A 72,089-nucleotide genomic window follows, 5' to 3' on the forward strand; every position below is an offset into this window, starting at 1 on the left:
GTGTTGAGTTCCAGGTTTAGGGGATTGGAGATGAGTTTGCTTGGAATTACAGTGTTGAAGATGGAGTTGTGGTTAATAAACAATAGTCTCTCAAACCACTTCATGATGGTGGATGTCAGAGCCACTAGGCGATAGTGATTAGGCACCTTACTTTATTTTTCTTAGCTAGTGGGATGATAGTGGTCTTCTTAAAGCAGGTGGGTCTGCAAATAAACACCTATCTGAACTATACTGCATTTAAGGATAGGACCAGGGTCTCCATCCAGGCTAAATACTTTCCACAGGTTCATTCTCAGGAAGACATCTTGCGTCTGTAATAGTGACTGTGGAAACAAACGTTGGAGGCTGCTGGACAAGTGATAGATTTCCATTCCTATTCCATTCAGATTATTCAGTTCACCAGGAAGGGATTCACTGCCGCTGGAGATGCTGCCCAAATCCTAACCTCTTACAGCATACAAGCCCACCCACAACTGGCAACTTGTCTGAGACTTAGTTTTGGACTGGTATTGTCTCTTAGCATCTCGAGTAGCTTCACAAACGTCACATCTTAATGTATTATGTAAATGAGGATTTGAACGTCACAGTGCTGGACATCAGTAGGGAATGGGTCATCCAATTCATCCATGGTTTTCACTTTGGGAACACCTGGATTGACCTCTTTGATATGAGGTCCTCTACATACCTGCCGATATGTTTCTGAGTTGACATGAGAGCGTCTGTCTGTGCCTCCCCTTCAGGCCCTGTCTTCCAAATTCCAGCCACCCCATCCCCAAGGGGATGGGAGCTAGAGTGCTAGAACAGATTGTGGAGAGGTTGTGGAGAAAGACATTAACCCTACATAGAAAGTCAAGAATCGAAAGGTTGAGCATGGTGGGACAAAAGTTCTAAACTGTGTACATTTCATTACAAGCAGTATTGTAGGAAAGGCAGATGAGCTCAGGACATGGATCAACACATGGAATTATGATATAGCCATTGGTGAGACTTGGTTGCAGAGGGGCAGGATTGGATGCTCAATATTCCATTGTTTTAGACGAGATCGAGCGGGAAGTATTAAAGGAGAAGGGATGGCATTACTAGTCAGGGAAAATGTCACGACAGTGTACAGTCAGGACAGACTGAAGAACTCATCTAGTGAGGCTTTATGGGTGGTGGAACTGAGGAATAAGAAAAGTATGACCACTCTAATGGGGCTATGTTATAGACCACCAAACAATCCATGGGATTTAGAGGAACAAATTTGTGGAGATATCACAGACTGTTACAAGAAACATAAAGTTGTTATAGCAGCTGTTTTTAACTTTCTACATGTTGACTAGGGTCCCCATACTGTGAAAGGACTGGATAGGATAGAGCCCATCAAATCTGTTCAGGTGAACTTCCTTATTCAGTACATACAGGTCCCAACAAGAGAATGTGCAACACTTTCAACATGAGAATGGCTACTTGCACAGGACCGAAGGAAGCTACAGAAAGTTGTAAAATTAGTCATTTCCATCTTGAGTGCTAGCCTCTGTAGTATCCAAGACACCTTCAAGGAGTGGTGCCTCAGAACGGTAGTGTCCATTGTTAAGGATCTCCAGCACCCAGGGCACCCCCTCCTCTCAGTGTTACCATCAGGGAACAGGTACAGAAGCCTGAAGGCACACATTAAACAATTCAGGAACAGCTTTTTCCCCTCTGCCATATAGAAACATAGAAACATAGAAAATAGGTGCAGGAGTAGGCCATTCGGCCCTTCGAGCCTGCACCGCCATTTATTATGATCATGGCTGATCATCCAACTCAGAACCCAGCCTTCCCTCCATACCCCCTGACCCCTGTAGCCACAAGGGCCATATCTAACTTCCTTTTAAACATAGCTAATGAACTGGCCTCAACAGTTTGCTGTGGCAGAGAATTCCACAGATTCACCACTCTCTGTGTGAAGAAGTTTTTCCTAACCTCGGTCCTAAAAGGCTTCCCCTCTATCCTCAAACTGTGACCCCTCGTTCTAGACCTCCCCAACATCGGGAACAATCTTCCCGCATCTAGCCTGTCCAATCCCTTTAGGATCTTATACGTTTCAATCAGATCCCCCCTCAATCTTCTAAATTCCAACGAGTACAAGCCCAGTTCATCCAGTCTTTCTTCATATGAAAGACCTGCCATCCCAGGAATCAATCTGGTGAACCTTCTTTGTACTCCCTCTATGGCAAAGATGTCTTTCCTCAGATTAGGGGACCAAAACTGCACACAATACTCCAGGTGTGGTCTCACCAAGGCCTTGTACAACTGCAGTAGTACCTCCCTGCTCCTGTACTCGAATCCTCTCGCTATAAATGCCAGCATACCATTCGCCTTTTTCACCGCCTGCTGTACCTGCATGCCCACTTTCAATGACTGGTGTATAATGACACCCAGGTCTCGTTGCACCTCCCCTTTTCCTAATCGGCCACCATTCAGATAATAATCTGTTTTCCTATTTTTGCCACCAAAGTGGATAACTTCACATTTATCCACATTAAATTGCATCTGCCATGAGTTTGCCCACTCACCCAACCTATCCAAGTCACCCTGAATCCTCTTAGCATCCTCCTCACTGCTAACACTGCCACCCAGCTTTGTGTCATCCGCAAACTTGGAGATGCTGCATTTAATTCCCTCATCCAAGTCATTAATATATATTGTAAACAACTGGGGTCCCAGCACTGAGCCTTGCGGTACCCCACTAGTCACCGCCTGCCATTCTGAAAAGGTCCCGTTTATTCCCACTCTTTGCTTCCTGTCTGCTAACCAATTCTCCACCCACACCAATACCTTACCCCCAATACCGTGTGCTTTAAGTTTGCACACTAATCTCCTATGTGGGACCTTGTCAAAAGCCTTTTGAAAATCCAAATATACCACATCCACTGGTTCTCCCCTATCCACTCTACTAGTTACATCCTCAAAAAATTCTATGAGATTCGTCAGACATGATTTTCCTTTCACAAATCCATGCTGACTTTGTCCGATCATTTCACCGCTTTCCAAATGTGCTGTTATCACATCCTTGATAACTGACTCCAGCAGTTTCCCCACCGACGTTAGGCTAACCGGCCTATAATTCCCCGGTTTCTCTCTCCACTTACTGTAATTGATCTACTTATTTTTTTCTTTCTATATTACCATATATTGCATTGTACCACTGCTGGCAAGTTAACAAATTTCACGACACATGCCGGTGATAGTAAACCTGATTCTGATTCTTTAATGATGGGTGCTGCCTTAAGACCAAAAGATATTGCAGCAGAATGAGGCCATTCAGCCCATTGGGTCTGCTCAGCCATTCCATCATGGCCGATGGCTGATCCCGGATCCCACTCAATCCCATAAGCCTGTCATATGTTTTGATGCCCTGACCGATCACCCTACACCCACATACTTGGCCTCCACTGCAGTATGTCAGAGCGTTCACTACTCTCTGGCTAAAAAACAACAGAACTCTGGAATACTGAGCCGCCAGTCCTGCCCCTCCTGTAACCAAGTCTCACTAATGGCTGCAATACGATAATTCCATGTGTTGATCCATGTCCTGAACTCATCTGCCTTTCCTACAATACTCCTTGTATTGAAATGTACCTCCACCATAGGGAACATACTCTCCACATCCACCCTATCTAATCCTTTCAACATTTGGGTGGGAGTATCTAGAACTAGAGGGCACAGCCTCAAAGTTGAGGGGCGACCCTTCAGAACAGAGGTAAGGAGGATTTTTTTTACCCAGAGAGTGGTAAATCTGTGGAATGTTCTGCCATAGACTGCAGTGGCGGCCAGGTCCGTGTGTATATTTAAGGTGGAAGTTAATCATTTCCTGATCAGTCAGGGCGCCAAAGGATATGGTGAAAAGGCAGGTGTATGGGGTTGAGTGGAATCTGGGATCAGCCATGATGGAATGGCAGAGCAGACTCGATGGGCTGAATGGCCTAATTCTGCTTCTATGTCTTATGGTCGCCTCTCTCACTGGAGGCCTGTGACTAGTGGATTACCACAGCAATTGGTGCTGGGTCCGTTGTTTATCATCTATGTCAATGGTCTGGATGATAATGTGGTTAACTGGATCAGCAAATTTATGGATGACACCAAGACAGAAGGTGCAGTTGACAGAAAGGAAAACTATCAGAGCTTACAGGGGAATCCGGACCAGCTGGAAAAATGGGCTGAAAAATGGCAGATGGAATTTAATGCAGACAAGTACATTACTGGCAGAGATGACAGCACAACAGCAATGGCTGGAATTTCTGGAAGCAATTCAGAAGGCACAAGGTATATACGTCCGAAAGAGGAAGAAGTATTCTGAAGGAAAGATGACAAAACCGTGGCTAACATGAGAAGTCAAAGCCAACATAAAAGCCAAAGTGAGGGCAGGTAATAGAGCAAAAATTAGTGGGAAGTTAGAAAACTGAGAAGCTTTTAAAGACCAATAGAAGGTAACTTAAAAAGTCATTAGGAAGGCAAAGATGGAATATGAGAGTAAGGTAGCCAATGATATTAAAGGGGATACCAAAAGTTTCTTCAGATACATAAAAGAGAGGCGAGAGTGTATATTGGACTGCTGTAAAATGATGCTGGAGAGATAGCATGGCGAGGGGTTGGGGTGGAGGCAAGAAAATGGTGGAAGAACTGAATAAGTATTTTGTATCAGTCTTCACTGTGGAAGACACTAGCAGTATGGTTGAAGTTCCAGATGTCAGGGATCATGACGTGTGTGAAGTTGCCATTACTAGGGAGCAGGTTCTTATGAAACTGAAAGGTCTGAAGGTAAGCGAGTCACCTGGACCAGACTGTGTTCACCCCGGGGTTCTGAAAGAGGTGGCTGAAGAGATTGCAGACGCATAGTAATCTTTCAAGAATCACTAGATTCTGGAATGGTTCCAGAAGACTGGAAAATTGCCAGTGTCACTGCACTCTTCAAGAAAGGAGAGGCAGAAGGAAGATTATAGGCCAGTTACTCTGATCTCACTGGTTGCGAAGATGTTCCCTTGAACCGTGGGAGGCACGTGCAAAAATTGTGGGGGCCCGAGCAAAGATATTTAAAGCAGCATTAGCCCCCAAGTACGGTGCTGGAGGATTGGAAGGTAGCAAATGCGGTTCTGTTGTTTAAGCCGCACTCAGTGTTTTAGGAAGATCTTCTTCCACTCTGCCATCAGATTCCCAGATGTTCACATTTCAGAATTTCAAAAGTCAAAATAAACTAATTATCAAAATCCAAATATGTCACCATATACTATCCTGAGATTCACTTTCTTGCAAGCATTTTACAGGAACATAAAGGAAAACCAGAGACTGAACTGAAGCAATCCTGTAGCTGCTCCTTTGCTTCCCACAACCGCCTCTTTCCCGTCCTCGCCTCCCACAACCGCCTCTTCCCCGTCCTTTGCTTCCCACAACCGCCTCTTCCCCGTCCTTTGCTTCCCACAACCGCCTCTTCCCCGTCCTTTGCTTCCCACAACCGCCTCTTCCCCGTCCTTTGCTTCCCACAACCGCCTCTTCCCCGTCCTTTGCTTCCCACAACCGCCTCTTCCCCGTCCTTTGCCTCCCACAACCGCCTCTTTCCCGTCCTCGCCTCCCACAACCGCCTCTTCCCTGTCCTCGCCTCCCACAACCGCCTCTTCCCCGTCCTCTGCCTCCCACAACCGCCTCTTTCCCGTCCTCGCCTCCCACAACCGCCTCTTTCCCGTCCTCGCCTCCCACAACCGCCTCTTTCCCGTCCTCGCCTCCCACAACCGCCTCTTCCCCGTCCTTTGCTTCCCACAACCGCCTCTTCCCCGTCCTCACCTCCCACAACCGCCTCTTTCCCATCCTCGCCTCCCACAACCGCCTCTTTCCTGTACTCGCCTCCCACAACCGCCTCTTTCCCGTCCTCGCCTCCCACAACTGCCTCTTCCCCGTCCTTTGCCTCCCACAACCGCCTGTTTCCCGTCCTCGCCTCCCACAACCGCCTCTTTCCCGTCCTCGCCTCCCACAACCGCCTCTTCCCCGTCCTTTGCTTCCCACAACCGCCTCTTCCCCGTCCTTTGCTTCCCACAACCGCCTCTTTCCCGTCCTCTGCCTCCCACAACTGCCTCTTTCCCGTCCTCACCTCCCACAACCGCCTCTTCCCCGTCCTTTGCTTCCCACAACCGCCTCTTTCCTGTCCTCTGCCTCCCACAACCGCCTCTTTCCCGTCCTCGCCTCCCACAACCGCCTGTTTCCCGTCCTCGCCTCCCACAACTGCCTCTTTCCCGTCCTCACCTCCCACAACTGCCTCTTTCCTGTACTCGCCTCCCACAACCACCTCTTTCCCGTCCTTGCCTCTGGTGCCTTGCTCTTCAGCTTCTGCTTAATGCAGGTGGGAGAACAGCCAATCAAATTTCCCAAAATGAGTTTGAGCGATGGAGCAGTAGGTATTCTTGATGGTAGTGAACTCTGTGGATGCTACCTCACTATTTCTCCTTTGCAATGTTTATGTGTTTGATTCGTTTTATTGTAATTTATACTCATTGTCTGTTGTTTTAATACCTGCACTATACTGCCACAAAACAAATCCCATGACTAATTTGTCATGACTGGTCAGTGGACCGTTTTAAAAGGTTGGAAAATGGAAAAGCGGAGCTATATACCGACTAGTTTGACATTGATAGTGAAGAAACTGCAGGTGTCTATTGTTAAAGACATAATAGCCTAACATTTGGAACAGAAAGACAGGATCCGTGATGGATTTATGAAAGGAAATCTATACCTGACAGATTTACTGGAATGTTTTGAGTGTGTAACTGGTTGGTTATTTAGGGGTGCCCAGAGGATGTGGTGCTTTTGGACTTTCAGGCTTTCAAAAAGACTTCATATTAGAAAACAGCATGATGAAATGCATGGAACTGGAGGTCATGTATTGGCATTCCACACCAGAAACAATGGTTGTAATGTAAACAAAGATTACATATAAATGAGCTTTTGCAGAGTAGCAATGGGGTATTTCAGGGATAAATGCTGGGACCCTAGCTATTCATTATATATTAATGATTTAGATGAGGAAATTGAATGTTCACATCTCCAAGAGGTCCACAACCTTGACCTGGTTTGGACACTTGCATGCCTCAATGACCAAGAGAGCTATGACAGCTGGAATCAAGACTTTATGCTTTGGCTCTTGGTAGAGTCACCCATGCTGAACAGGTCAAAGGGTAAAGGCTAGACTAAGAGTGGTCTACCCCTCTTGTAAGTTCAGCTCAATGTTAACAACCCTGACTGGTAAAACAAAATTGCTATGGAAACAGCAAACAAGAATCCTTCTACATCTGAGCGCAATGGTATTCCTGAGTCTTCACCCAGGATCTGCATGGCTGATAATACAGTAGTGAAAAGCAGAGGAAACTATTACCACAATGAAGGAAGCTCTGAGATGCAGAGGACCTCCATTGCTGCCCTAAACACTAGCGATGTAACGGGCAGTATCTCCAAGTTTGGCATAAAGCTTCCATCCACCCTTCCTCCAATCTTGTCATAGGGTTTGGAGGTGTGCATGCCTCAATGACCCAGACACCTACATTGGCTGGAGTCAGAACTTCATGTTTTGGTACTTGGTAGGGTCACCCATGCCAAACAGGTCAAAGGGTAGAGGCCAGACAGTGGTCCACCGGTCCCCCACGTTTGGGGATTCAGCTCAGGGCTAACAATCCTGACTAGTAAAACAAAATTGTTATGGAAACAACAATGAAGAATCCTTTGACATCCGAGTGTAACAGTTTTCCTGAGTCGCCTCCCGGGACTTGCATGACTGACAGTAGTGAAAACCGAGCTACTGACACAGTGAAGGAAGCCCTGAACACTGCCAGAGATGAAAGACCTTCATTGCTGCCCTAAACACCAGTAGCATGACAGGTATTACATTCCCATCTATCTTTGGGCGGAACTTGGAGATATTACAATTTAAGATGTGCTGTGTGAAGAGTGCAGAAATGCTCCGGTGAGATTTAGACAGCTTGAGGGAGTGACCAAATAAAGGTAAAGCATACTATGGGTAACTGTGATGAATCCACCTTGTGGCAAAACTAGGAAGTCAGAATATCTTAATTGCAAGTTGGGGGGGGGGGGTGGGTGCAATAAGACCTGACAACCCTCATACAGGGATTAATGTATGTAAACATGTAGGTGCAGTAAACAGTAAAGAAGGCAATGGCACATTGGTTTTCAAGGGACCCAAAATATGAGGTATAAAGCACCACACTCAATTTGCTGGAGGAACTCAACAGGTCAGATAGCATCTATGGAAATAAATGGACAATCTTAGCTTCAGGACTCAAACCATCGACTGTTCACTCATTTCCATAGATTTTCTCTGCTGTTCCTCCGGCATTTTGTGTGTGTTACTTTAGATTTCCAGCAGCTACAGAATTTCCTATGTTTAGGTGCCTTATCTTACTGCAATTGTACAGAACTTTAGTGAGACCCCACACTGGCTGGTATAGCAACACACATCAAAGTTGTTGGTGAACGCAGCAGGCCAGGCAGCATCTCTAGGAAGAGGTGCAGTCGACGTTTCAGGCCGAGACCCTTCGTCAGGACTAACTGGCTGCTATATGCAGCTTTGATCTCCCTTTCAGAGGAACTGCCCATCTATGAACCTACATTCATGTCTTGGAGACCTCAGTAAAAGCTGAGAAATAGGTGTTAAATCCTCTGGTAAGAATATAATTTTCTTTCTTTGTAGTTAATAGCCAATAGTAATGATTTGGTAGTTGTACATACTCATTGCAGGGAGAAGTTCCATGGGTAACAATTACTTTTTTCTCATGTGAACAGGCAAGGTCAGAACACACTGCCCATCAATAATTGCATAAGGGATGATGGTGAAGCAGCTTAACCTTTGAACCTCTTAGTACTACACTAAGGGAAGTTAAAGGATTTAGGCCCAGCATTGACGAAGGGATGGAGGGACTTGAAGAGGACATAATAGTATTCCTACGTGACTGATGTCATTGCCCTTAGTAATGAGCTTGTAGAATTTCAGACGTTTTAAGCAGTCAAGTGCTACGCATTCTGTAGAGAATAGCCAGAGTGCAATTGTGGAGGAAGTAGTAAATATTAATAGCAGACATTGTGGTGTGGATCATGTGGGCTGCTTTGTCCTTTGAGATTAACCCTCTGTACCTTAATGATGACGATGATGAAGAAAATGCTTAATGTGGTCACTTACTGCAAGATCCCCAGTAGTTTCTGTTATTCTAACCACATTAATTACATGGCCAATCCAGCTGAGTATTTTCATCCTGCTCAATCAATGATAATACTATTGAATTATAACAGGGAGCTAACCCTCTATTTGAAGATGAGCATTAACTGGTAATTTCAGAACAGAATTGCCATGTTTCACAGTAACACATACAAAATACTGAGTTCAGGCAGCATAGAGAGCTGAGGGTTTCGACCAAAAATCAACACGAGGGTGGACGAAGGGCAAGGAATACAAACTAGAAGGTGAAAGGTGAAACCAAGTGAGGGGGAAGGGGCAAGGGCAAGGAATACAAACTAGAAGGTGAAAGGTGAGGGGGCAGGTGGGGGAGGGGGTGAAGTGAGAAGCTGGGAAGAGATAGGTAGAAAAGGTAAAGGGGCTGAAGAAAGAATCTGATAAGAGAGTGGACCATGGGAGAAAGGGAAGGAGGGGCACCAGCACAAGGTGATGGGCAATTAAGAGAAGCAGGAATATTCCCCTTAATTAAGATTATTTAATTTTATTTCCTGTACACAAGTGTAAAGCAAAGAAATAATTGTAACTCCAGATCCAATGCAATACAAAAAAAACCACAATAATTAAAAACATACAATAAATATATAAAAAACATCAGTTTAAATTCATTGATTGCATGCCTATTAACTGCTGATAAATAAATACCATGTTCCAGGACGAGGGAGATGTCCTCATTTTTTAAAGAAAGGGGCTTCCCTTCCTCCACCATCAACTCTGCTCTCAAACGCATCTCCCCCATTTCATGCACATCTGCTCTCACTCCATCCTCCCGTCACCCCACTAGGAATAGGGTTCCCTTGGTCCTCACGTACCACCCCACCAGCCTCCGGGTCCAACATATTATTCTCCGTAACTTCCGCCACCTCCAACAGGATCCCACCACTAAGCACATTTTTCCCTCCTCCCCTCTCTCTGCTTTCTGCAGGGATCGCTCCCTACACGAGTCCCTTGTCCATTCCTACCCCCCACCCCCATCCCTCCTGGCACTTATCCTTGTAAGCAGAACAAGTGCTAAACATGCCCTTACACTTCCTCCCTCACCACCATTCAGGGCCCCAGACAGTCCTTCCAGGTGAGGCGACACTTCACTTGTGAGTCAGCTGGGGTGATATACTGCGTTCGGTGCTCCCGATGTGGCCTTCTGTAATTGGCGAGACCCGACACAGACTGGGAGATCATTTCGCTGAACACCTACGCTCTGTCCGCCAGAGAAAGCAGGATCTCCCAGTGGCCACACATTTTAATTCCACATCCCATTCCCATTCTGATATGTCTATCCACGGCTTCCTCTACTGTAAAGACGAAGCCACACTCAGGTTGGAGGAACAACACCTTATATTCCATCTGGGTAGCCTCCAACCTGATGGCATGAACATTGACTTCTCTAACTTCCGCTAACGCCCCACCTCCCCTTTGTACCCCATTTGTTATTTATTTATATACACACATTCTTTCTCTATCTCTCTCCTTTTTCTCCCTCTGTCCCTCTGACTATACCCCTTGCCCAACCTCTGGGTCCCCCCCCCCCCTTCTCGTTGGGCCTTCTGTCCCATGATCCTCTCATATCCCTTTTGCCAATCATCCTGTCCAGCTCTTGGCTCCATCCCTCCCCCTCCTGTCTTCTCCTATCATTTTGGATCTCCCCCTCCCCCTCCCACTTTCAAATCTCTTACTGGCTCTTCCTTCAGTTAGTCCTGACGAAGGGTCTCGGCCGGAAACGTCGACTGTACCTCTTCCAAGAGATGCTGCCTGGCCTGCTGCGTTCACCAGCAACTTTGATGTGTGTTGCCATGTCCCATCAAAAACTTTTAGATGTTGGAACTCAAGATCATCCAGTATGCAACTAAAAACTTGACAGCAATGCTCGATGCTGAGTATACCTTATAACGAGCTGTAAAACAACAGCAACCTTCCTGCTGGGATCACTAACTCTTCAATTCAGTTCATGCAAGCAATTTCAGGGAACTTTTGTGCAATTTTCCAGCAGAAATTTGAAGCTTCCTTTTGGCAAGTGATGAGTATAAATAACTTATTATCAGTGCAACTTGTAAAAGCTGTACCAGTGTCTACTAGATGGCAAAGTGTGTCTTTGGAGGCAAGGAAAAGCAAAACATTTTTTTTCTTCTGCCTGGACATGGCTGAACATTCTATTGACAAACTGAGCAGCACTAATGTCTTTGTCACAACTAAAGTTATGTCTCTGTGCAGTAATCATCAGAGCAAAAGTAATGTCGTACTGTGCAGAACATTCAATTGGGAAAAGCTGGGAAGATAAGGGTGTTAAAACCTTCTTCCAAAGTGTTTTCTCCTAGATGTTTCTGGATCTACCGAACAATGTGTGAGAATTGATGTTGACATTCATTTACTAATGTTGAAGTATTGTATCATATGACCACCAGAACGATTGAAGAACGAGCTGCACACAAGATGCTTTTTGTCTGTATTAGACACTTGGTTTTAAACCAATACTACCCGATCTGCTTGGCTGTGCTGGTATACTTTGTTCTTTTAGTTTCAGGATTCAGACAGCTCTGACCTGCAGGAACATTTCGGCAACATTGACCTATTTTGTCCTTCCCACCCCTCTCCCAGCCTTTATTAAACTTAAACCTAACCTGTTTTCTCACTTTCCCAATAGGCTAACTCTATTTCCATTTCCACAGATGCTGCCTGACCTGCTGTTTCCGGCATTTAATATTTCCAGAACCTGCAGTTTTTGTTTGAAGTTATAGTAGCCACATTCACTCATAATTCAGCAGTTTGTTTCATGAATTTTACCTTAGATCCCATTAGCAAAGACCGACTTACATGCATAAACTAACTAGAACAAAATTTAATTATTGAGCCACCTCATCTCCTCCCCAATACCCATGATATTTGTGAACAGTGAAACCAACTGAAGACAATCAATCCGTAAGAACACAGAAGAACTGGAGGCATTCCAGCAATGCAGACAGAATTTTATATTCAAAGAGAGAAAGGAGTGGGGACAGGAAGCAGTGACTGGAGAAAATCACGAGGTTCTGCACAAAAACTAGGTTAGAATACATTTTCTGAGAAGTAAAATTAAATATTGAGCAGGTCCTGCTGCTGAATATTGATTCACAGTTATCTACCCTCCTGCCCCAAATAATGTTTAGTTATTCAACCAATTGAGATCATTGTTAATGAAAGTGATAGCCAAGATATTAGATTGAAAATTTACAATTGTTAGAAGGTAAGATTTGTTCTAACCTACTAACTTCCATTTCCCAGAATATTTAAACTGTACCTCACTGGCAGTATAATCAACATTGTCAAATTACACTTCCTTTCAATTTATGAAACTGTATTCTTGGCTGAAATGCTCATGTGTATATGAGCATGTATCACATTTTTCAATATGCCCTAATTATGTTGCAGATTCAAAACACAGTAAATTGAATACAATAGCAAGTTTGCACCAATTACATGACTAAAATTACTGAGCAATGCAATATCTTTCTTCCACATTCTAATATACTCCCAGACTGAAGCCGCCAAGCTCTTGAACTTCATTTCCTCATCTTCTTTTTGTTCCACCAAAGCCTGAAAAAAAAAAGGCATGCTTAATTTCTTTAATTTGCCAAGTACAATTAAGCATATGTAAGGGTTTCTTCTTTCAAGTTACTTGCTAAGGCTAATAATGAAATGGCTTCTCTGTAATATTAACTGATGAGGTAATGTTCTCTGTAGCAGCATGTTTGTGTTATAATTAGTGATAATGGGACTTGTATTCATTTGCTAACCAATTGGGATGGACATTATTCTTTCTGTCTGTGTCTGCAAGCTGTTAGTTTGTGTGGGCTTGAGAGAGAAGGTGCGAGGAGGATAGAGAGAGAAGGTGCAAGGAGGATAAGAGAGAAGAGATGGCTTGAGGAGATGGTTGCCGGACCCGCTGGGCCTGGGCTCGGGGCGGGAGCCCAGGGGTCGACGACGAGCGAAGGAGGATCAGCGAAAGGGATGAGCTCCAACGTTTGTGCACTGGACATGTTTTTGAGATTATTGGTGCATTTTATTTGTTTTCCTTTTTTTTGTTTCTCTACTAACCCCATACTTAAATATAAAATCGTAATCACTTAACCGCACATTGTGTACTGAATGTTATTTCGGGGTACTGATGTTACACAGGGGACACAACACGTAGCATCCACCCAAACAAGAGTGCTAAAGTTTGGCCAGGTAGGGGGCACCACCCCAAGATCATGCCACTAGGCAAAGCGAGTCTTACACATATTTTTAAGCAATTACATTTAGACACATGGGAGACCCAAACACATCACACCCTACTCACTACTACAGAAAAATTACATTTTTAAGAAAGAATAAAATATCTCAAACTGATGTGAAGACTAGATATTTGATTGCATTATCCAAGAAGTTTCCATTCATTACTTTCTCTGGTAATTCTACTTTTGGCCCGCAACAAATTTACATACTTAAATAGGAAGATTGCATAGTTTAATATGTGGCTAGGGAGTTGGTGCAGGAAGAGTGGCAGAAGATTTTTGGATCATTGGGCTCTCTTCCAGGGAAGCTGGGACCTGTACAGACAGGGCAGTTGCACCTCCACCTGAAAGGGACTGATACCTCAGCGGGAAGGTTTGTTAATACTGCACGGTGGGGTTTAAACTAGAGTTGCAGGGGCATAGGAACCAAAGTGCCAAAACAGTTAGTGAAGAGGTTGTGGAAGCAAATATTGGTAAGACCTCAGACAAAATTAGGAACCAAAAGGTTGAGCATGGTGCAACTAGTGTCCTCATCTGCCTATATTTCAATGCAAGAAGTACTTTAATAAAGACAAATGATAATGCCGAAGATTAGGTAGCTGCTTTACTAACAGAGGCAATGTGTAGTGACTGGCAGGTATGATGTTGTAGGCATCACTGAATAATGGCTGAAAGAGGATTGTAGCTAGGAGTTTAATGTCCAAGGATACACATTGTATCGAGAGGACAGGCAGTAAGGCAAGCGTAGTGTTGCTCTGTTGGTGAAAAATGAAATCAAATCATTAGAAAGAGGTGACACAAGTTCCAAAGATGTTGAATCATTGTGGATAGAGCTGAGGAACTGCAAATTACAACCGAAGATAGAAAATGCATCCCAAACGCCAATGTTACAATAGTCATGGGGGCTTCAATATGCGGGTAGATTGGGGAAATCAGGTTGGTGCTGGAATCCAGGAGGGGGAATTTCTAGATTGCCTATGAGGTGGCTTGGAAAGCAGCTCTTGGTCGAGCCCACTATGGGATCAGCTATTCCAGCTTGGGTATTGTTCAATGAACCAGAATTGATTAGAAAGCTTAAGGTAAATGAACTCTGAAGGGAAAGTGAAAATAATATGATTGAATTCACCCTAAAATTTGAGAAGGAGAAGCTGAAGTCAGATGTATTAGAATTATAGTGGAGTAAAGGGAATTGCAGTGGCATGAGAGGAGTTGGCCAGAATTGATTGGAAAAGAACACGGGCAGGGATGACGGCAGAGCAGCAATGGTTGGAATTTCGTGAACCAATTTGGAAGGCACAGGATATATACATCCCAAAGAGGAAGTGGTATTCTAAAAGGTAAGGTGACACAACCATGGCTAACAAGATAAATCAAAGTCAATGTCAACATAAAAGCTAAGGGACTGCTTACAATAGAGCAAAAATTAATGGGAAGTTCAAGGATTGGGAAGATTTTAAAAAATAGCTAAAGGCAAATTAAAAAGTAATAAAGGTAAAGATGGAATACAAAAATAAGCTTGCCAGTAATATTAAAGATACCAAAAGTTTCTTCAGATGCATAACATGTAAAAGAGAGGTGAGCGTGGCTATTGGACCGCTGGAAAATGATGCTCGAGAGGTAGTAATAGGGGCAAAGAAATAGCGGACGAACTAAGTATTTTGCATCAGTCTTCACTGGTAATATGGCGGAAGTTCCATGCGTCACAAGTCATGAAGTGCGTGAAGTTACCATTACTAGAGAGAAGGTTCTTGGGAAACAAAGGTCTGAAGGCAGAGAAGTCACCTGGACCAGATGGTGTACATCCCATGAATCTGAAAGAGTGGCTGAAGTGATTGTGCAGGCATTGGTAATCATCTTTCAAGAATCACTAGATTGTGGAATGGTTCTGGAAGACTGGAAAATTGCAAATGTCACTCCACTCTTTAAAAGGGGAGAGAGGCGGAAGAAAGGAAACTCAAGACCAGTTAGTCTGACCTCTGTAGTTGGAAGATGCTGGAGTCGATTATTAAAGATGAGATCTCAGCCACTGTCATCATGGTTCCATCAAGGGAAAATCTTGCCTGACAAATTTGGTGGAATTCTTTGAAGAAACAAAAAGTAGGATAGACCAAGGAGAACTGGTTGATGTTGTGTACATGGATTTTCAGAAGGCCTTTGACAAGGCACCACACAGGGCTGCTTAACAAGCTATGAGCCCATGGTATTACAGGAAAGGTTCTGGTATGGATAAAGCAGTGGCTGATTAGCAGGAGGCAAAGAGTGGAAATAAAAGGAGCTTCTTCTGGTTGGCTGACCACAGAGTCAGGTGTTGGGACTGATTCTTTTTAAGTTATATGTCAATGATTTGGATGATGCAATTGATGGCTTTATAGCAAAGTTTGCAGACAATATGAAGGTAGGTCGGCAAGTAGTTTTGAGGAAGTAGACAGGCTATGAAGGACTTGGATTAGGAGAATGGGCAAAGAAATGGCAGATGGAATACAGTATCAGGAAGTGCAGTTTGGAAGAAGAAATGAAATTGTGGATTATTTTCCGGTGGTGATATCTGTTATCTGTCAAGTAGGGTGCCGTGCACAATCCTGAGTTGATGGAGACGGACGTGAGAGCACGGAGGAACATCTGGTGAAACTTCTGAAATGCCTGCTTCGCTGCTGCTGCTACTGTGTGATCCAAAATCTCCGGAGGGGAAGGCCCCGAGTCCTCGGCTTTGCTTGTTGCTCGGTGGCCGGGGCGGGGTTGAAGCGCTCGGCAGAGATGGTGCTCGGTGTCAGAGGCTCGAAGTTTTCGGACAGACTCAGAGTCCGCTGCGGTTGGGTGCTTCCAATGGTGCTGCATCGGCAAGTTTGCAGCGCTTGGGGGCTCATGGCAGGGAGAGTTTCTCCCTTCTATCGTCTGCGTGAAATGATGGGGCTATCGGGAATTTGAGACCTTTTTTTTTACCACGCCCATGGTCTGCTCTTTATCAAATTACGGTATTGCTTTGCACTGTTGTAACTATATGTTATAATTATGTGGTTTTGTCAGTTTTAGTCTTGGTTTGTCCTGTGTTTCTTGTGATATCATTCTGGAGGAACATTGTATCATTTTTTAATGCATGCATTTCTAAATGACAATAAACGAGGACTCAGTGTCCTCACAATCTAAAAAAAGGAGAGAAAATACAAAAAACTGGGGAGCAAAGAGGCTTGGGAGTCCTTGTGCAGTATTCCCTAGAGTTTAACTTGCAGGTTGAGTCTGTGGTGAGGAAGGCAAATGCACTGTTAGCATTAATTTCAAGAGCACCAGAATATAAAAGCAAGGAGGTAATGCTGAAACTTTATAAAACACTGGTGAGGCCTCACTTGGATTATTGTGAGCAGGCTTGGGCCCCTCATCTTAGAATGAATGTGCTGAAACTGGAGAGGATTCAAAGCAGGTTTACGAAAATTATTCCAGGATTAAATGGCTTGTCATATGAAGAGCAATTAATGGTTCTGGGCCTGCATTCACTAGAGTTCAGAAGAATGAGGGGTGTTCTCATTGAAACCTATTGAATGGTCCAAAGGCCTTGATAGAGTGGATGTAGAGAGGATGTTTCCTATGGTGGGAGAGTCTAAGACCAGAGGACACAGCCTCAGAATAGACAGGCGTCCTTTTAGATCAGAAATGAGAATTTCTTTATGTACCATGCCAAGTCTTTATGTACATTTAAGGCAGAGGTTGATAGATTCTTGATTGGTCAGGGTATGAAGGGATACAGGGAGAGGGCAGGAGACTGGGGCCGAGAAGATAACTGGATCAGCCATGACGAAATGGCGGAGAAAACGCAATAGGTCAAATGGCCTAATTCTGCTCCTATATTTTATGGTATTATGGTCTTAAATATAATATTATTCAATGTGATGTAGAGGAAGTACCATAACAATTGTGGTTCAGTGGTAACACTCATCGAGAAGTCAGAGCACACTCTTGAAACTTCAGTTTAGATCTCAGTACAGTGAGGCACAGCACTGCCCATACTGCCCTTGAAATGAGGAATTAAAAACACTTACCTCATGTATCAGTTACAAATAACACTTTACACTATTCAGAAAAGCAATATCCTTCCTGTTAACAGCCAATATTCAACGTGCAATAAATTCAGCTAATGATTTAACAAATTATATGGTGGTTTTGTAATACCTTGCTATAAACCCAGATTAGGAGATCTGCTATTTGAATATCAATGAATACATTTCAAAACTACTTTATCAGTGATAAAATGTTTTTAGGCTTCTGTGGTTCAGGAAGCTACTCAAGAGGAGGAAGAGGGGAGAAATGCAATTGTAACTGGAGATAATATAGTCAGGGAAATAGACACAATTTTCTGTTGCATGGATTGAGAGTGCAAACGGCTGTGTGGTCTGCTTGGTAGCCGTGTTTGAGAAATCTCATCTGACCTGCAGAGGAATTTGGAGTGGGAGGAAAGAAGTTCTGCTTAGGGAATTTGAGCAGTAAGGGACTAAATTGAATTACTGAACCAAAATTGTTACCTGAGACACATGCAAATTGACACAGTCAATAATAAAGTCAGAGAGCTAAAAGCACGGTTTAAAGATTGGTGTGAGAGAACTACTTTAGAATTCAAGACATGGACACCAGTATTGGAGGAGGAAGAAGCTGGGAACCAGGGTCGTGACAACTCTCACAATTAGGGCTCTGGACAGTGCTTTAAACTAAATAGCGAGGATGTTTGGGGGCAGGGGGCAACAGCTTGGAAAAGTAAGAATAAAGTAAAGGAAGGAGAGGAGAGGTTCCAGAAGTCTGCAGAATAACAGACACAACTGAGAAAAGGATAATTTTACTTCAGGTAACATGGAGACAAAATTGAAAAGGATAATGAATACAAGATTGAGGGTTTTTTTATATTCGAACGCCTGCAGCATAAGAAAAAAGGTAGATGATCTTGTAGCATGGTTAGAAATTGGCAAGTGTGACACCGTGGGCATCACTGAGTCAGCGGCTCTGTTGGTAAAACAAATGAAATCAAATCCCTAAAAGAGGTGACATAGGATCAGAACATGCGGGCAGAGTTAAGAAACTGCAAGGGTAAAAAGACCTCAACAGTGGCCAGGATGTGGACCACAAATTACAAAGGAAGAGAGAAAAGGCAAGTAAAAAGGGAAGTAAAAAATTGTCATATGCAGTATTGAAAAATCAGCTGGGGGTGTACACCAACAGAAAGAATTTATGGAATGCTTTTGAGAAGGCTTTTTAGAGCTGCTTATAGTTGAGCTCACTAGGGAAAAAATAATACTAAATTGGGTGTTGTGTAATGATAAGGAAGTTTAAGGTAAAGGAACACTTAGGAGGCATAAGCTAAAATGAGATGTACTGATATTATAGTGGAGCCAAGAGAAACGACAGAGGCATGAGAGAGAAGCTGGCCAATGTTGATTGGAAGGGGACACTAGCAGAGGTGATGGCAGTGCAGCAATGGCTGGAGTTTCTGGGAGTAATTCAGAAAGTGCAGGATCAGTTCATCCCAAAGAATCATTCTAAAGGGAGGATGAGGTAACCACAGCTGACAAGGGAAGTCAAAGACAATATAAAAGCAAAAGACAGGCCATACAATATTGTAAAAAATAGTGGGAAGCTAGAGAATTGGTAAGCTTTTAAATTCCAACAGGAGAAACTAAAAAGCAATAAAAGAAAAAATGCTGTTGACTAATGATGTTCCACAGGGGTCGGTGTTAGGACCACTTCTTTTCAAATTATATGTAAATGATCTGAAGATGGAATTAATGGCCAAGTTTGCCATAGAAACTGGCAGTGTCCTCATAATCTAAATCTAATCTAAGTAGTGGCCAATTGAATACAGAGTAAGGAAGTGTATGGTCATGCACCTCAGTATAAGGAATAAAGGTATAAACTATTTTCTAAATGAGAAGCATATTCAGAATCTGAGGTACAAAGGAATCTGGGAATTCCTAATGCAGGATTCCCTGAAGATTAATTAGGGTTAGGGTTAACCCTAACCCTAGTAAGGAAGGTAGATGCAATGTTGACATTCATTTCAAGAGGATGAAATATAAAAGCAAGAACATAATGCTGAGACTTTATAATGCATTGGTCAGACTGCATTTGGAGTATTGTGAGCAGATTTTGCCTCTTATCTAAAGAAGGATGTGCTGGCGTTGATGAGGGTCAAGAAGAGGTTCACAAGAATTATCCCGGAAATGAAAGGGTTAATAAATGAGGAGTGTTTGATGGCTCGGGGACTGCACTTGCTGGAGTTCAGAAGAATGGGGGGACCTCACTGAAGCCAATCAAGTACTGGAAGACCTAGATAGAGTGAATGTGGAGAGGATACTTCTTACAGTGGGGGAGTCCAGGACCAGAGGACACAGACTCAGAGTAGAAGGAAGGATGGCCCTTCAGAACAGAGTAGAGGAAGATTTTTTTTTTTTTTTTAAAATGCCAGAAGGTGATGAATCTGTGGAGTTCATCATCAAATTGCTGTGGAGGCCAAGTCACGGGGTCTATTTAAAGCGGAGGCCAACAGGTTCTTTATTAGTGAGGGGATCAAAAGTTACAGGGGGAAGTCAGGAAAATGGGTTGAGAGGGATAACAAATCAGCCATGATCGAATGACAGAGGAGGCTTGATGGACCAAATGCCCTAATTTTGCTCCTATGTCTCGGAGTTTATAGCTTTACAGATGGATAAAGTCATAAATGGGATTTTGCTAAGGGATCATTTTGGTCACAGTAGAAAAAAAATTATAAAACAGCAAAACGACAGTGAAGACAACTGCAAACTTTTATACTTCTTCCTTACATGTGACATACACATACCTGACACAGTTCTGCTTCCTGTGTTTTCGGGTTTCCAATTATTCTCTTGCCTTTGCTGTGAGTAAAATGCAGGACTTCCCCTCTGGAATTCATAAAATGAACTGCTCGGCTGAGATCTGGGGGGGTGGAAAATGATCAAGATAATTAATACTTACCACACACACAATAATTACAATTAAAATTTGGCACAAACATTGGAACTTCATGTTCAGAATGTGGAGAAAACATTTACAATCCTCTTTACTCTAATTAAAGTCATGAGCTTTCCTTGGACTGCAGGAAATTTGCAAGGTAAGTGTTGCACTCATTTTCCAGGAGTAAAGTAAGTACAAAAGTTCACCAAATGATCAGCCAAGACGTCCAGGAGAGATGCTTGAAACAAAATGCAGATGGACTGGCAAGTTTATAAATGAGGATCCTAATCAGTATATCCAAACATACGTCATTCTGAGAGAGTGCTCTGTAAAATTCTGCTCAGAGTTCTTCAGCTCCTAATACCAACTACAGAGTGGGCAAAATGCCTAGTGGTGTACATGCATACATTTCTTCAGAAGTGCATACATTTCTTGCTCAACATTGAGGATTTAAGAGGGCTGTGTGCATCTGAAAGTATAGAATGGAATATATGAGAAGGAAGTTTTGCTTGTCTGAGTTACCTAATGATTTAATAAATCAGGTTGAGATTGAAAAGACGAAATGAACCATTTACAGGTCATAGAAGCAGAGAGGATAGAGACACAAGCCCAGAAAGAGGGAAGGTACAAACTATTGTTTGGCAACAGGACTATATTAGGTCCACTAACACTGAGAACAGAGAAGGAAAACATTCAAAAATTGCAGTACTTTTACATTCCTGTGGTATTCCCAGTTATAAACTGATTAAGATCTGTGCACTCTGTATGCTGCCATTACATACACATTCACAAACACTTTCACTGAAGTAACCACACTTTCGACCTGAAACACACGAGCTAGAACACCACAGCACAGGCCCTTCGGCCCTCGATGTTGTGCCGACCCATACATTCCTTTAAAAAAAGTACTAAACCCACACTACCCCGTAACCCTCCGTTTTTCTTTCATCCACGTGTCTGTCCAAGAGGCTCTTAAATACCCCTAATGTTTTAGCCTCCACCACCATCCCTGACAAGTCATTCCAGGCATTCCAGTCATTCCACAACCCTCTGTGTAAAAAACATACCCCTGATGTCTCCCCTAAATTTCCCTCCCTTAACTTTGTACATATGCCCTCTGGTGTTTGTTATTTGTGCCCTGAGATACAGGTACTGGCTATCCACCCTATAACCATATATCAATTACAGCACAGAAACAGGCCATCTCGGCCCTTCTAGTCCGAGCCAAACTCTTACTCTCACCTAGTCCCACCGACCTGCACTCAGCCCATAACCCTTCATTCCTTTCCTGTCCATATATCTATCCAATTTAACTTTAAACGACAACATCGAACCTGCCTCAACCACTTCTGCTTGAAGCTCGTTCCACACAGCTACCACTCTCTGAGTAAAGAAATTTCCCCTCATGTTACCCCTAAACTTTTGCCCTTTAACTCTCAACTCATGTCCTCTTGTTTGAATCTCCCCCACTCTCAATGGAAAAAGCCTATCCACGTCAACTCTGTCTATCCCCATCATAATTTTAAACACTTCTGTCAAGTCTCCCCTCAACCTTTTACGCTCCAAAGAATAAAGACCTAACTTGTTCAACCTTTCTCTGTAACTTAGGAGATGAAACCCAGGCAACATTTTAGTAAACCTCCTCTGTACTCTCTCAATTTTATTGACATCTTTCCTATAATTCGGTGACCAGAACTGTACACAATACTCCAAATTTGGCTTCACCAATTACTTATACAATTTCAACATTACATCCCAACTCCTATACTCAATGCTCTGATTAATAAAGGCCAGCATACCAAAAGCTTTCTTCACCACCCTATCCACATGAGATTCCACCTTCAGGGAACAATGCACCATTATTCCTAGATCCCTCTGTTCTACTGCATTCTTCAATGCCCTACCATTTGCCATGTATGTCCTACTTTGATTAGTCCTACCAAAATGTAGCAGCTCACATTTTTCAGCATTAAACTCCATCTGCCATCTTTCAGCCCACTCTTCTAACTGGCCTAAATCTCTCTGCAAGCTTTGAAACCCTACTTCATCATCCACAACACCACCTATCTTAGTATCATCTGCATACTTACTAATCCAATTTACTACCCCATCATCCAGATCATTAATATATATGACAAACAACATTGGACCCAGTACAGATCCCTGAGGCACACCGCTACACACCGTCCTCCAATCTGACACACAGTTATCCACCACTACTCTCTGGCATCTCCCATTCAGCCACTGCTGAATCCATTTTACTACTTCGATATTAATGCCTAACGACTGAACCTTCCTAACTAACCTTTCGTGCGGAACCTCGTCAAAGGCCTTACTGAAGTCCACATAGACAACATCCACCGCTTTACCCTCGTCAACTTTCTTAGTAACCTCATCAAAAAATTCAATCAGATTTGTCAAACATGACCTTCCACGCACAAATCCATGTAGACTGTTCCTAATCAGACTCTGTCCATCCAGATAATTCTATATACCATCTCTAAGAATACTTGCCATCAATTTACCCACCACTGACGTCAAACTCACAGGCCAGTAATTGCTAGGTTTACTCTTAGAACCCTTTTTAAACAATGGAACCACATGAGCAATACGCCAATCCTCCGGCACCATCCCCGTTTCTAATGACATTTGAAATATTTCTGTCAGAGCCTCTGCTATTTCCACACTAACTTCCCTCAAGGTCCCAGGGAATATCTTGTCTGGACCCGGAGACTTATCCACTTTTATATTCCTTAAAAGCGCCAGTACTTCCTCTTCTTTAATCGTCATACTTTCCATAACTACCCTTCTTGTTTCCTTTACCTTACACAATTCAATATCCTTCTCCTTAGTGAATACTGAAGAAAAGAAATTGTTCAAAATCTCCCCCATCTCTTTTGGCTCCGCACATAGGTTTCCACTCTGATTCTCTAAGGGACCAATTTTATCCCTCACTATCCTTTTACTATTAATATAACTGTAGAAATCCTTTGGATTTATTTTCACCTTACTTGCCAAAGCAGCCTCATATCTTTTTAGCTTTTCTAATTTCTTTCTTAAGATTCTTTTTACATTCTTTATATTCCTCGAGCACCTCATTAACTACAAGCTGCCAATAATTTATTGAAGATCCCTCTCTTTTTCCGAACCAAGTTTCCAATATCCCTTGAAAACCATGGCTCTCTCAAACTTTTAACCTTTCCTTTCAACCTAACAGGAACATAAAGATCCTGCACCCTCAATATTTCACCTTTAAATGACCTCCATTTCTCTATTAAATCCTTCCCATAAAACAGATTGTCCTAATCCACTCCTTCTAAATCCTTTCCCATCTCCTCAAAGTTAGCCTTTCTCCAATCAAAAATCTCAATCCTAGGTCCAGTCCTATCCTTCTCCAGAATTACACTGAAACTAATGGTATTGTGATCACTGGACCCGAAGTGCTCCCCAACACATACCTCCGTCACCTGACCTATCTCATTCCCTAACAGGAGATCCAACACTGCCCCTTCTCTAGTTGGTACCTCTATGTATTGCTCCAAAAAACTATCTTGCACACATTTGACAAACTCCAAACCATCCAGCCATTTTACAGAATGGGCTTCCCAGTCTATGTGTGGAAAATAAAAATCTCCCACAATCACAACCTTGTGCTTACTACAAATATCTGCTATCTCCTTAGAAATTTGCTCCTCCAGTTCTCGGTCCCCATTAGATGGTCTATAATACACCCCCCTAAGTGTTACTACACCTTTCCTATTCCTCAATTCCACCCAAATAGCCTCCCTAGACGAGTCCACTAATCTATCCCGCCAGAGCACCGCTGTTATATAATATCTGACAAACAATGCAACACCTCTCCCTCTTGCCCCTCCTACTCTATCACACCTGAAGCAACGAAATCCTGGAATATTTAGTTGCCAATCACACCCCTTCTGCAACCATGTTTCACTAATAGCTACGACATCATATTTTCAGGTATCAATCCATGCTCTACGCTCATCCACCTTTCTTACAATGCTCCTAGCATTAAAATAGATGCATTTAAGAAACTCTCCGCCTCCTACTCTTTGTTTATCCTTTATGGAGCAAACAACTTTGTTATCTTTTCCTTCCTTGTCCCCTACATCTTTGGTCTGAGTGCGCCTGATCTCTGTCCCCTGCCTATCCTCCCTCACACACTGTCTACTAGCTTTCTCTATTTGTGAACTAACCTCCTCTCTCCTAGTCTTTTTAACTTGATTCCCTCCCCCCCAACCATTCTAGTTTAAAGTCACCTCAGCAGCCCTCACAAATCTCCCCGCCAGGATATTGGTCCCCCTAAGATTCAAGTGTAACCCGTCCTTTTTGTACAGGTCACACCTGCGCCAAAAGAGGTCCCAATAATCCAAAAACTTGAATCCCTGCCCCCTGCTCCAATCCCTCAGCCACGCATTTATCCTCCACCTCATTGCATTCCTACTCTCACTGTCGCGTAGCACAGGCAGTAATCCCGAGATTACAACCTTTGCGGTCCTTTTTCTCAACTCCTTTCCTAACTCCCTATATTCTTCTTTCAGGGCCTCTCCCCTTTTCTTACCTGTCATTGGTACCTATATGTACCACGACCTCTAGCTCCTTTCCCTCCCACTTCAGGATATCTTGGACACGATCAGAAACATCTCGGACCCTGGCACCAGGGAGGCAAACTACCATCCAAGTCTCCGGACTGTGTCCACAGAATCATCTATCTGACCCCCTAACTATCGAGTCCCCTATTACTACTGCTCTCCTCTTCCTTTCCCTACCCTTCTGAGCTACAGGGCCGGACTCTGTGCCGGAGGCACGGCCACTGTCGCTTCCCCCGGGTAAGCTGCCCCCCCAACAGTACTCAAACAGGAGTACCTATTGTCAAGGGGCACAGCCACCGGGGTACTCTCTATTACCTGACTCTTCCCCTTCCCCCTCCTAACCGTGACCCACTTGCCTGCCTCCCGTGGCCCCGGTGTGACCACCTGCCTGTAACTCCTCTCTATCAACTCCTCACTCTCCCTGACCAGATGAAGGTCATCGAGCTGCAGCTCCAGTTCCCTAACGCGGTCCCTTAGGAGCTGCATCTAGGCGCACCTGGCGCAGATGTGGACGTCCGGGAGGCTTGGAGACTCCAGGGCCTCCCACATCCAGCACCAAGAACAACAAACTGCCCTCACACTCATACTGCCCCTCTCCTCAAATAACAACAAAGAATGAATACCAAACCTTCCTCGCCTCGCCCGTTTCCGCCTAAGCCCGGTGAGCCGAAGCCCTTAAGCTCCTGGCACACTCCGCGGCCTGCAAACTATGCTGCCGGCTGTATAAGGCTGTGTTCCTTTTAAATCTTCCGCGCTTCAGTCCCCGACCTCACACGCCTGCACAGTCCTGCCTCTCTGAATGCCGATGAAAAAAAAAACCGAAAAATTCAAAAAAGGCTTCCTCCGCACTCCTGCTCTGATTCTCAGACTTCCTTCTCCAATGAGAGGTTAAGATGATCCAACACTACTTCTTCCTTAATCTCCACATTGTCCAGCACACAGGCCTGTTCTATTTCGACCTCACACTGATCAAGATGCTTTTCACTTGTGAATATTGAAGCAAAGTATTCATTTAGGACCTCCCCAATCTCCTCCGCCTCCAGGCACGTTGCCTTCTTTATCCTTTAGCAGCCCCACCTTCATTCTTGACTTCCTTCTTCTTCCTTCTTCTATCTATGCCTCTCATAATCTTGTAGACCTCTATCAAGTTCCCTCTCATCCTTCTAAGCTCCAAAGAGAAAAGTCCCAGCTCTGCTAACCTTGCCTCATAAGACTTGCTTTCCAATCCAGGCAACATCCTGGTAAATCTCCTCTGCACCCTCTCCATAGCTTCTACATCCTTCCTATAATGAGGTGACCAGAACTGAACACAATACTCTAAGTATGGCCTCACCAGAGATTTGTAGAGTTGCAACATGACCTCTCTACTCTTGAACTCAATCCCCCGATTAATGAAGCCTAGCATCCCATAGGCCTTAACTACCCTATCAACCTGTGCAGCAACCTTGAGGGATGCGTGGATTTGAACCCCAAGTTCCCTCTGTTCATCCACACTCTTAAGTAACCGACCATTAACCATGTACTCAGCCTTCTGGTTTGTCCTTCCAAAATGCATCACCTCACACTTATCCAGATTGAACTCCATTTGCCACTTTTCGGCCCAACTCTGCATCCTGTCTATATCCTCCTGTAACCTTCGACAATCTACAGCTCCATCCACAACTCCTCCAATCTTAAAGAGATTGTTCCTTTTAAATCTTATACGCTTCAGTCCCTGACCTCACAACAGAGGGATGGGAACCAGTGCAGAGAGACAGAGGGGTGTAAAGTGAGGGTAGAAGCAAAAAGTACAAAGGAGAAAAGTAAAAGTGGCAGGCCGACAAATCCAGGGCAAGCATTAAAAAGGGCCGCTTTTCAACATAATTGTATAAGGGCTAAGAGAGTTGTAAAAGAGCGCCTGAAGGCTTTATGTGTCAATGCAGGGAGCATTCGTAATAAGGTGGATGAATTGAAAGTGCAGATTGTTATTAATGATTATGATATAGTTGGGATCACAGAGACATGGCTCCAGGGTGACCAGGGATGGGAGCTCAACGTTCAGGGATATTCAATATTCAGGAGGGATAGACATGAAGGAAGGGGAGGTGGGGTGGTGTTGCTGGTTAAAGAAGAGATTAACGCAATAGAAAGGAAGGACATAAGCCGGAGGATATGGAATCGATATGGGTAGAGCTGCGTAACACTAAGGGGCAGAAGACGCTGGTGGGGGTTGTGTACAGGCCACCTGACAGTAGTAGTGAGGTCGGAGATGGTATTAAACAGGAAATTAGAAATGTGTGCAATAAAGGAACAGCAGTTATAATGGGTGACTTCAATCTACATGTAGACTGGGTGAACCAAATTGGTAAAGGTGCTGAGGAAGAGGATTTCTTGGAATGTATGCGGGATGGTTTTTTGAACCAACATGTCGAGGAACCAACCAGAGAGCAGGCTATTCTGGACTGGGTTTTGAGCAATGAGGAAGGGTTAATTAGCGATCTTGTCGTGAGAGGCCCCTTGGGTAAGAGTGACCATAATATGGTGGAATTCTTCATTAATATGGAGAGTGACATAGTTAATTCAGAAACAAAGGTTCTGAACTTAAAGAGGGGTAACTTTGAAGGTATGAGACGTGAATTAGCTAAGATAGACTGGCAAATGACACTTAAAGGATTGACGGTGGATATGCAATGGCAAGCATTTAAAGGTTGCATGGATGAACTACAACAATTGTTCATCCCAGTTTGGCAAAAGAATAAATCAAGGAAGGTAGTGCACCCGTGGCTGACAAGAGAAATTAGGGATAGTATCAATTCCAAAGAAGAAGCATACAATTTAGCCAGAGAAAGTGGCTCACCTGAGGACTGGGAGAAATTCAGAGTTCAGCAGAGGAGGACAAAGGGCTTAATTAGGAAGGAGAAAAAAGATTATGAGAGAAAACTGGCAGGGAACATAAAAACGGACTGTAAAAGCTTTTATAGATATGTAAAAAGGAAAAGACTGGTAAAGACAAATGTAGATCCCCTGCAGACAGAAACAGGTGAATTGATTATGGGGAGCAAGGACATGGCAGACCAACTGAATAATTACTTTGGTTCTGTCTTCACTAAGGAGGACATAAATGATCTTCCAGAAATAGTAAGGGACAGAGGGCCCAGTGAGATGGAGGAACTGAGTGAAATACATGTTAGTAGGGAAGTGGTGTTAGGTAAATTGAAGGGATTGAAGGCAGATAAATCCCCAGGGCCAGATGGTCTGCATCCTAGAGTGCTTAAGGAAGTAGCCCAAGAAATAGTGGATGCATTAGTGATAATTTTTCAAAACTCGTTAGATTCTGGACTAGTTCCTGAGGATTGGAGGGTGGCTAATGTAACCCCACTTTTTAAAAAAGGAGGGAGAGAGAAACCGGGGAATTATAGACCGGTTAGCCTAACGTCGGTAGTGGAGAAACTGCTGGAGTCAGTTATCAAGGATGTGATAACAGCACATTTGGAAAGCGGTGAAATGATCGGACAAAGTCAGCATGGATTTGTGAAAGGAAAATCATGTCTGACGAATCTCATAATTTTTTGAGGATGTAACTAGTAGAGTGGATAGGGGAGAACCAGTGGATGTGGTATATTTGGATTTTCAAAAGGCTTTTGACAAGGTCCCACACAGGAGATTAGTGTGGAAACTTAAAGCACACGGTATTGGGGGTAAGGTATTGGTGTGGGTGGAGAATTGGTTAGCAGACAGGAAGCAAAGAGTGGGAATAAATGGGATCTTTTCAGAATGGCAGGCGGTGACTAGTGGGGTAGCGCAAGGCTCAGTGCTGGGACCCCAGTTGTTTACAATATATATTAATGACTTGGATGAGGGAATTAAATGCAGCATCTCCAAGTTTGCGGATGACACGAAGCTGGGTGGCAGTGTTAGCAGTGAGGAGGATGCTAAGAGGATGCAGGGTGACTTGGATAGGTTGGGTGAGTGGGCAAACTCATGGCAGATGCAATTTAATGTGGATAAATGTGAAGTTATCCACTTTGGTGGCAAAAATAGGAAAACAGATTATTATCTGAATGGTGGCCGATTAGGAAAAGGAGAGGTGCAACGAGACCTGGGTGTCATTATACACCAGTCATTGAAAGTGGGCATGCAGGTACAGCAGGCGGTGAAAAAGGCGAATGGTATGCTGGCATTTATAGCGAGAGGATTCGAGTACAGGAGCAGGGAGGTACTACTGCAGTTGTACAAGGCCTTGGTGAGACCACACCTGGAGTATTGTGTGCAGTTTTGGTCCCCTAATCTGAGGAAGGACATCTTTGCCATAGAGGGAGTACAAAGAAGGTTCACCAGATTGATTCCTGGGATGGCAGGACTTTCATATGAAGCAAGACTGGATGAACTGGGCTTGTACTCGTTGGAATTTAGAAGATTGAGGGGGGATCTGATTGAAACGTACAAGATCCTAAAGGGATTGGACAGGTTAGATGCAGGAAGATTGTTCCCGATGTTGGGGAAGTCCAGAACGAGGGGTCACAGTTTGAGGATAGAGGGGAAGCCTTTTAGGACCGAGATTAGGAAAAACTTCTTCACACAGAGAGTGGTGAATCTGTGGAATTCTCTGCCACAGGAAACTGTTGAGGCCAGTTCATTGGCTATATTTAAGAGGGAGTTAGATATGGCCCTTGTGGCTATGGGGGTCAGGGAGTACGGAGGGAAGGCTGGGGCGGGGTTCTGAGTTGGATGATCAGCCATGATCATAATAAATGGCGGTGCAGGCTCAAAGGGCCAAATGGCCTACTCCTGCACCTATTTTCTATGTTTCTATGTTTCTCACACACCTGCGCAATCTTGCCTCTCTGAACGCCGATGAAAAAAACCCGAAAAATTCAAAAAAGGCACTCCCGCTCCGATTCTCAGACTTCCTTCTCCAATGAGAAGTTAAGATGATCCAACAGTACTTCTTCCTTAATCTCCACATTGTCCAGCACACAGGCCTGTTCTATTTCGACCTCACCCTGATCAAGGTCCTTTTCACTTGTGAATACTGAAGCGAAGTATTCATTTAGGACCTCCCCATCCTCCTCCACCTCCAGGCACATGTCGCTTTCTTTATCCTTTCGCAGCCCCACCTTCATTCTTGTCATTCTTCTGCTCTTCACATACGCATAGAACACCTTGGGGTTCTCCTTAATCCTACTTGCCAAGGCCTTCTCATGCTCCCTTTGAGCTCTCCCAAGTCCTTTCTTAAGCTCCTTCCTGGTTACCCTATATTTCTCATGAGCCCCTCCTGCTTCCTATATCTAACATATGCTTCCTTCTTCCTCTTGACGAATTGCTTCACATGTTTTGTCAGCCGCGGTTCCCTTTTCCTACCATTTCTATCTTGTCTCAGTGGGACAAACCTATCCTGAACCCAGCACAAGTGGTCACTAAACTTCCTCCACATTACTTCTGTGCTTTCACCCTTGAATGTGTTCCCAATTTACTCTCGCTAGTTCCTGCCTCATCCCTTCATAGTTAGCCCTTCCCCAGTTAAGCACTTTCCCATTTTGTCTGTTTTCATCCTTTTCCATAGCTATGCTGAAGCTAAGGGAGTTGTGGTCACTTCACCAAAATGCTCCCCCACCAAGAGGTCTGCCACCTGACCAGGTTCATTACCCAGAACTAGATCCAGAATGGCCTCTCCTCTCGTCGGTTGGTCCACATACTGTGTCAAGAATCCTTCTTGAACACACCTGACAAATTCAGTCCCATCTATCCCCCTTGCAGTCAGGAGGTGCCAGTCAATATGAGGAAAGTTGAAATCACCCATAACTACAACCCTGTATTTCCTGCACCATTCTAAAATCTGCCTGCTTATCTGCTCCTCCGTGTCTCGAGGGCTATTTGGGGGCCTACAGACTACTCCCAGCACAGTGATTGATCCTTTCCTATTTCTGACTTCCACTCACACCGACTCAGTGGACGGTCCCTCTGCAGCGTCCTCCCTTTCTATGGCTGTGATACTATCCCTGACCAGTGATGCTACTCCCTGCCCCCCCTTTTCTACCTCCCATCCTACTCCTTTTAAAACACCTAAACCCCAGTACCTGCATCAGCAAATCTTGCCCTTCCTCCAGCCAAGTTTCAGTAATGGTCACAACACCGTAGATCCACATACTGATCCATGCTCTAAGTTCATCCCCTTTATCCCTAACCTCCTAGCGTTGAAATAGACACATTTCAACCCCTCTAACTGGCTACATTTATGTTTTGTCACCTGCCTGTCCTTCCTCACCAATTCAGAACACATAGCATCATGCCCTTGTCCTTCTACCCTAATCTCTGCACTCACATTCTGATTCCCACCCCCTGCCAACCTAGTTTAAACCCTCCCCAACAGCTCTAGCAAACCTGCCCACCAAGATATTGGTCCCTTTTCAGTTCAGGTGCAGCCCATCCTTTTTGTACAGGCCAGACCTTTCCCAGAAGAGATCCCAATGATCCAGAAATCTGAACCCCTGCCCCCTGTACCAAATCTTCAGCCACGCATTCATCTGCCATAACTTCCTGTTCCTACCCCCTCTGTCTCGTGGCACAGGCAGCAATCCCGAGATTACCACCCCTGAGGTCCTGCTTTTTAACTTCTTTCCTAACTCCTATATTCCTTCTTCAGGACCTCATCCCTACTCCTATCTATGTCATTGGTCCCCATGTGGACCACAACATCTGGCTGCTCACCCTCTCTCCTGAGAATACCGAGAACTCGATCCGAGATATCGTGGACCCTGACACCAGGGAGGCAACAGAACATCCGCGATTCTCAATCTCTCCCACAGAACCTCTTATCTGTCTCCCCTATCGAATCCCCTATCACTACTGCTCTCTTTTCCCTCCTTCCCTTCTGAGCTGAGGGTCCAGTCTTGGTGTCAGAAACGCAACCACCACAACTGTCCCTGGTATGTCGTCCCCACCAACAGTATACTTATTGTTGATGGGAACGGCCACAGAGTGCTCTGTTCTTTCTGTCTATTCCCCTTCCCTCTCCTGACAGTCACCCAGTTACCTGTCTCCTGACTTTCAGGGGTGACTGTCTCCCCGAAACTCAATCTATTACGGCTTCTGCCTCCCAAATGATCCGAAGTTCATCCAGCTCCAGCTCCCTAACTCGGTTTGTCAGGAGCTGCAGTTGGATGCACCTTTTACAGGTGTAGTCATCAGGGACGATTGTGCTGTCCCTGACTTCCCACAGACTGCATACAGGGCACTGGACTGCCCTAACTGCTGCCTCCATTACCTACTCCTAAGTTAATTAAATTAATTTTAAAAACTTACCCGGCCTTACCTCACTGGGAGCAAGCTCATCCTCCGCCTCTTCTTGCCAAAGCCTCAAAGGTCCACTCCTTCACTGGCCGCCCTGCTTGAGCTACCCCTCTTTTTATTTGTTTGAGCATTTCAATTTTCGATTCCCCAATCAGCTGCTTTCTGCTGAGTCTGAGCTATTCAAATCTTGACCCACTTGACTGCACAATCCAACTGCCAAAACCTCTTGAGCCAAAGCCTCAAAGCTCACCCACTCACTGGCCGCTCCGTTTCAGCTACCCCTCTTTTTATTCGTTTGAGCTTTTCAACTTTCAGCTGCAGACACTACTTTCATTGTTTTAACCAGTTCCCATCTAAAGTGCCAATGAAGAGCCCATCTTCACAACAGTATCTTTATAGAGATTAAGTTGAATCCATATTCTAAACTAATAATACTTAGTCTATGACAAAAGTAAAATTATCACATTACAGGATGCTATTTTAACAACTGTGCTAACCTGCTACATTAGAACTACAAAGACATACCTTCTGTTACCAAACAAGTACCCAAGTAAACCACCAGCACCCACTCCAGTCCAAAATCCTGGTCCTGAGCTACGGTCTGCTTGATACCCACCAAAGCCCTGATTGGCCTTGCTGTAAAAGCCATCGTTTGTTGTGCCCCCTGAAAATAGATAAAGAGAATTTTAAAAAAGTGAAGCAACATTGGATATGCTCCAAGTCTATAATAAAGCTTAAGTGAAAAGTCAAGAAATGTCTAGTAATTAGTGATCACAATTTCCATTGTAAATCTAAACTAAACCTCAGTAAATCATTTTAAAAATACAGATTTCAGGTTGGCAAACTTAAAATAATAAAATAAATAAAACTTTCAAATGATATAGACAAAGACAGAATTGAATCAAAAATTTATGAAGTTCATTACATCATATTTACCACGTCACAAACAATAAAATTATCAACCTCTGAACTTTCCTCCAAATGCAAATTGCACTTCTCAGAACTTGGGAATTGCATAAGGGATTATTAGACAACATTATAAAGGATTCGGAACAGACCATTCAATAAGGTGCATCAAACCAGGAGAAAGTATCCACAAAAGCACCCTGGAATTGATTAACACCACGGGTCACTCCTCTCTCCAACGTGAGTGCACACATGTGCATTGTAAGGTGGGGAAGGAGAAGTAGACGTAGTAGGATTTCAATCAACTCCAGCAGTTGGCTTTCTCCTTCTCTACATTGCCTCCAAAGCCCCCTCACTCCCCTATTCACCATTCTTGCACCTTGAGTGGATGGTGGGAATAGATATGACAACATTTAATGTGACCAATGGATACCATGTATATATTTTGAGTTACCCAGATTATTAGCAGTGTTTGCAACTGCAGTGAACAGCACCAAATGGACAGCAATTGAAAGATCTGAGCAGTTATCTCAGGAACTGATTCAGCTTTTACAGAAAGTATTGATCCAGCCTTACAGGGTACACATTGTGGTCACCATATTCTGAAAAGACCAGACATTGGGTGGGGGAGAGAACTGCTGATGCTGGAAATATGAGAAGCAGAAAATGCTGAAATTGATCAGCTTAATGTTTCCAAGCGTTTTCTCATTTTTTTTCTGTTTTCTGTTTCGAACTATGTGAGGGGCAGGTCATGCCTCACAATCTCAATTCACTTCTTTGAGGAAATGACAGAACATATCAATGAAGACAGAGTAATAGATATATGGATTTAGTAAAGCATTTGACAAAACTTCCCATGGCAGACTCGTACAGAAAATCAGGAGGCATCTAAGAAAACCAAGCTATGTGAATTCAAAATGGGCGCCATGGTGGAGTAGTGGTTAACAGCTCGAGGAATCAGTGTTAAGAGTTCAGTCCCAGCACTGTCAGTAAGGAGTCTCTGTACATAGCCCCATGGAATGCATGGGTATTCCAGTTTCCTCCCACCATCCAGAGACGTACTGGGTCGGCTAACTGGTCATTGTAAGTTTTTCTGTGATTAGGTTCGGGTTAAATCTGAGGTGTCGGGTAGTGTTAGGGTGGTGCGGTTTGATGGGCTGGAAGGGTCTCCTCCACACTGTATCGCTAAATAAATACAATTGACTTGGCCATGAAGCGTGGTTGTAGATGGAAGGTCTTCTGCCTAGAAGTCAGTGACCAATGGCGTTCTGGGACTCTTTCTCTTTGTGATTTTTATAAATGACATTTTGGCTTGTTAGCATTATTGGGGAGGGCTTCAACTAATTTGGCAAGGGGGTGGAAACTGGAGTGAAAGGACTCAGGATAAGACATATGGCAAAAAGAAAAGATAGCGTGCGGGTAAGACTGTCAGGAAGGGCAGGCAGATGATAGGACAAAATACTAACTAGCAGGACAATTATCAGTTCATAAGGGATGTAGAATCAAAAAAGTAGCAAATACAGTACTCAAAAGTATTATATTTCAATGCAAAGAGTATAGGAAAAAAGGAGGATGATCTTGTTGCACTTTTAGAGATTGTCGGGTATGATAATGTGGCCATCACTGAATCATGGCTGAAGGAAGCTGAATGGCCAAGGTTACACGTTGTATCGGAGGGATAGGAAGGTAAGCAGAGGGAGTGATGTGGCTCTGCTGGTACAGAATGGCATCAAGTCATCAGAAAGATGTGACATGGGATCAGAAGATGTTGAATCCTGAATCGTTGTGGGTTGAGTTAAGAAACTGCAAGGGTAAAAGGACCTTCTTGGCAGTTACAGCCACAAGCAAAAGTTTGGGCACCCCTGGTCAAAATTTCTGTTACTGTGAAATCAAGTGAGTAGAAGATGAACTGATCTCCAAAAGTCATAAAGTTAAAGATGAAGCATTCTTTTCAACACTTTAAGCAAGATTAGTGTATTATTTTTGTTTTGTACAATTTTAGAGTGAAAAAAAGGAAAGGAGCACCATGCAAAAGTTTGGGCACCCCAAGAGATTTGAACTCTCAGATAACTGTTACCAAGGTCTCAGACCTTAATTAGATTGTTAGGGCTATGGCTTGTTCACAGTCATCGTTAGGAAAGGCCAGGTAATGCAAATTTCAAAGCTTCATAAGTACCCTGACTCCTCAAACCTTGTCCCAACAACCAGCAGCCATGGGCTCCTCTAAGCAGCTACCTAGCACTCTGAAAATTAAAATAAATGATGCCCACAAAGCAGGAGAAGGCTATAAGAAGATAGCAAAGAGTTTTCAGGTAGCCGTTTGCTCAGTTCGCAAAGTAATTAAGAAGTGGCAGTTAACGGGGGCAGTGGAGGTCAAGTTGAGGTCTGGAAGACCAAGAAAACTCTCCCAGAGAACTGCTCGTAGGATAGAAACATAGAAAATAGGTGCAGGAGTAGGCCATTCGGCCCTTCGAGCAGGCACCACCATTCCGTACGATCATGGCTGATAATCCAACTCAGAACCCTGTACCAGCCTTCCCTCCATACCCCCTGATCCCTTTAGCCACAAGGGCCATATCTAACTCCCTCTTAAATATAGCCAATGAACTGGCCTCAACTGTTTCCTGTGGGTGAGAATTCCACAGATTCACCACTCTCTGTGTGAAGAAGTTTTTCCTAATCTCGGTCCGAAAGGGCTTCCCCTTTATCCTCAAACTGTGACCCCTCGTTCTGGACTTCCCCAACATCGGGAGCAATCTTCCTGCATCTAGCCCGTCCAATCCCTTTAGGATTTTATATGTTTCAATAAGATCCCCCCTCAATCTTCTAAATTCCAACGAGTATAAGCCTAGTCGATCCAGTCTTTCATCATATGAAAGACCTGCCATCCCAGGAATCAATCTGGTGAACCTTCTTTGTACTCCCTCTACAGCAAGAATGTCTTTCCTCAGATTAGGGGACCAAAACTGCAGACAATACTCCAGGTGTGGTCTCACCAAGGCCTTGTACAACTGCAGTAGTACCTCCCTGCTCCTGTACTCGAATCCTCTTGCTATGAATGCCAGCATACCATTCGTCTTTTTCACCGCCTGCTGTACCTGCATGCCCACTTTCAACGACTGGTGTATAATGACACCCAGGTCTCGTTGCACCTCCCCTTTTCCTAATCGGCCGCCGTTCAGATAATAATCTGTTTTCCTGTTTTTTGCCACCAAAGTGGATAATCTCACATTTATCCACATTAAATTGCATCTGCCATGAATTTGCCCACTCACCTAACCCATCCAAGTCACCCTGCATCCTCTTAGCATCCTCCTCACAGCAAACACTGCCGCCCAGCTTCATGTCATCCGCAAACTTGGAGATGCTGCATTTAATTCCCTCATCCAAGTCATTAATATATATTGTAAACAACTGGGGTCCCAGCACTGAGCCTTGCGGTACCCCACTAGTCACTGCCTGCCATTCTGAAAAGGTCCCATTTATTCCCACTCTTTGCTTCCTGTCTGCCAACCAATTCTCTATCCATATCAATACCTTACCCCCAATACCGTGTGCTTGAAGTTTGCACACTAATCTCCTGTGTGGGACCTTGTCAAAAGCCTTTTGAAAATCCAAATATACCACATCCACTGGTTCTCCCCTATCCACTCTACTAGTTACATCCTCAAAAAATTCTATGAGATTTGTCAGACATGATTTTCCTTTCACAAATCCATGCTGACTTTGTCCGATGATTTCACCGCTTTCCAAATGTGCTGTTATCACATCTTTGATAACTGACTAGCATTTTCCCCACCACCGATGTCAGGCTAACCGGTCTCTAATTTCCCGGTTTCTCTCTCCCTCCTTTCTTAAAAAGTGGGGTTACATTAGCCACCCTCCAATCCTCAGGAACTAGTCCAGAATCGAAAGAGTTTTGAAAAATTATCACTAATGCATCCACTATTTCTTAGGCTACTTCCTTAAGCACTCTGGGATGCAGGCCATCTGGCCCTGGGGATTTATCTGCCTTTAATCCCTTCAATTTACCTAACACCACTTCCCTACTAACATGTACTTCCCTCAGTTCCTCCATCTCATTGGACCCTCTGTCTCCTACTATTTCCGGAAGATTATTTATGTCCTCCTTAGTGAAGACAGAACCAAAGTAGTTATTCAATTGGTCTGCCATGTCCTTGCTCCCCATAATCAATTCACCTGTTTCTGTCTGTAGGGGACCTACATTTGTCTTAACCAATCTTTTTCTTTTCACATATCTATAAAAGCTTTTACAGTCAGTTTTTATGTTCCCTGCCAGTTTTCTCTCATAATCTTTTTTCCCTTTCCTAATTAAGCCCTTTGTCCTCGTCTGCTGGACTCTGATTTTCTCCCAGTCCTCAGGTGAGCCACTTTTTCTGGCTAATTTGTATGCTTCTTCTTTGGAATTGATACTATCCCTAATTTCTCTCGTCAGCCATGGGTGCACTACCTTCCCTGGTTTATTCTTTTGCCAAACTGGGATGAACAATTGTTGTAGTTCATCCATGCGATCTTTAAATGCTTGCCATTGCATATCCACCGTCAACCCTTTAAGTGTCATTTGCCAGTCTATCTTAGCTAATTCACGTCTCATACCTTCAAAGTTACCCCTCTTTAAGTTCAGAACCTTTGTTTCTGAATTAACTATGTCACTCTCCATCTTAATAAAGAATTCCACGATATTATGGTCACTCTTACCCAAGGGGCCTCTCATGACAAGATTGCTAGTTAATCCTTCCTCATTGCTCAATACCCAGTCTAGCATAGCCTGCTCTCTGGTTGGTTCCTCGACATGTTGGTTCAAAAAACCATCCCGCATACATTCCAAGAAATCCTCTTCCTCAGCACCCTTACCAATTTGGTTCACCCAATCCATATGTAGATTGAAGTCACCCATTATAATTGCTGTTCCTTTATTGCACACATTTCTAATTTCCTGTTTAATACCATCTCCGACCTCACTACTACTGTTAGGTGGCCTGTACACAACTCCCACCAGCGTTTTCTGCCCCTTAGTGTTATGCAGCTCTACCCATATCGATTCCACATCCTCCTCGCTAATGTCCTTCCTTTCTATTGTGTTGATCTCCTTTCTAACCAGCAATGCTACCCCACCTCCTTTTCTTTCATGGCTATCCCTCCTGAATATTGAATATCCCTGAATGTTGAGCTTCCATCCCTGGTCACCCTGGAGTCATGTCTCTGTGATCCCAACTATATCATATTCATTAATAACAATCTGCACTCTTAATTCATCCACCTTGTTACGAATGCTCCTTGCATTGACACACAAAGCCTTCAGGTTCGCTTTTACAACAATCTTAGCCCTTTTACAATTATGTTGAAAAGTGGCCCTTTTTGATTTTTGCCCTGGATTTGCCGGCCTGCCACTTTTACTTTTCATCTTACTACTTTTTGCTTCTACCCTCATTTTACACCCCTCTGTCTCTCTGCACTTGTTGTGAATTAACCTCCTCTTAGTCTCTTTAATTTGATTCCCTCCCCCCAACCATTCTAACTTAAAGTCACCTCAGTAGCCCTCGCAAATCTCCCCACCAGGATATTGGGCCCCCTAGGATTCAAGTGTAACCCGTCCTTTTTGTACAGGTCATGCCTGTGCCAATATACGTCCCAATGATTCAAAAACTTGAATCCCTGCCCCCTGCTCCAATCCCTCAGCCACGCATTTAACCTCCACCTCATTGCATTCCTATTCTCACTGTCGTGTGGCACAGGCAGTAATCCCGAGATTACTACCTTTGCGGTCCTTTTTCTCAACTCCCTTCCTAACTCCCTATGTTCTCCTCTCAGGACCTCTTCCCTTTCCCTACCTATGTCATTGGTACCTATATGTACCACGATCTCTGGCTCCTCACCCTCCCACTTCAGGATATCTTGGACACAATCAGAAATATCCCGAACCCTGGCACCAGGGAGGCAAACTACCATCTGGGTCTCTGGACTGCGTCCACAGAATCACCTATCTGACTCCCTTACTATTGAGTCCCCTATCACAACTGCCCTCCTCTTCCTTTCCCTACCCTTCTGAGCTACAGGGCCGGACTCTGTGCCGGAGGCACGGCCACTGTTGCTTCCTCCAGGTAAACTGTGCCCCCCAACAGTACTCAAACAGGAGTACCTATTGTCAAGGGGTACAGCCACCGGGGTACTCTGTATTACCTGACTCTTCTCCTTCCCCCTCCTAACCGTGACCCACTCGTCTGCCTCCCGTAGCCCCGGTGTGATCACCTGCCTGAAACTCCTCTCTATCAACTCCTCACTCTCCCTGACCAGACGAAGGTCATCGAGCTGCAGCTCCAGTTCCCTAATGCAGTCCCTTAGGAGCTGCATCTCGGCGCAGCTGGTGCAGATGTGGACGTTCGGGAGGCTTGGAGACTCCAGGGCCTCCCACATCCGGCACCAAGAACAACAAACTGCCCTCACACTCATACTGACCCCTCCTCAAATAACAACAAAAAATGAATACTAAACCTTCCTCGCCTCGCCCATTTCCACCTAAACCCATTGAGCCGAAGCCCTTGAGCCTTCACTCTGCTCCCGGTTCACTCCGCCGCCCGCAAACTACGCTGCCGGCTGTATGAGGCTCTGTTTCTTTTAAATCTTCCGCGCTTCACTGCCCGTCACACGCCTGCGCAGTCCTGCCTCTCTGAACGCCAATGGAAAAAAAACCCGAAAAATTCAAAAATGGCTTCCTCTGCACTCCCGCTCCGATTCTCAGACTTCCTTCTTTGAATTAAACCCGAAGCAGGATTTCTGTCCTTTTAAATCTTCTGCGCTTCACTGCCCGAGGATTGCAAGAGAGGCAAATCAAAACCCCCATTTGACTGCAAAAGACCTTCAGGGAGATTTAGCAGACTCTGGAGTGGTGGTGCACTGTTCTACTGTGCAGCGACACCTGCACAAATATGACCTTCATGGAAGAGTCATCAGAAGAAAACCTTCCCTGCGTCCTCACCACAAAATTCAGCGTCAGAAGTTTGCAAAGGAACATCTAAACAAGCCTGACGCATTTTGGAAAACAAGTCCTGTGGACTGATGAAGTTAAAATAGAACTTTTTGACAGTAATGAGCTGTATGTTTGGAGAAAAAAGGGTGCAGTATTTCATGAAAAGAACACCTCCCCAACTGTTAAGCACGGGGGTGGATCGATCATGCTTTGGGCTTGTGTTGCAGCCAGTGGCACGGGGAACATTTCACTGGTAGAGTGAAGAATAAATTCAATTAAATACCAGCAAATTCTGGAAGCAAACATCACACCCTCTGTAAAAAAGCTGAAGATGAAAAGAGGATAGCTTCTACAACGGGATAATGATCCTAAACACGTCTCAAAATCCACAATGGACTACGTCAAGAGGCGCAAACTGAAGGTTTTGCCATGGCCCTCACAGTCCCCTGACCTAAACATTATCGAAAATCTGTGGAGAGACCTCAAAAGAGCAGTGCATGCCCAAGAATCTCACAGAACTAGAAGCCTTTTGCAAGGAAGAATAGGCGAAAATCCTCCAAACAAGAATCTTAGCTGGCTAAAGAAAGCGTTTACAAGCTGTGATACTTGCCAAAGGGGGTGTTACTAAGTACTGCCATATAGGGTGCCAAAACTTTTGCTTCGGGCCCTTTTCCTTTTTTGTTATTTTGAAACTGTAAAAGATGGAAATAAAAAAGTTTTCTTGCTTAAAATATTAAAGAAATGTGTCATCTGTAACTTTATGCCCTTTGGAAATCAGGTCATCTTTTACTCACTTAGCTATTCACAGTAACAGAAATTTTGACCAGGAGTGCTCAAACTTTTGCATGCCATTGTATATATTGGCCTCCAAACAGTAGCTGGATGTTGACTACAGATTACAACGGGAGATAGAAAAGGTGTGTCAAAAGGGCAATGTTATGATAGTCAATGGGAGATTTTAACATTGAGGTCGATTGGGAAAATCAGTTTGGTAACGGATCTCAAGAGAGTGAATTTGTTGAATACCTATGAGATGGCTTTTTAGAGCAGCTTGTCATTAAGCCTACTAGGGTATCAGCTATGCTAGATGGGGTGTTACATAATGAGCCAGAGGCGATTAGGGAGCTTAAGGTAAAGGAACATTTAAGAGCCAGTGATCACAATATGATTGTGTTCAACTTGAAATTTGATAGGGAGAAAGTAAAGTCTGACATAGAAGTATTTCAGCGGAGTAAAGGAAATTACAGTGGTATGAGAGAGGAGATGGTCAAAGTAAATTGGAAGGAGATGCTGGCAGGGATGACAGCAAAGCAACAATCGCTTGAGTTTCTGGGAAAAATGAAGGTGGTGCAGGATAGATGTATTCCAACAACAAATACTCAAATAGCAAGACAGTACAACTGTGGCCAACAAGGGAAGTCAAAGCTAATGTATAAGCAAAAGAGAGAGCATACAACAAAGCAAAACGTAGCAGGAAGATAGAGGATTCAGAAGCTTTTAAAAACCTAGAAACGAACTTAAAGAATCATTCAGAGGGAAAAGATGAAATATGAAAGCAAGCTGGCAAACAAAATCAGGGGGATAAAAAAGCTTTTTCAAGTATATAAAAAAGAGATAAGAGTGGATATAGGAGCACTAGAAAATGAGACCAGAGAAATAATGGGGGACAAGGAGATGGCAGATGAACTAAATGAGTATTTTGCATCAGTATTCACTGTGGAAGTCACCAGCAGTGTCCCAAGTGTGTTAATGTGTGAGGGGAGAGAAGCGAGTGCAGCTACTATTTACAAGGGAGATGATGTTCAAAAAGCTGAAAGACTTAAAGGTGCTTAAGATGAGGGGCCCAAAACTGTTCACAATACTCAAGGTGAGGCCTTACCAGTGCCTTATAAAGCCTCAGCATCACATCCTTGCTCTTGTATTCTAGACCTCTTGAAATGAATGCTAACATGACATTTGCCTTCCTCACCACCAACTAAACCTGCAAGTTAACTTTCAGGGTGTTCTGTACAAGGACTCCCAAGACCCTCTGCATCTCAGATTCCTGGATTTTCTCCCCATTTACAAAATAGTCCGCACATTTATTTCTACTACCAAAGTGCATAACCATGCATTTTCCAACATTGTATTTCGTTTGGCAATTTCTTGCCCGTTCTCCTAAACTGACTAAGTCCTTCTGCATCCTACTTTTTTCCTCAACACTACCTGCCCCTCCACCAATCTTTGAATCATTTGCAAACTTGGCAACAAAGCCATCTATTCCATCATCTAAATAATAAATATATATATTTAAATCTATCTTTAAATCTATATATATCTTTAAAAGATCATTTCTAGTGCCACCAAAATCTCTAACGCTACCTCTTTCAAAACCCAGGGTGCAACTCATCAGGTCTGGGTGAGTTATGTACCTTTAGGTCTTTCAGCTTTTTGAGCACCTTCTGTCTTGTAACAGTAACTGCACCCACTTCTCTTTCTTCACACACTACAATGTAAGGCATACTGCTCGTGCCTTCCACAATGAAGACTGATGCAAAATACTCATTTAGTTCATCAGCCATCTCCTTGTTCCGTCATTATTTCTCCTGCCTCATTTTCTAGCAGTCCTATATCCACTCTCATTTCCCTTTTAACATACTTTAAAAAAACTTTACTATCCAGTTTGACATTATTTGCTAGCTTGCTTTCATATTTCATCTTCTCCCTTCATGACCAGATGAACTGCACCCTAGGGTTCTGAAAGAGGTAGAGCTTGTGGAGGCATTAGATTATGAAGACACGCAGTCCTCTTTTACTGTCATTTAGTAATACATGCATCAAGAACTGATACAATATTTCCTCCGGTGTAATATCACAAAACACAGGACAGACCAAGACTGAAAAAACTAACAAAACCACATAATTATAACATATAGTTACAACAGTGCAACAATACCATAACTTGATGAAGAAGCCCATGAGCACAGTAAAAAGTTCAAAGTCTCTCAAATGTCCCACATCTCACGCAGACGGAAGAAGGAAGAAAAACTCTTCCTGCCATGCCGACCACAGTCCGACTCTGAGTCGTCCGAAAACTTCGAGCCTCCGATCAGCTCTCTGACACCGAGTACTGAGCGCCATCTCTGTCCGAACGATTCGAACTCAATCTCAGTTGCCAACAGCAGGCAAAGCCGGGGATTTTGAGGCCTTCCCTCCGAAAGATTCCCGACTGCGCAGTAACAGCAGCAGCTAACTGGCGTTTCAGAAATTTCTCCAGATGTTCCTCTGTGCTTTCACGTCTGGCTCCATCAAATCAGAATTGTCCACGGCCCCTATTTAACGGATATGATATCATTTTTCACCGGAGAGCTGCGCACGCGCGATGCGCTGCTCTCTCTCCTCCCGCTTAACAAAATTAGTAATGATCTTTCAATAGTTCCAAAGGACTGAAAAATTGCAAATGTCATTCCACTCTTTAAGAAAGGAGGGAGGCAATAGAAAGGAAATTATAGACCAGTTAGCCTGACCTCAATGATTGGGAAGATGTTGGAGTCAATTCTTAAGGATGAGTTCATGGAGTACTTGGTGACACAGGACAAGATAGTAGAAAGTCAGTATGGTTACCTTAAGGGAAAATCTTGCCTGATGTCCATTCGAATTCTTTGAAGAGATTAAAAGTAGGATAGATAATGGGAATGCAGTGAATGTTGTATATTTGGACTTTCAGGCGGCCTTTGACAAGGTGCCACAAATGAGGATGCTTACCACGTTAAGAGCTCATGGTGTTACTAACATGGTCAGAGCATTGGCTGATTGGTAGGAGGCAGCAAGCGGAAATAAAAGGATCCTTTTCTGGTTGGCTGCCAGTGACTGAAGGATTTCTGCAGGGGTCGGTGTTGGGTTTGCTTCTTTTTATGGTGTATATCATTGATTTAGATGATGGATAAGGTAGCTTTGTTACCAAGTTTGCAGGTGATACCAAGATTGGTGGAGAGGCAGATACTGTTGAGGAAGCAGAAAGGCTGCAGAAGGACTTAGACAGATTAGAAGCATGGGCAAGAAAGGGACAATTGAAATACAATATTGGAAAATGCATGGTCATGCACTTTGGAAGAAGAAATAAATGTGTAGATTATTTTCTAAATGGGGAGAAAATCCAAAAATCTGAGATGCAAAAGGGCTTGTCCTTGTGCAGAACACCATAAAGAATAACTTGCAGGTTGAGTCAGTGGTGCGGAAGGCAAATGCGATATCAGCATTCATTTCAAGAGGTCTATCATATAACAGCAGGGAAGTGATACTGAGGCTTGATAGGCACTGCTGAGGCCTTACCTTGAATATTGTGAACAGTTTTGGGCTCCTCATCTAAGAAAAGGTGTGCTAGCAATGGAGAGGGTTCAGAGGAGGTTCACAAGGATGATTCTGAAAATGAAAGGGTTAACACTGAGGAACATCTCATGGCTTTGAGCCTGTACTCGCTGGAATTTAGAAGGATGAGTGTGAGGATCTCATTGAAGTGTTTCAAACGTTGAAAGGCTGAGACAGAGTAGATGTGGAAAGGATGTTTCCCATGGTGGGAGAGTCTGGGACAAGAGGGCACAGCCTCAGAATAGAGGGGCATCCATTTCAAACAAAGATGCAGAGAAATTTCTTCAGCCAAAGGTGGTGAATTTGGGGAATTTGTTACCACAGGCAACTGTGGAGGCCAGGTTGTTGGGTTCAAGGTGGAGTTTGATAGATTCTTGATTGGTCATGGCATCAAAGATTACAGGGAGAAGACTAGGGTGTGGGGCTGAGGAGGGGAAAAAAAGAACCAGCCATGATGGAATGGCGGAGCAGACTTTATAGGCCAAATAGCCTAATCCTGCTGCTATGTCTTATGGACTTGGAGGAGGAAGTGGAAGGATGGGTTACTATGTTTACAAATGGCACAAAGGTTAGTACAGTTGTGGATAGTGCAGGCTGTTGGTGGATTGAGTTAAGAGTCGCAAGGTGATGTTGCAACTCAATAAAACACTGGTTAGATTATACCAAGATAATTGTGTTCAGCTCTGGAAATATTCTGTAAAAGTACATATCAATAAAGTGGCAGGTTCTGGAACACGCTCCAAGCTCAACTATAAATTCTATAATAATTCATTATTTGATTTATCACATGGACTCCTAGTGGTCAATAGTAAATTACAGAAAGCTGGCTGTAGAGAAAGGGGTAGCTGAGGTGTTGTAGGATAGAAATTTCCTCGATGTTGGCAAATTCATAATGCACGTCAATGGAGATCAAAATTATGAAGAGTTTTAATTAAACACAGAAGAAAAGTTTTCTTAGATGAAGATCAATAGTTGAAAGTATACATGCTTGATCATCACAAAAGAAACAGTTTAGGAGACATTAAGTTTAAGCTGTCATTAAATAGCAATACCCTACGGAGGGGTGCAAATAAAATCTATCGCAGGATGCAAATCAAAGTACTAGAAAAAGAAAAAAAAATAGTATGGGGAAAGGGATGAGTAATGAAAGACTTGATTCATCAGATAGTATTGGAAAGTAAATTTAGGATGGAGATGAGGAGGAACTGCTTTTCCCAAAGAGTGGTGAATTTGTGGAATTGCTTGCCCAATGAGGCATTGGAGCGTCAGTAAATATATTAACAAGGTTGGATAGATTTTTGCATAGGAGGAGAATTAAGGGTTATGGGGAAAAGGCAGGTAAGTGGAGATGAGTCCATGGTCAGATCAGCCATGATCTTATTGAATGGCGAAGCAGGATTGATGGGCCAGGTGACCTACTCCTGCTCCCATCTCTTATGCTCTTACTCAATTTTACATGATAAAACCATCATTACTTGGTACACCTCATCGCATCTTACTGAAGAATCCTAATAGACTCACCTGTGTAGGCTGGTTTAAAGCCAGGAGGTGGGGGCCATGCTGAAGGACCTGCCGTGCTGTGAAAATCTTCATCACATTGTGGGCGAGACTCGCTGCCATTCCGTTGGATTCTCAAACATGTCATATACATCAAATAGGCAAGGCCAAATAGTAAAAGCATTACTATAATATTGGATGAATTGCTGAAAACCGTGGGATTTTCATACTTAGACGACTGATGACTGAATCCAGAGTTTGCTTTTGGTCTATGAAGACCTTCCTCAGTAAGATCTAAAACATATTCCAAACCACAAGATCCCCTCAAAATGTAAGGATCTTCCGGGAAGTTGTAACCTTCACAACTGACTGTAACTGCTCCAAATCGGTAAGCAATGTCCATATCTGCCTTGCATTCCCACTGTGTAGGAAAGGGAGAAACAGAATTAGGTTTTTTTAAATACATACAAATAAATAATTAAAACCTCCACTTGTGGATTCTTCAGCAGTATAAGGTCAGTCACAGAACCATTGTTCTCGCAGATCTTCTCAAATGAGGACACATCTATTCCTTGCTATTGAAGATTTCTAATAGATTTCTCTACTTCTCAACTTAAATTAATTTAAATTTCTGAAAAACCTTTTCTAAACTAAGAATCTGCACAATAATTTTTTTACTTCGACATGATCAAAATATTATAGGAACAACTGTAGCTTGGTTACTATATTCAGAACAAGTGGTTCGAAAACTACACTGAAATAGTTGCAGTAACAAGCAAGACACTGGAGGAACTCAGCAGGAGGGAGGGAAACAAAACGGCAACGTCTTATAGAATATAGAATAGTACAGCACAGTACAGGCCTTTCGGCCCACAATGTTGTGCTGACCCTCAAACCCTGCCTCCCATATAAGCCCCGACCTTAAATTTCTCCATATACCTGTCTAGTAGTCTCTTAAACTTCACTAGTGTATCTGCCTCCACCACTGGCTCAGGCAGTGCATTCCACGCACCAACCGGTCTCTGAGTAAAAAACCTTCCTCTAGTATCCCCCTTGAACTTCCCACCCCTTACCTTAAAGCCATGTCCTCTTGTATTGAGCAGTGGTGCCCTGGGGAAAAGGTGCTGGCTATGGTCTCAAGTCGAGATCCTTCATCTGTGCCAGATCTGCTAGGTTCCTCCAGCATCTTAATACTCTAAATTTTTGCAGCAGCAGGCAATTCTGTCTCCTGTTATAGTTCAAAGTGTGTATATACCATTCATTTACCCACCTGCACATCATAGCCATCCCAGCCTTTATTATAACACTGCACAACCTGCGGAATAAAGGAATTGCAGCCAGCTGTGCCGCCAACACAGTGCAGCTGGGGCACCGGGCTAGCTCTCCGGCCACTTGTATATCGTCCGCTGTACAGTGTCAAAGCTTGGACTTCTCGAAGGAGGACCCTTTCTGTGGAAAAGATAAATATTGCCATTTAATTCCTAAGTTCCCTTGTGAGTTGACGATGAGAGGTGGGGGTTGAGAAAGGCACAGAGAGAAATAGAGGGAGGGATTGGTGGGGTGGAGGGTGAGATTGATAGGCTGACGTAGTGAAAGGCAAGTACCAGGGAAATTCAATCCCTGTTCTTTCTCAGGAAGGTGGGGTAAGATCAGGAGTACGAGTACAGAGGTGTTTGCAAGGACTCCAACAATCAGAGTGCTGGGAAAAACCCATTTTCTGATAAAGGAGGTAATCTTCAATGTCCTGGAGTGGAAAGCCTCACCTTGACAACAGATGACAGAATCTGAGAGAAAGAAACGGGTTTCTTATAAAAGACAAGCTGGAAAGATATGTATTCTAGGTAACTGTTGGAGTCAGTGAGGTCGTAATAAATGCCAATGGATAGTCTGTCTTCTCAGAAAAGAGAGAAAGGTATAAATAAAGGGGAGAGAGTAGTCAAAAATAGTCCAAGGGAATTTGAAGGCAAGGTGGAACTTGGTAGCAAAGTTGATAAAATTGACAAATTGACTCAAAGCTGCAGGAACAGAATTAGAAAAAAATTATTACTATTATAGGGTTTATTATTGTCACATACCAAGAGTCAGCGAAAACTCATCCGGTATACTGCTTGTACATATTATTACACAGTGCATTGAGTTAGAAAAGAGTTAATCAATAAGTACAGTGCAGGTAAACAATAAAGTGAAAGATCCTAGCAAGGTAGATCGTGTGGTCAAGAGTTATTCTTATTGTTAGAGTAGATACCAAACATCATGATGAAGGGCAGCGGGATGGGTGCATATGAGACCAGCAGAGGGTGTCAGACCCTTCACTTGGGCCAGTGTTTCTGTAGTTAATCTCACAACACTAGGCAAGGTTATTTGAAAGCAGAATCACCTCCTCAACCCCAGTTATAGTTTCTTTACACAGGAAGCACAAATGGTTCAGAGGGAGAAATTTTTGCACAGGGAGGGTGTTGAAGGCTAGGAGGCATTGCCTGCAGAGGTGGGAGGCAGAATATTCGTCGAAACCAAATGCAAGTATATGATATTAATATAGTACCGTGGATAGGGTGGGAAGAAGGGCCGGTTTCTGAGCTGTACACGATGACCGAGTCTAAGATGCAGATCTGATAATAAGACATAGGGGCAGAATTAAACCATCAGCCCATCAAGTCTATTCCCTTATTTCAACGTGCTGAATTATCATTCCCTCAACTCCATTCTCCTGCCTCCTCCCCATAACCTTTGACACTGACTAATCAGGAACCTATCAACCTTCACTTTAAATATACTCAATGACTTGGTCTCCAGATTCACCACCCACTGGCTAAAGAAATTCCTCATCTCTGTTCTAAACGGATGTCCTTTTATTCTGAGGCTGTGCCCTCTGGTCTGAGTCTCCCCCGTTATAGGAAACGTCCTCCCCACATCTACCCTGTCTAGGCCTTTCAATATTTGAAAAGTTTCAATGAGATCCCCCTCACTCTTCTTAAACTCCATCAAGTAGAGGCCCAGAACCTCAAACACTCCTATGTTAACCCTTTAACTCCTGGAATCATTCTTGCGAGCTTCCTCTGGACCCTCTGCAATGCCAGTACATCTTTTCTGAGATAAGGGGCCTAAAACTGCTTACAATACTGCAAGTGTCATCTGACCGATGCCTTATAAAGCCACAACAGTACATCCTTACCCCTATATTCTACTCCTCTCAAAATGAATGATAACATTGCATTCACCCTTATTCCCACCAACTCAACCTTTAGGAAATCCTGCATGATTCCCAAGACCCTTTGCACATCTGATTTTTGAATTTCCTCCCAGTTTAGAAAATAATCTTCACCTTTATTCCTTTTACCCATACACTTCAGTACATTGTACACCTTCCGCCACATTCTCCCAGTCTAGGTCCTTCTGAGGATTCCATGCACCACCACCCCCAACCTAAAGTCATATTGCCCACAAACTTGGCCACAAAGCCATCAATTCTGTCATCACATAGAGCTAGAAAAGCAGTCCCAACAACTGCAGTGGAACACTATTAGTCATCAGCAGCCAACCAGTAAAGACACCCTTTATTCTCACTTTGCATCCTGCCAATCAGCCAATCTTCTATCCATTCTAATATCTTTCCTATAATACCATCAACTCTTACCTTGTCAAGCAGCGTCACTTGTTAAAGGCCTTCTGAAAATCCAAGTACACAACATCCACTGACTATTCTTTGTCTACTCTGCTTGTTATTTCACCAAAGAATTATAACAGATCTTGTCAGGCAAGATTTATCCTTAAGAAAACCATGCCTATTTTATCATGTGCCTCCAGGAACCCCAAAATCTCATTCTTAATGAAGGCCTCTAAAATCTTCCCAACTTCTATCTTTTCCTATCTCCCTCCCTTTTTAGAGTGGACTGCCATTTGCAATTTTCCAATCCTCCGCAACTATTCCAGAATCTAGTCATTCTTGAAAGATCAATACTAATGTCTCCGCAATCTCTTCAGCCACACTTTCAGAAGCTTGGGGTATAATCCACCTGGCCCAGGTGACTCATCTACCTTCAGACTTTTCAACTTCTCCTTTGTGCAGCAACTACACTCACTTCTACCCCAACACCCTTGAATTTCTGGAGCACTGCAACTTCACTCCACAGTAAACACTGATGAAAAATACTGAAGTTCATCCTCCATTTCTTTGTCCTCCGTTCCTACCTCTCCAGTGTCATTTTTCAGTGGTCTGATTATCAACTCTCACCTCTCTTTTACTCATTTTACAAATCTGTAAAAAGCTTTGGTATCCTCTTTCATATTACTGGCTAGCTTAGCTTCATATTGTCTCTCCTTAATGTTTTTTCTGTTGATTGCTGCTTGTTTTATAATTTTCCCAATCCTCTTTTTACCCTTGCAGTTTCTTAACTCTACCCACAAGGTTTCTGCATCCTCCAATCCTGTCACCAATTCCCACCCCATTTCATTTTTTTACCACCAGAGCCACCCCAACCCCTCCGCCTATCTGCATGTCCTTTAGATACAATGTGCACCCTTGGATGTTAAGATCTTCTGTCAGCCATGACTCACCAATGCCCATAACTTCATTCCTGCCAATCCTGTGCAACAAGATAATCCACATAATTTTGTATACCATGTGCATTCAAATAACACCTTCAGTCCTACATTCATCATCCTTTTCAATTTTGCACCCATGTTACAATTCAACTCATTCCACTGACTGCAATTTTGCCCCATCATCAGCCTGTCTTTCCTCACAATCTCACTAAACACGGCATCTACTTGTATAGCAACCAATAGACAATATAGACAATAGACAATAGGTGCAGTAGGCCATTCGGCCCTTCGTGCCAGCACCACCATTCATTGTGATCATGGCTGATCATCCACAATCTGTATCCAGTTCCTGCCTTATCCCCACAACCTTTGATTCTGCTATCTTTAAGAGCTCTATCCATCTCTTTCTTGAAAGCATCCAGAGACTTGGCCTCCACAGCCTTCTGGGGCAGAGCATTCCATATATCCACCACTCTTTGGGTGAAAAAGTTTTTCCTCAACTACGTTCTAAATGGCCTACCCCTTATTCCCAAACGGTGGCCCCTGGTTCTGGACTCACCCATCAGCGGGAACATGCTTCCTGCCTCCAGCGTGACCAATCCCTTAATAATCTTATATTTTTCAATAAGATCCCCTCTCAGCCTTCTAAATTCCAGAGTATACAAGCCCAGTCGCTCCAATCTTTCGACATATGACAGTCCCGCCATCCTGGGAGTTAACCTTGCGAACCTACGCTGCACTCCCTCAATAGCAAGAATGTCCTTTCTCAAATTTAGAGACCAAAACTGCACACAGCACTCCAGGTGTGGTCTCACCAGGGCCCTGTACGGCTGCAGAAGGACCTCTTTGCTCTTATACTCAATTCCCCTTGTTATGAAGGCCAGCATGCCATTAGCTTTCTTCACTGCCTGCTGTACTTGCATGCTTGCTTTCAGTGACTGACGCACAAGAACACCTAAATCTCATTGTGCTTCCCCTTTTCCTAACTTGACTCCATTCAGATAATAATCTGCCTTCCCGTTCTTATCACCAAAGTGGATAACCTCACATTTATCCACATTAAACTGCATCTGCCATGCATCTGCCCACTCACCCAGCCTGTCCCAGTCACCCTGCATTCTCATAACATCCTCCTCACATTTCACACTACCACCCAGCTTTGTAACATCGGCAAATTTGCTAATGTTACTTTTAATTCCCTCATCTAAATCATTAATATATTGTAAACAGCTGTCCCAGCACTGAACCCTGCGGTACCCCACTGCGGTACCCCACTGGTCACCGCCTGCCATTCCGAAAGGGACCCATTAATCACTACTCTTTGTTTTCTGTCAGCCAGCCAATTTTCAATCCATGTCAGTACTCTGCCCCCAATACCATGTGCCCTAATTTTGCCCACTAATCTCCTATGTGGAACTTTATTAAAGGCTTTCTGAAAGTCCAGGTACACTACATCCATTGGCTTTCCCTTGTCCATTTTCATAGTTACATCCTCAAAAAATTCCAGAAGATTAGTCAAGCACGATTTCCTCTTCGTAAATCCATGCTGACTCGGACCGATCCTGTTTCTGCTATCCAGATGTGTCGTCATTTCATCTTTTATAATTGACTCCAGCATCTCTCCCACCACCTACGTCAGGCTAACCGGTCTATAATTCCCTGTTTTCTCTCTTCCTCCCTTCTTGAAGAGAGGGACATTAGCCACCCTCCAATCCACAGGAACTGATCCTGAATCTATAGAACATTGGAAAATGATTACCAATGCGTCCATGATTTCTAAAGCCACCTCCTTAAGTATCCTGGGATGCAGACCATCAGGTCCCGGGGACTTATCAGCCTTCAGACCCAACAGTCTGCCCAACACCATGTCCTGCCTAATATAAATTTCCTTCAGTTCATCCATTACCCTAGGTCCTTTGTCCACTATTATATCTGGGAGATTGTTTGTGTCTTCCCTAGTGAAAACAGATCCAAAGTACCTGTTCAATTCGTCTGCCATTTCCTTGTTCTCCATAATAAATTCACCCGCTTCTGTCTTCAAGGGCCCAATTTTGGTCTTAACTATTTTTTTCCTTTTCACATACCTAAAGAATCTTTTACTATCCTCCTTTCTATTCTTGGCTAGTTTACCTTCGTACCTCATTTTTTCTCCACGTACTGCCTTTTTAGTTACCTTCTGTTGCTCTTTAAAAGTGTCCCAATCCTCCGGCTTCCCACTCATCTTTGCTATGTTATACTTCTCTTTTAACTTTATACTGTCCATTACTTCCCTTGTCAGCCACGGCCTCCCCTTACTCCCCTTAGGATCTTTCTTCCTCTTTGGAATGAACTGATCCTGCACCTTCCGCATTATTCCCAGAAACACTTGCCATTGCTGTTCCGCTGTCATCCCTGCTAGGGTATTGTTCCATTGAACTTTGGCCAGCTCCTCCCTCATAGCACCATAGTTCCCTTTGTTCAACTGTAATACTGATACTTCCGAGTTTCCCTTCTCCCTCTCAAATTGTAGATTAAAACTTATCATATTATGGTCACTAGCTCCTAATGGCTCCTTTACCTCGAGGTCCCTGATCAAATCCGGTTCATTGCACAACACTAAATCTAGAATTGCTTTCTCTCTGGTAGGCTCCAGTACAAGCTGTTCTAAGAATCCATCTCAGAGGGACTCCACAAACTCCCTTTCTTGGGTTCCCAACCAGTTCCCATCCCCCTGCCAAATTTGCTTAAACCCTCTTCAACAACTCTAGTAAACATAGAAAATAGGTGCAGGAGTAGGCCATTCGGCCCTTTGAGCCTGCACTGCCATTTATTATGATCATGGCTGATCATCCAACTCAGAACCCCGCCCCAGCCTTCCCTCCATACCCCCTGACCCTCGTAGCCACAAGGGCCATACCTAACTCCCTCTTAAATATAGCCAATGAACTGGCCTCAACTGTTTCCTGTGGCAGAGAATTCCACAGATTCACCACTCTCTGTGTGAAGAAGTTTTTCCTAATCTCGGTACTAAAAGGCTTCCCCTCTATCCTCAAACTGTGGCCCCTCGTTCTGGACTTCCCCAACATCGGGAACAATCTTCCTGCATCTAGCCTGTCCAACTCCTTTAGGATCTTATACTTTTCAATCAGATCCCCCCTCAATCTTCTAAATTCCAACGAGTACAAGCCCAGTTCATCCAGTCTTTCATATGAAAGTTCTGCCATCCCAGGAATCAATCTGGTGAACCTTCTTTGTACTCCCTCTAAGGCAAGGATGTCTTTCCTCAGATTAGGGGACCAAAACTGCACACAATACTCCAGGTGTGGTCTCACCAAGGCCTTGTACAACTGCAGTAGTACCTCCCTGCTCCTGTACTCAAATCCTCTTGCTATAAGTGCCAGCATACCATTGGCCTTTTTCACCGCCTGCTGTACCTGCATGCCCACTTTCAATGACTGGTGTATAATGACACCCAGGTCTCGTTGCACCTCCCCTTTTCCTAATCAGCCACCATTCAGATAATAATCTGTTTTCCTATTTTTGCCACCAAAGTGGATAACTTCACATTTATCCACATTAAATTGCACCTGCCATGAATTTGCCCACTCACCCAACCTATCCAAGTCACCCTGCATCCTCTTAGCATCCTCCTCACAGCTAACACTGCCACCCAGCTTCGTGTCATCCGCAAACTTGGAGATGCTGCATTTAATTCCCTCATCTAAGTCATTAATATATATTGTAAACAACTGGGGTCCCAGCACTGAGCCTTGCGGTACCCCACTAGTCACCGCCTGCCATTCTGAAAAGGTCCCGTTTATTCCCACTCTTTGCTTCCTGTCTGCTAACCAATTCTCCACCCACACCAATACCTTACCCCCAATACCGTGTGCTTGAAGTTTGCACACTAATCTCCTGTGTGGGACCTTGTCAAAAGCCTTTTGAAAATCCAAATATACCACATCCACTGGTTCTCCCCTATCCACTCCACTAGTTACATCCTCAAAAAACTCTATGAGATTCGTCAGACATGATTTTCCTTTCACAAATCCATGCTGACTTTGTCCGATCATTTCACCGCTTTCCAAATGTGCTGTTATCACATCCTTGATAACTGACTCCAGCAGTTTCCCCACCACCGACGTTAGGCTAACCGGTCTATAATTCCTCAGTTTCTCTCTCCCTCCTTTTTTAAAAAGTGGAGTTACATTAGTCACCCTCCAATCCTCAGGAACTAGTCCAGAATCTAACGAGTTCTGAAAAATTATCACTAATGCATCCACTATTTCTTGGGCTACTTCCTTAAGCACTCTGGGATGCAGACCATCTGGCCCTGGGGATCTATCTGCCTTCAATCCCTTCAATTTACCTAACACCACTTCCCTACTAACATGTATTTCACTCAGTTCCTCCATCTCACTAGACCCTCTGTCCCCTACTATTTCTGGAAGATTATTTATGTCCTCCTTAGTGAAGACAGAACCAAAGTAATTATTCAATTGGTCTGCCATGTCCTTGCTCCCCATAATCAATTCACCTGTTTCTGTCTGCAGGGGACCTACATTTGTCTTTACCAGTCTTTTCCTTTTTACATATCTATAAAAGCTTTTACAGTCTGTTTTTATGCTCCCTGCCAGTTTTCTCTCATAATCTTTTTTCCCCTTCCTAATTAAGCCCTTTGTCCTCCTCTGCTGAACTCTGAATTTCTCCCAGTCCTCAGGTGAACCTACTACAAGGGTCCTGACGAAGGGTCTCGGCCTGAAACGTCGACTGTACCTCTTCCTACAGATGCTGCCTGGCCTGCTGCATTCACCAGCAACTTTGATGTGTGTTGCTTGAATTTCCAGCATCTGCAGAATTCCTGTTGTTTACAAGGGTATTAGTTCCCTTTAAGTTCAGACATAACCGATCCTTTTTGTACAGGCCACAACTTCCCCAGAAAAGATCGCAATTACTCAAATCTGAGACCCTGCCCACTACATCAATTCCTCAGCCATACATTCATCTACCAAATCAACTCATCCTTGCCGCCACTGGTACATGGCACGGCAACCATGCAGCTTTCTACCCAACTCCCTGTATTCTCTTTTAAGGACCTTCTCCCCTTACCTACTAATATGTACCACCACTTCTGCAACACGCACAAAATACTGGAGGAACTCTGCAGGTCAGGTCGCATTTATGGATATGAATAAACATTTGACGTTTTGGGCCAATAATGGGAGGAAGGGAAGGAGGGACACCAAGAGGGAGTGATAGGCAGGTGAGGAGAAGAGTCTAGAGTGGGGAATAGAAGAGAAAAGGGGGAGGTGAAAAGAGGAAAAAAATACCGGAAGGAGGAAATATAAGGTCTTGCTTCTCCACCCCGAGAGAGGCCTCATCGAGGCCGTGGCAGCAGTTAAAATGTTTGGCCACCGGGGAATGCCGATTTTCGGTGGATGGAGCGGAGGTGCTCGACCAAGCGGTGTCCCCATTTACACTGGGTCTCCCCGATTCAGAGAAGGGGCGCGCCGGATGCAACAAGACGAGCCCAGCAGATTCGCAGGTGAACCCCGGGAGGAGGGCTTGGGGCCCCAAATGGAGGTGAATACGGGCAGCAGGATGTAGCAGCTGGGCCGGGCCGGCTGCAATGGGGTAGGTGCCAGCAGGTAAAGCCACGACTGCTGGCCGCCCGCTCACCCAGGGGTCGGCACCAACCCCTGGCATCTCTGTCCGTGAAGAGCCCAGGAACAGCAGCCTTACCAGAATCGTGCGCCGCCGCCGCCGCCACCGCAGCGCCAAAACACAACAAGACCGCCGCCGCTGCACCGACACCAACACCCAAGCCGCCCATCTTCGCCGCTCCTACCCGCTGCGCATGCGCCCGGCCGTCGCCGCCGCCGTGCGGTGACGTCACATTTGGCGGAGGGTGACGTCTGTCGCTCCGCCCCCTGCCCTGGGGGCCCGGTGACGCTGAACTGGGAAAGGGCGGGCAGGGTCCCGGGAGTCCTGCAGCCTGACACCCAACCAGTCAGGACAGCTCCTTCCCCTCAGCCCTCACATTTCTGAAGGGACAAATAAACCCATGAACACTACCTCATTACTTTCTACAGGCTTGCAGTACTTATTTAATTACTTACTGTAATTTGCAATAATAATGATTTATTATTATGTATTGCAAAGTGCTGCCATATCACAATCGATTTCACAACATATGCCGGGTATATAAAACACATAAAAATTATTGAAGAAGATACAGCTATATAAGGAATACAAAAAAGTCAAGTCGGGAGTTAAGAGTGCAATATTCGGAATAAGTGGTTGTTAAGTTATGCAGAGAAGGACATACCGGATACTGTTTACTCATATCCACCTGCAAAGATGTTAGGAATACTGTATGTCGGTAAGAGTAGAGAAAAATAAGATTGTTTTAAGTAACTTGGACATCTTAGAAAGTGAAATTCTGCTTCAGCTGAAAAGGCTGAAAGATAATAAATCTCCAACGCCAGACGACATATATAAGGGTATTTAAAGAGGTCTGTGATTTATATATACAAACCCCTAACATGTATTGTTCAAAGGTCACTGAAGACTGGTGAAATCCCAAAAGATTGGAAATAAGCTAACATTGTCTCAGTATATAACCACACTGACCGTGATAACTATAGACTAGTAGGCTTAACATTTATTGCAGGCAAGGTAATGAAGAATTAGATTGAAAAGCGGCTGATCAGAACAGGCATGTTCGCAGAGAGCCAGCATGGGTTCAGAAAGGGGAAACCATGGTGGAGGCTGGAGATCTATGAACAGGCAACTAAAATTTATGACAATAGGGTGATTGACTTCATTTACTTGGACTTTCTGAATGCTTTAGACAAGTTTCCCAATGAGAGGTGGATGATCAAACCACAGGAGACAGGGACTCTGGGTAAGGTGTGTGAATGAGTGCAGAATTGGCTCAAAAACAGAAAATGACGAATTATGGTGAGAGGATCATTTTCACACCTAGATGATGTTGAAACTGGGGTTCTGCCGGGATCAGTTTTGGGATTGCTGCTGTTTTTCATTTACATTAATGATTGGATAAGCACATAACAAATAAACTAGTAAAGTTTGCCAATGACACAAAATTAGGGAGATGGGCTGATTATAGTCAGACAACAGAATCGATACAGTTAGATCTAAACAAAATCCAGATGTGGGCAGATGAATGGCAGATGAAATTTAATGTAAGAGGAAAGTATTACACACAGGAAGTGGAAATATTAGATATAAATATACAATGGGTGGTGTTGAGTTAGATAGCGCACTGTCTAAGAAGGATTTGGGCATCCTGGTAGACTCATCACTGTCATCATCTAGACAATGCACAGAAGTGATTAGGAAGGCTAATAGAATGTCGGGCTATATCACGCGCCCAGTGGAGTTCAAAGCCAAGAGATGTTCTCCTTAAGCTGCATAATGCACTTGTGAGGCCACACCTTGAGTACTGTGTGTAGTTTTGGTCTCCATATTGTGTGAGGGATGTGAAGGCAATGGAGAGAGTCCAGAGATGAGACTCATTCCAGGTCCGCAGGTGTGACGAGAGGTTGAAAGAATTAAATCTTTTTAGCCTAGGTAGACATAGAATGAGAGGAAACATGATAGAAATGTTCAAAATCACTAAAGGTATAAATAACATGGATACCAGCTGCTATTTCAAAATGAATCCATCATCAAGGACACAGGGCCATAGGTGGAGACTGGTTAAGAGGAGATTTCAGACTAACGTCGGGAAGCATTTCTTTATACAGTGAGTTGTAAACACATGGAACAAAGTTGTGTAGTTGAGAGTCGTACCTTAGAGACTTTCAAATCTAAACTCGATAGTTACTTCAACACACGATATGAATAGGAGTTTGGCAAGCTTTGTTGGGCCGAATGGCCTGTTCTTGTCAAAAACTTGCCTTGCTTTGCCTTGCCTTGCTACAAAAGAAAGTATTCAAGTTTCAGAGAATAATTCTGGAGGTGAAGGTTGTGTCACCACCACGGAATCCTACACACCAGAAACTCCAAGACAGCAACAAACAGTTGTTGAAAGACCAGCTTCACGAGCTCGACGCTCACCAAGGAGACCACCACATCCTCTTCCGCCAAGACTTACAATACAACCTCCAGCCCCAGAACTGGGACCACCTGCAGCAGAGGATAACTTGCGAACAAAAGAATGTCGCATATGCAATCCAGTGTAAGCAATGCCATATTATATACATAGGGGAGATGGGCAACAGCTTGAGAACCAGACTCACAGGACACCTCAGTAATATCACAAGAGGAAACCAAAACAGACCAGTTAGCAGGCACTTCCTGGCTTCCTGGAGCATGGAATGTATTCCTTAGCAATCCTGGGCCTGGAAACCAACATAAACTAGTGAAACCTCAAGAAAAAGAGCAGAGAGGAGATGGATTGAAAGACTACAGACGTATTCTCCAAACGGCCTAAACGAGGCCTAAAAAGCTAGGCCAACAATATAAAATAGACCAACTGGAGGGCCAACACTACACCCAATAATTAAAAACATTGAGAAAATTAGAGGAGGGAGGAAGAGAAGCATCCCTCTCAGTCACCCACCCTGAAACAAAATTAAGACAGGTGACCATTAAATAGGAAAGGTATGTCCTTCTTGGGAAATAGAGCCTAACAACTAGGCCGCAGAACAGAAACTAATTCCCCAAATAGTAAAGGATAACGTGAGAAATTATAACTCTACAAGGGATAACCACTAGAAAGAATAGACTTGTAACGACCAGTTTGATCCAGACAGAGCACTCGCCCCAAACTCCCAGCTTGCCCCCATGAGGTAGAATGCATCCCCAGCACATGGCCCTGCCTTGAAACCTAACATCTTCACATCCGATAAACACAGGTCCTCTTCTCGCCAGGGGGCCAAACTCACCCCACACCACCAGTTATACCTCCCACCACCCAGCGGAACCTCCTCAACCCTACCACCCCAACCTGATCGTAACATCCAAAAGGACCTCACACCCCAACTAAACCAGACGGCGCCCAAGTGGACCCTGGACACACCCCCACAAAGGGGCCTACTTAATGATGGACCCCTAACCCTAACCCTCCCACTACCACAAGGTCCCGTGACCTCACTACCCAGCCAAACACCTCAGCCTAACACCTCCAACTCCTCAGCACACCCCCATAAACCCTAGCACTCTTCCCACCCGGGAGCCAGGTTCACCCCACATCACCAGCACCACGCCACCCTCAAACATCCCAAACCCTAGTTTGCACCATAACCATAACTTCCAATGGACCGCGCACCCCAACTAAATCGGACAGCACCCCAAATAAGCCAAACCACACCACACAAAAGGGCTTATATAACAGTCTGTTACCCTAACCCTAAACCTAACATCTCCAACCCTGCTACACACACCCATAAATCCAAGCCCTTATTGAAGATTGGTTAAGACAAATGTAGGTCCCCTACAGTCAGAAACAGGTGAATTAATCATGAGGAGCAAGGACATGGCAGACCAATTGAATAACTACTTTGGTTCCGTCTTCACTAAGGAGGACATAAATAATCTTCCGGAAATAGTAGGGGACAGAGGGTCCAGTGAGATGGAGGAACTGAGGGAAATACATGTTAGTAGGGAAGTGGTGTTAGGTAAATTGAAGGGATTAAAGGCAGATAAATCCCCAGGGCCAGATGGTCTGCATCCCAGAGTGCTTAAGGAAGTAGCCCAAGAAATAGTGGATGCATTAGTGATAATTTTTCAAAACTCTTTAGATTCTGGACTAGTTCCTGAGGATTGGAGGGTGGCTAATGTAACTCCACTTTTTAAAAAAGGAGGGAGAGAGAAACCGGGGAATTATAGATCGGTTAGCCTGACATCGGTGGTGGGGAAAATGCTAGAGTCAGTTATCAAAGATGTGATAACAGCACATTTGGAAAGCGGTGAAATCATCGGACAAAGTCAGCATGGATTTGTGAAAGGAAAATCATGTCTGACGAATCTCATAGAGTTTTTTGAGGATGTAACTAGTAGAGTGGATAGGGGAAAACCAGTGGATGTGGTATATTTGGATTTTCAAAAGGCTTTTGACAAGGTCCCACACAGGAGATTAGTGTGCAAACTTCAAGCACACGGTATTGGGGGTAAGGTATTGATGTGGTTAGAGAATTGGTTGGCAGACAGGAAGCAAAGAGTGGGAATAAACGGGACCTTTTCAGAATGGCAGGCAGTGACGAGTGAGGTACCGCAAGGCTCAGTGCTGGGACCCCAGTTGTTTACAATATATATTAATGACTTAGATGAGGGAATTAAATGCAGCATCTCCAAGTTTGCGAATGACACGAAGCTGGGCGGCAGTGTTAGCTGTGAGGAGGATGCTAAGAGGATGCAGGGTGACTTGGATAGGTTAGGTGAGTGGGCAAATTCATGGCAGATGCAATTTAATGTGGATAAATGTGAGATTATCCACTTTGGTGGCAAAAAACAGGAAAACAGATTATTATCTGAATGGTGGCCGATTAGGAAAAGGGGAGATGCAACGAGACCTGGGTGTCATTATACACCAGTCGTTGAAAGTGGGCATGCAGGTACAGCAGGCGGTGAAAAAGGCAAATGGTATGCTGGCATTCAAAGCAAGAGGATTCGAGTACAGGAACAGGGAGGTACTACTGCATGTACAAGGCCTTGGTGAGACCACACCTGGAGTATTGTGTGCAGTTTTGGTCCCCTAATCTGAGGAAAGACATTCTTGCCATACAGGGAGTACAAAGAAGGTTCAACAGATTGATTCCTGGGTTGGCAGGACTTTCATATGATGAAAGACTGGATCGACTAGGCTTATACTCGTTGGAATTTAGAAGATTGAGGGGGGATCTTATTGAAACATATAAAATCCTAAAGGGATTGGACAGGCTAGATGCAGGAAGATTGCTCCCAATGTTGGGGAAGTCCAGAACGAGGGGTCACAGTTTGAGGATAAAGGGAAAGCCTTTTAGTACCGAGATTAAGGAAAAACTTCTTCATACAGAGAGTGGTGAATCTGTGGAATTCTCTGCCACAGGAAATAGTTGAGGCCAGTTCATTGGCTATATTTAAGAGGGAGTTAGATATAGCCCTTGTGGCTAAAGGGATCGGGGGTATGGGGGGAAGGCTGGTACAGGGTTCTGAGTTGGATGATCAGCCATGATCATATTGAATGGTGGTACAGGCTCGAAGGGCCGAATGGCCTACTCCTGCTCCTATTTTCTATGTTCTATGTTTCTTACTCCATCAAGGGGCCAAATTCACCCAATATCACCAGCAGTTAGGCTCCTATTTCAGTCCTCTCCCCTACTACAGGGGACACCCCCACCCTGCAATGCCATTTGCCACCCCACCCCGCCTCCCTTTGCCGTGAATCCTCAACCCCCATTACCTAACTCTACCCCCGGGCATGTCCCTCCCCACAACACCCCTTAATTAGCTACCGCACAACCCCCAGATCACAGCACACAGTCCCTATAAAAAAGACCCCAAATCCAAAACACTATCCATAGGCAATAACTCCACTATTGTAATTTAAACTCCAGAATGGAGGTTAAAGAGGAGGAAGATCCCAGTAAAGGAAAGTTGGGGACCGAGATGATGATGACGTGGGCCAAATACAAAGTGGCAGGGTAAAGTGATACTGCATCTCCAGTACGAGATCCACAAACACTAGAGGGATATTTTGCCCACTGCCCGCAGACTCGCATCGAAGCTAGAAGTGACACGTCTCTCTCATCATCCTGGTCCTCAAAAGCCAAAGTAAATCCAAGAAGCTATGAAAACTGGCACAGGCTACTGAAGTTAAACCCCAACCCCAACATACATTAGCCACAAACTTATACCACATTATAGCCACAGAACAGTAAACTCACAGTCTGAACACTTAAGTCACAATAAAATAACGTAATCCTGAAAGGAGAAATAGGATGAAATCTAATCTCAACTCTAACTAGGTATTAAAGGAATAGAAATAAAAAATTAGGGGCTAAAAGAATGGGGAGGGTCGAATAATAAAAAGGAGCAGCGCGATTAGTGGATAATTTACCTTTAAGAGTCTTAACAAATAGGGCGGGCCGGCAACGGCCAGACTCTACAGCAGGAATGGACAAACATGTTTGGTAAAACAATACAGAGGTGGGACGGGGGAGGTTTGGGTGGGGGGTGGCGTGAAACATTTTAAAGGATAGACCACCTCAGTCTTTACAGAATTCCCCATGAGGAAGCCAAAGAGAACAGGTGAAACTGGTGACTCTCCCAGTCGGGAAATACGCTTTATTGAAGGCAATACGCTTTGTTAAAGGCAATTCGCAGGAGTCGAAATCACTGAACCCAAGACGAAGAACAAGCGATAAGGACATTAATTAACTGGACTTCATCTGTAGTTTTCTGATTATTGTCTTACTTTAACGATGTGGATGAGAAATTGGAGAGTATTAAAAGGCAATACGCTTTATTAAAGGCAATTCGCTGGAGTCGAAATCACTGAACGCAAGACGCAGAACAAGCGGTAAGAACATTAATTAAGCGGACTTCATCGGTAGTTTGGTGATTATTGTCTTACTTTAACGATGTGGAGGAGAAATTGGAGAGAAAGGACCGGGGGGCCTGCCAGCACATGGCGCGTCAGACTACCGTGGTAACGGCAGAAACCTCGGGTTTCCCAGGGATTCGTTTTCCACCACGGTTAGATTAATATATAAAATAATCCAGACTTTGCACCACCTAAGAGTTTTGGAACAAATGGACAGGCCACCAAAGGGGATCACTACCCAGGCATATAGACTGACCAAATTCATAAAGCCGGCGAACCCCCTCCAAGAAACGCTTCGTAAAATTGCTGCCAATGCGGACACTTGGGCTAAACAAACATGACATATTTTAATTGGACACTACCAAAATAGCCTGCAAGAATTAGAACTAAAATTTATTGAATCGGATCTGACTGATCGCTTACCAGAAGCAATTAACAAAGCCGTAACCTGGAACAAACGAAATTTAAAGGAAAATTTTCAAATCAAATTGGAGGCCATCCAAAAGCATATTTTTGATCTGGTCTCAAGATCAGTGCCAGAGTGGCAGGCCGCGGCAGACCGGGCCCACGAGGGGCCTCACAATTTGGACGCGGCCACAATGACCCCACGGACAATGGAAACCGCAACCCAAGGGGGAGAGGGGAACAGACCCTCCACCTCCAGGGGCGGCTTCTGGGTCAGCCGTGACCAGACCCGTATCACACCCGAGCCCAGGAAAAAGACCGCCCAGGCAACACCCCGTCCGGCGGCGCCAAGTAAAACGAACTTGTGTCCGGTAATTGTGCTGCGGGACTGTCTCAGACCAACAGGTCCTGAGAACAACAAAGAACAGGAATTCTGCAGATGCTGGAAATTCAAGCAACATACATCAAAGTTGCTGAGAACACCACATGTAGTGGGAGTTCCGGCACCGTCCATGGGAGGACGCTGGAGCTAGTTAAGGTGGGCCTTCTATATATTGGCGAGACCTGACGCAGACTGGGAGACCGCTTTGCTGAACACCTACGCTCTGTCCGCCAAAGAAAACAGGATCTCCCAGTGGCCACACATTTTAATTCCACGCCCCATTCCCATTCTGACATGTCTATCCATGGCCTCCTCTACTGTAAAGATGAAGCCACACTCAGGTTGGAGGAACAACACCTTATATTCCGTCTGGGTAGCCTCTAACCTGATGGCATGAACATTGACTTCTCTATCTTCCGCTAATGCCCCACCTCCCCCTCGTACCCCATCCGTTATTTATTTTTATACACACATTCTCTCTCTCTCTCCTTTCTCCCTCTGTCCCTCTGACTATACCCCTTGCCCATCCTCTGGGTTCCCCCCTCCCCCTTTTCCTTCTTCTTGGGCCTCCTGTCTCGTGATCCTCTCATATCCCCTTTGCTAATCACCTGTCCAGCTCTTGGCTCCATCCCTCCCCCTCCTGTCTTCTATCATTTTGGATTTCCCCCTCCCACTCCTACTTTCAAATCTCTTACTAACTCTTCCTTCAGTTAGTCCTGATGAAGGGTCTCAGCCTGAAACGTCGACGGTACGTCTTCCTAGAGATGCTGCCTGGCCTGCTGCGTTCACCAGCAACTTTGATGTGTATCGCGCCGACACATGCAGTGGGAGTTGCAGCACTGTCCACGGGAGGGCGCTGGAGCTAGTTAAACCACTCGACGCCGATGCGGCCCCACTGCCCCAGACACAGGAACAGAGAAGACACCAGGTGAGCCCCTCCCCACCCATGAGCCCCTCGGAGAAGGCGCAATCCAACCTAGGAGCAGGGGAGCCCCAGCCCGCCGCCCTAACGGCCTCCCCGACCCAAGACTCCGGGGAATCAGCACCCCACCCCACACCAGTGCGGATGGCCACACAGACAAGGGGAGCCAGTACACGAGGACCGAGCAAGTCTTCCACCCCAGGGAACCACACAGCCCGAGAGTCGGAGGACATGGGACAAACAAGAGGACAGGTAACCCCTATTTGCAACAACCAGGAGGGTCAAGTAACGAGGCATCCTCACTCCAAACAGAAAAATGTAACTTGGGAACTAAGGCCCCTTAAACCTGTACTAATTATAGGGGACTCTAACATTTCCAGAATCAAAAGATGCCCTAATAAGGATGTTCAATTGGACAGCTTTCCGGGAGCCAAATTCACCCATGCCACTGCTATCCTGACAAAGTTAGAACCACAACTGGAAACTAAGAAGGTTATCCTTTCCTTTGGAATAAACAATAGGTCACATCAACCAGCAACAGCGACTAAACAGCTTCAGCAACTATTAAGAATGGCCCATATAAAATTTCCCAATGCCAGTATCTGGGTGCCAGAGCTGAACTTTGGCCACTGTTTGAGAGAGGCAGAACAAGAAACCCTGGGTCAACTAAATGAGGCTATTAGAACTAAGAATTATATCCCTTGTTACGTACCCCGTAACTGGGTTGCCAAACCAGCAGAAATGGATCACTCAGATGGAGTCTGGATTACTGGAACTAAGAAAGTTTTATTAAAGAAATAAGCAACACAGTACTCTAATCAAAAGGATAATAAATGCAACAATTCGGCAATGATAAATATACATGTCCACAGAACTAGGATAACAGGATCAATCAAGCTCTATCGTCGTCTAGGGGTAAATGATCAGTTTCAAAGTGACGCAAAGTTCAGTTCAATTGAGTTCAGTTCAGTTCACAGTAATCACTGCCGTGGTGGTGGACGGGGGGGGGGGGAGGAGAGAGAGAGTGAAAGCGAATGAATATTCAAACGGCTTCCACACAGACCTTCGATATTCTTCGCAGTCAGCTTTCGGGCGAGCCCTTTGTAATGTCTTCTGGGGTCACCGACTGTGACCCCTCCGTTTCAGACACAATCGTTCCTCTGCAGTGAACCTGGCACCCAGGCAAGGGCAGACACACACCAGGTTCCCGCTGATCGTACCTTTCCACCCTGTGCGTCTATGGCTTGGTCCAGCGACCAGCCCTTCAAAAACTCCCACCGACTTGTGGGAGGCGCACTGCTTCCAGGGTCTCGTTACCTCGTGGTGTCGTGTGTGTGTCCTGCCTTAGCGAACCTGTCCCTTTTTATCCCCCTGCTGGGGTATCACCTGTCCATCACACTTCAAACAGTTCAGGGTTCAAAAAGGAGCCGATCTTGACAGCTCTCAGACCGTGTCTCCTTCCGTTAAACTCTCCCGTCTCTTCATAAACATTTCCAAATGCTGCTCCATTGTCTTCCTTATCTCTCTTTCTCCTGAAGACAGGTGGCAGACCAACTGTTGATCCCACTGGTGCCAGCACAGGACAGTTAACATCTTAGTCTATGTGTACTCTTTGTAACCCTCTTTCGTCACACCCCTCACCTTTAAGGATTTTTACCGGGGTAAAAATTACAAACATGAATACATTATTAGATACACACAAATATACATCTTCATCAGCTATTTGGCTAATACAGAGAATTTTAAGTTGTCAACACCTTGACAGACAGTCGGCAATCACATTTTCCGTTCTTTTTATATGTGTTATTAATAATCCCCTAAACCAGGCTCCAACTTAGCAAACTTCATAGTGGCCGAAAACACTGATGAATTGTGATCAGTGTAACCTCTCATTGGGTTTCATCCCGGACCACGATAACAAGGGTCGTCCCATCCGGACTTAGTTTTCTCTCGCAAGGGCTTAGTAGGAGGGGGAGGGGTAGTAACCGCAGAGTTATTGCAAAACTTCCTACAGTACCCCACCATCTCCAAGAGACGCCTGAGGGCTGTCTTGTCTGTTGGGGTTGGGATGTCAGAGATAGCCCGCACCTTAGCTTGCATCACTGCCAGCTGCCCCTGTGTTACCACAATTCCCAGGTAAGTGACCTTCGTGTGGCCGAACTAATTTTTTTCAAGGTTCACTATCAAGCTGGCTTCAGACAGCCGTATTACATTGCCAATACACACCTCTGTGTTCGTCAGCCCTTTAGTCACTGAATTACTCATTCTATAGGAGTGTTGCTCACTAGGCTGCCCTAGCTTGACAAACACCACCCAATGTCCCAGTTCTTTGCATCGCCTCAGAACAATCAAACACACGTGTGCGAGTCGTTTAATTACTTCTCCTAAAGAGTCACTTTGTTCGGGGATTAAGGGAGAGACCTTATCAGCAGACCTGGCCAAAACAATAGCCTTCTCCCATCTGGTCGATACCATACTCATCTTTTCAAAATGGTTTTATTCTCTTATCGGGGGGACCCTAGCTTCATTGATTTTCGTGCTAACCCCGTCTAGGTTTGTTAGCATATCAAAAGCCTGTGACCGTCTCAGTTCGCGTCGGTCATAATCAATAACATCCTTCCTCCTGTGTAGCCAGTAAACCTCTTTCATGATTCCGCCGACTGTTTCCTTCAGCACCTCAAAATGTCCACCGAGGGGTACCTTGTGGGCCAGGTTAAAAATCTCATCCCCAGAGATTTTTGGCACCAACCCCCATTCCTCATCTGCGGTACTTGGTCTCCCTTCTTTCCTTAGCACCTCCCCCTTCACACCATAGCCTACTGGCTCTCTTCCTAACTCTGTTTCACAGCGAGCTGTTTCCTCGTCTCGCTCCTGTGCCTGTATAAAGTCCTTCTTTTCTAATGATAAATCTCCCTTAATTTCCCCACTTCCTCCTGTTTCATTACGCTCCTTCTTTTCACTTTCTACCTCCCCCTGGTACAAGGCTGGTAGAAACGTCTCAGCTAAATTTACTTCAGCAGTCCTGGGATGAACCTGTGAGTCCATGGGCAGGGCCTCAATGCTGGCAGGCTGACCTGTCAATCTCACTGTCGAGAACACGATTCCCCCGGTGAGGTCATTACCGAGCAAGACTTCCACGCCTTTCATCAGTAATTCGGGCCTCACCCCGATCGTGACTAGTCCAGAGACCAAGTTGCTTTGTAGGTGTATCTGGTGCAAAGGGACTGCAGATCCGCACTGGAACGGGGTTTAACCCCTCCTTCACTGACACCAATCCAGCCGAGGTAAACCTCTCGAGCCCTTCCTGAACTTTGGCAGACCTTTCCTCTCCTAGCGGTTCGTTTACCAGCTCGATACAGCCAGTCAAAATCGCCATTTTTCCTTTTCCTGTCTCCTTCTTTGGGGCAAAGCACCTGGACGCAAAGTGTCCGACTTTCCCACAATTATAACAGACGACCCCAGGAGACTTCCTACCAGACTGCTCCCGGTCTACCTTATCCTTTTCACTAGTCCCCGGCTTACTTTCTGACTTTTCCGGCGGACTCTCCCCGGCGTCCTGACTACCCTTCTGGTAGCCTTTACTCGGGGCAAACTTCATTTTATGTGTCAAGTGTACTCATCCGCTAACTTAGCAGTTACGGCTAACGTGGCTGCCTCTTTCTCATCTAGGTAGGGTCTCATACCTTCAGGGACACAACCTTTAAACTGCTCAATCAGGATCAGCTGTAGCAGTCTGTCATAAACCCCATCTACCCCCTTCGAGGCGCACCAACGCTCACAATATGTCTGTATCTCACGGGTAAACTCTAAATACGTGCGGTCCCACTGCTTCCTCGCATTCCGGAACCTCTGCCGGTATGCCTCCGGGACCAACTCATAAATCCTGAGGATGGCCTCTTTCACCACCTCGTACCTCTGGGCATCTTCCGCGGACAAAGCTGAGTAAGCTTCTTGGGCTTTCCCTTTTAGTACACTCCGAAGCAAAACAGCCCACTTATCCCTTGGCCAGTCCTGACTTGTAGCAACTTTTTCGAAATGGAGAAAGTACCGATCCACATCGGTATCGTCAAATGGAGGAACCAGCCTAACTTCCTGGGTCACCCTGAACCCTCCACCTTAGTTCGGCACGGGCCCCTGCTCTGCCATCATCTTTAAATTCTCCAGCTCAAATTCCCTTTCCCTCTGCCTCTCTTCTCGCTCCAACTGCCTCTCTTTCTCTCTCTCCTGCCTTTCTAACTGTTTCTCTTTCTCTTCGTGTTCTAGCTACCGTACCCGGAACTCGTGCTCGAGTCTCAGTTTTTCAAGCTGCACCTGTACTGCGTCTCCAGCAGGTTTTTCAATAGACACCACCTCCAGCTCCCCTTGGGGAAACACATCTTTAGATACATAGTGCTCTACGATAGCTCTGTGTATCTCCTCTCTCCTCATTTTCGACTTCCCCTTAACAAGATTCAACCGTTTGGCCACAGCTGCCAATTCCACTTTCCTGGCATCCTCTAATGCCTCCAAGGTCGGCGCCTTTATAAATTCCTCAGTCTCCATTTCTGCTGTTTGCCTTTTCTTTCTTTCGGGAATTTTAACCCAATCAATTTACTCTGTCCCAAATTTAGCGTTCAAAATAGCGGACGAGAACCCCACTTACGTTACGTACCCCGTAACTGGGTTGCCAAACCAGCAGAAATGGATCACTCAGTTGGAGTCTGGATTACTGGAACTAAGAAAGTTTTATTAAAGAAATAAGCAACACAGTACACTAATCAAAAGGATAATAAATGCAACAGTTCAGCAATGATAAATACACATGTACACAGAACTAGGATAACAGGATCAATCAAGCTCTATCGTCGTCTAGGGGTAAATGACCAGTTTCAAAGTGACGCAAAGTTCAGTTCAATTGAGTTCAGTTCAGTTCACAGTAATCACTGCCGTGGCGGTGGACGGGGGGGAAGGAGAGAGAGAGCGAAAGCGAATGAATATTCAAAACGGCTTTCACACAGACCTTCGATATTCTTCGCAGTCAGCTTTCGGGCAAGCCCTTTGTAATGTCTTCTGAGGTCACCGACTGTGACCCCTCCATTTCAGATACAATCGTTCCTCTGCAGTGAACCTGGCACCCAGGCAAAGGCAGACACGCACCAGGTTCCCGCCGATCGTACCTTTCCACCCTGTGCGCCTATGGCTTGGTCGCACGACCAGCCCTCCAAAAAATCCCACCAACTTGTGGGAGGCGCACTGCTTCCAGGGTCTCGTTACCTCGTGGTGTCGTGTGTGTGTCCTGCCTTAGCGAACCTGTCCCTTTTTATACCCCTGCTGGGGTATCGCCTGTCCATCACACTTCAAACAGTTCAGGGTTCAAAAAGGAGCCGATCTTGACAGCTCTCAGACCGTGTCTCCTTCTGTTAAACTCTCCCGTCTCTTCATTAACATTTCCAAATGCTGCTCCATTGTCTTCCTTATCTCTCTTTCTCCTGAAGACAGGTGGCAGACCAACTGTTGATCCCACTGGTGCCAGCACAGGACAGTTAACATCTTAGTCTGTGTACTCTTTGTAACCCTCTTTCGTCACACCCTGCAATCCTGGCGAGGCCGTTTAAGGTAGACGCAGACCGCATCCATTGGACAGAAAACACAGCCCTGACCATAGTCAAGAGGTGGACGCAGTCTTTAAACTAGAGTGGAGACAAAGCCGAGAGAGGCAGGGTCCACGATTGAGAGAGACCATCGTGAACCTCTCCCATACATTCATCCCTACAGAAACCCAGCAAAAAGTTCTGAACAGGGGCCTCACTTTTGTACCAACTGCAAAACTCCATAAGGAGCAGATTGAGGGGGACATGGATAAGTTCTACAGGAGAGTGGTACTCGTCAACTTTTTTGGGGAGACAGAACGTAGAAAGACCCCTTTCATCCCTCCCTCAGACTGGATGCCCAAGAGGAGGTACAGGTCAGAAGTGGTCCTACAATTTGAGAGCACACTGGATGAGATAATGGAGAGGGAGAGAGAGGTACAGGATAAACCCAATCTAACTAGGAAGGAGAGAGCAGCCCTGAAGGAGTTGAGGGAAAATATGGATATTGTTATCAAACCAGCAGATAAAGGGAGCAGCATAGTGATCATGGACAAACAGCAATATCTATTTGAGGCACACAGACAATTAAACAACACAGAACACTACACTAAACTAAAGGAACCTATATACTGGGAAACACACACAGAAATTAGGAACATTCTGCGAGAACTAGAAAGGACTAGGTACCTCGGGAAGAAGCAGGTGGAGTACCTGACAGGGATACAGCCACGAGCAAGAAAGTTCTATATCCTCCCCAAAATACACAAGAACCCAGACTCATGGACTGTTCCGGGAGAAATACCACCCGGCAGGCCCATCGTGTCAGACTGCGGCAGTGAGTCATACAGGATAGCAGAGTACATTGATGCCTTCCTTAACCCACTATCGCAGAAACACCCCAGCTACATCAAGGACACGTACCACTTTGTCCGGATAGTCAATTCCATGTCAGTGCCCCCTGAGGCCATACTCTTCACCATGGGCATTGAAAGCCTGTACACCAATATAGAAACGGACAGGGGTATAGAGGCAGTGAGGGATATCCTTCGGCAGAACCCTCAGGTAGAGAGACCAGACGAGGCCTAAATAGAACTCCTTCACCTCAGCCTAACTAAAAATGACTTTGAATTCAATAATGAATTCGACTTACAAGTCAAGGGCACAGCGATGGGAAAGAAGTTTGCTCCAGCCTATGCCAATATATACATGGCAAAATGGGAGGAAACTGTTTATCCAAAATGCCCCAAAAAACCCATGTGTCTCTATTGTTACGTACCCCATAACTGGGTTGCCAAACCAGCAGAAATGGATCACTCAGTTGGAGTCTGGATTACTAGAACTATAGAAAGTTTTATTAAAGAAATAAGCAACACAGTACTCTAATCAAAAGGATAATGAATGCAACAGTTCAGCAATGATCAACATACATGTACACAGAATTAAGATAACAGGATCAATCAAGCTCTATCGTTGTTTAGGGGTAAATGACCAGTTTCAAAGTGACGCAAAGTTCAGTTCAATTTAGTTCAGTTCAGTTTGCAGTAATCGCTGCCATGGCGATGGACAGTGGGGTGGGGGGAGAGAGAGAGCAAAACGAATGAATATTCAAGGTTTCCAGACAGACCTTCGCAGTCAGCTTTCGGGCGAGTCCTTTGTGATGTCATCTGAGGTCCC

At 44.6% G+C, this 72,089-nt stretch overlaps 1 protein-coding gene across 1 annotated transcript; it reads right to left on the minus strand.

Annotated features, from left to right (window-relative positions):
• Positions 1–12,068: 12,068 nt before the first annotated feature.
• On the minus strand, positions 12,069–56,478 carry saraf (store-operated calcium entry-associated regulatory factor). Its single transcript, XM_063039171.1, has 6 exons — positions 56,326–56,478; positions 47,333–47,511; positions 46,087–46,483; positions 32,850–32,988; positions 20,312–20,427; positions 12,069–12,817 (listed from the first exon to the last, which is right to left on the minus strand). Exons 1-6 carry the CDS (start codon positions 56,414–56,416, stop codon positions 12,792–12,794), a joined length of 948 nt encoding a protein of 315 aa, XP_062895241.1. The 5' UTR covers positions 56,417–56,478; the 3' UTR covers positions 12,069–12,791.
• Between the last annotated feature and the right edge of the window lie 15,611 nt (positions 56,479–72,089).

Source organism: Mobula hypostoma (assembly GCF_963921235.1).
Source record: "Mobula hypostoma chromosome 16 unlocalized genomic scaffold, sMobHyp1.1 SUPER_16_unloc_2, whole genome shotgun sequence".
Taxonomy (NCBI): Eukaryota; Metazoa; Chordata; class Chondrichthyes; order Myliobatiformes; family Myliobatidae; genus Mobula; species Mobula hypostoma.

Excerpts from the sequence above, each read along its gene's own strand:
- saraf (XM_063039171.1), bottom strand. The coding sequence starts at position 56,416 with ATGGGCGGCTTGGGTGTTGGTGTCGGTGCAGCGGCGGCGGTCTTGTTG. Across the intron at positions 20,428-32,849 it reads TACTTGTTTGGTAACAGAAG|ATCTCAGCCGAGCAGTTCAT; the intron begins GTATGTCTTTGT and ends CCACCCCCCCAG. Across the intron at positions 12,818-20,311 it reads AGGAAGCAGAACTGTGTCAG|GCTTTGGTGGAACAAAAAGA; the intron begins GTATGTGTATGT and ends TTTTTTTTTCAG.